At 31.7% G+C, this 72089-nt stretch overlaps 3 protein-coding genes across 5 annotated transcripts; 2 read left to right on the forward strand and 1 right to left on the reverse strand.

The window, feature by feature from the left end:
- The first annotated feature begins 358 nt into the window (after positions 1-358).
- On the forward strand, positions 359-7901 carry LOC112728017 (protein trichome birefringence-like 3). The gene is made up of 6 exons (XM_025777991.3): positions 359-715; positions 1338-1593; positions 2196-2367; positions 5197-5396; positions 6863-7021; positions 7526-7901. The coding sequence occupies exons 1-6, from the start codon at positions 505-507 to the stop codon at positions 7854-7856; spliced, it is 1329 nt and encodes a 442-aa protein (XP_025633776.1). The 5' UTR covers positions 359-504; the 3' UTR covers positions 7857-7901.
- Positions 7902-17525: 9624 nt separating this feature from the next.
- On the forward strand, positions 17526-21423 carry LOC112728018 (uncharacterized oxidoreductase At1g06690, chloroplastic). Of its 2 annotated transcripts, none has more exons than XM_025777992.3 (9): positions 17526-18350; positions 19274-19358; positions 19531-19647; positions 19867-19931; positions 20022-20110; positions 20197-20276; positions 20593-20704; positions 20785-20904; positions 20992-21423. In XM_025777992.3, exons 1-9 carry the CDS (start codon positions 17909-17911, stop codon positions 21175-21177), a joined length of 1296 nt encoding a protein of 431 aa, XP_025633777.2. In that variant the 5' UTR covers positions 17526-17908; the 3' UTR covers positions 21178-21423. The 2 variants fall into 2 exon arrangements, with proteins under 2 accessions (XP_025633777.2, XP_025633778.1); XM_025777993.3 differs by lacking the exon at positions 17526-18350 and adding an exon at positions 18705-19119.
- A 6958-nt stretch (positions 21424-28381) lies between these two features.
- On the reverse strand, positions 28382-38184 carry LOC112728020 (AMP deaminase). 2 transcript variants are annotated; one of them, XM_072209612.1, is made up of 20 exons: positions 37386-38184; positions 36310-36485; positions 35835-36042; positions 35495-35673; positions 35338-35389; positions 35105-35232; positions 34821-35000; positions 33882-33949; positions 33635-33777; positions 32897-32958; positions 32078-32191; positions 31644-31784; positions 31085-31237; positions 30743-30796; positions 30546-30656; positions 30288-30461; positions 30080-30160; positions 29512-29610; positions 29164-29274; positions 28382-28904 (listed from the first exon to the last, which is right to left on the reverse strand). In XM_072209612.1, the coding sequence occupies exons 1-19, from the start codon at positions 37747-37749 to the stop codon at positions 29206-29208; spliced, it is 2556 nt and encodes an 851-aa protein (XP_072065713.1). In that variant the 5' UTR covers positions 37750-38184; the 3' UTR covers positions 28382-28904; positions 29164-29205. The 2 variants fall into 2 exon arrangements, with proteins under 2 accessions (XP_072065713.1, XP_025633779.1); XM_025777994.3 differs by having other exon boundaries at positions 28382-28908.
- Positions 38185-72089: the final 33905 nt, after the last annotated feature.

Consider the following 72089-nt stretch of genomic DNA (forward strand, 5'->3'; position numbering starts at 1 on the left):
AGAATTATATTATTTAAAAACATTAAAGTTAGTGTTTGTTGACACTTAATTTAAAGATAAATTAAAGTGTTAGAGAACAACTATATACCAATCATATAAGGGTGATAAAATAGGAATTTGCAAAATATTTTAGATAAAGTTCACTAATTTAATTTCCAAGATCTATAACCTGAAATCTAGTTTAAACAAAAATGAGATTGGTATAAGCTAAAATGACTTGACACTTTGATCAATCTCACATTAATATTAAGTTGCTACCAATAAGAGATTACTCATTATTATATATGTATTATATATTTTATGCCCTCGTGCTTAAATCATAATCACTATATAGGGAGACTTTTGCTTGAGAAATAACTTGATAATGCTTTGAATGATATATTGAGCTTCACTCTTACTCCAAAACCCAATAACCAAGCTATGTATGTATGTATGTATGTATGTATGTTCTCACGCATCAAAATTCATACTCTTTCTTTCCCATATATTTTAATCAGTTAGTATATGTGCCATTCATTCGTTCCCCAAACCATGATCATCAAATTAAAGATGGTGCCTCAAGGAGGAAAGTTTCCTATGAGCACAATTTGTGTTCTCTTGTTCATTGCCATATTCTATGTGCAAAGACTTAGCTTCCTCTATTCCACCACCACCTTCAATATTTTCAATAATTCCAAGCCTTGCCCAACATTAAACAATACCAAACATGGATCTGGTAAGTTTAGATTATTGAGTTATGTGACAATTAAATATATAATCATCATTCTTTAATTTGCTATGTTGTCTAAAAATTCTTTTATTAAGAGAAACATATTGCAAGGCAGAAGAAAAACATATATATTATTAGAGAAACACAGACTTGTCTAGAGAAGAGACAAATATAATAAAATGCTTCTTATTTTAATTTTTTTCCCCTTCCTATATTTTCCATATATCCAAAAATGCAGCATAGATATTTTGTTATTCTCTATATATATCTTAGTATTATTGTATTGTGTTATGAAACAATTATTCTCTATCCAATATAAAGAAACACAAAGAAACCAAGTAACCAAGTATCTTTTTTTTATCCCCCTTCAAAGAACAAGAATAAAAATTGAATTATATATAGTAATATAGACCACATTAACTAAAAATACACTATTGATATATAATGACTTAATTTATTTTCTTATGAAAATAATTTATTTTCTTATGAAAATGATCCCAATGCAATTAGTAGAAGTATATATACATGTATAAAAGGATTTTTCTTTATTTGTTTGTTTGGTTCCTAACAAGTTGATGAGTTCATGAATTGAATTAAATCATGGATGATATTGGTGCTTGTCCAACAGATGGTGATAAACTTACACAAAAGGAAGTAATAAATGTGACATGGATTAATGACATATTTGATTTAGAAGAGGAAGAGGAGGAGGAGGAGTGCAACTTTGCAAATGGAAAATGGGTGTTTAACAATTCAATAAAGCCTTTGTACACAGACAAAAGTTGTCCTTACATAAGTAGACCTTTTTCATGTGTCAAGAATGGAAGGGTAGATTCTCACTACATCAATTGGGAATGGCAGCCACAACATTGCACTTTACCACAGTAAATCTCACTTTAACAGCCTTACATAATGTGATTACTTAAATAAATAAGACTAAACTATAATTTCTACTTATAAAACTTTAAAACCCTGACAAATTTGATCATAAATGCATAAAATTAGTTTTATACTCACGAAAGATTATTTTTATATAATAAAAGTATAAACGTTAATTTTATTTATGTGTAAAATTGTCAATATTCTGAATTTTTATAGGTAAAAATAAAAATTTTGTCTTTCATAAATACAAAATTAATTTCATTTATTCATTAATAAATTTATCAACATCTGAATTTTTATAGATAGAAATAGTAGTTTATTCAAAAAATAAATAAAAAGATCATTTTTTAACTAAAAAAAGTTTTTTTTTACATATTTGCATAATTTTTTTAAGATAACTAGAATTAAAAAATTTATATTTGACTAATAGAAAAACAATTAATTCACAACTTTTTCCATCATATAAAAAAATATTAGGTTGTAAATTTTTTTTTTTTTTTGGTTCAAAAACCATGTCTTTTAAGAAAATAAAATTCAAACGCGTCTTTTTATTAATCTTAAGGTCATTTTAATTATATTTTTGTGGATGATGTGTTTTTGTTAGATTTGATCCGAAGCTAGCTCTAAAGAAGCTTCAAGGAAAGAGGTTGCTATTTGTAGGGGATTCACTTCAACAAAACCAATGGGAATCTTTTATTTGTATGGTTGAATGGATCATACCTGAAGACCAAAAATCTATGAAACGTAGAAATGTTCATTCAGTCTTCCAAGCCAAGGTATGTATTGATACAATTCTTTTGGAACAATGATGCAGTGAAAAGTTGGATACAGTAGAGTACATAATTTGCACTTCAAGCACATGCTATTCTAAGTAAAAGAGCCTCGACTTAAACTCTAAAGTAATCTCTGAAATTTATGAAATGCACCGATTTAGTCCTTAATTTTTCAATTGCATTATTTATATTCTCGAGATTGAAAAAAATGCACCTATTTAGTCCCTTCCTGTTTTTCCGTTCAAATTGCTTTTCAACGGCAGTGATGTAGCAATAGATTGCCACGCTGGAGTGTCTAACGGTACATGATATGGTAATTGAAAGTGTTTAATTCAATGTGGTCCCTAAACCCCTTTTTAATTCTAACTGCAGAAGTAGCGCACCACTTCTTCTTCTTTCCTGTTCGTTTTTACTCACTGCATGGGTACAAAAACCATTTGATTCGACCTTATTTTTCTTCTGGTTCATCACCAATTTTCGGTTACTTACCAAAAACAAACTTCAATTTTCAAGTCCTCGTGAATTCTGAGCCATCTGGATATTCTTACTTCCCTGGAAAAGGTAACCTTTTTTCTTCTTTTTTGTTGTTTCAATCCCAAATTCTTCAATGGCATAAGTTATTAAGAAAAGAGAGAACAGCAGAACTCGCATGAGCGATTTCCCAAGAGATCTGCTAAAAAGGTTCATGTCCGTGAATCATTATTACTATCATGAGCTACAACAACAACAACATCGGCATGGTGATGGAGATGCAGAACAAGAGATTGAGCTGAGTCTTAGTCTTTCAATGAACAGTCGTTTTGGTGTGGACCCAACAACAAGAAGATCAAGAAAACAACATCAATACCCGAATTCTCATTCTCAAAGTCCCTCATCAGAGATGAAGATAATAATAACAACAATAATAATAATCAAGATATTGGGGTTACTCTAACAACATGCTAATGCCTTGCACAACGAATCTGATAAGAACATGTTCCCTTCCAACGGAGACAGAGGAGGAGTGCAGGAAGAGGAAGGATTTGCAGACGCTGAGGAGGTTGGAAGCAAAAAGAAAGCGCTCTGAGAAGCAGCAGAGGAACATAAAGGCCATGAGGAAAAAGAGTAACCGTTCTTCTTCTTCTTTCTCTGAAAATATTGCTGCTTTTGTTGATGGAAACAATAACAACCTGGTAGACGACTTTGAATGAATTTAGTAGTTTGGGGAGAACGACGTCGTTGAGTACTAGCGTGACAATTCATTGCCACATTACTGTTGCCGGAAAACAGTTTGAACGGAAAACAGGAAGGGACCAAATAGGTGTATATTTTTTAATTTCGAAAACATAAATAGTGTAATTAAAAAATCAGGGATTAAATCGGTGCATTTTGTGAGTCTCATAGACTACTTTGGGATTTAACTCAAAATAATCGTGCACATAAACAAAAACATATATATGTTGTATTGGGTATTATATATTATTTTTAAAATAATTAAGGAATCATCTAACTACAAGAAAATGTGTAAAATTGTGATCTATAGTAAACAAAAATATTTGTATACACAAACAATCAATATCTTATTATATATCAATTATCTTACACCATTTGTCATCTTTAGAAAAAAAAGAAAAAAAAAAAGAAAAAAGAAGGTAATTAAAATCCGAAAGCTTTACTTATGATTTCTAAATGAGCAAAGACATGTCTAAAATGTATGTATGTACAAATATTGGGAAAAGATATATAAAATATATGTTATAAATATTAGGGTTTAAAGAAGAGAAATCAGAGAAGAGAAAAGAGAAAATAAGAAAGGTTTGATCATGTTAAATGTATTATGCTTAGTAATCATGTTATGAATATACTAATTAAAAATTAGTTATTAATTAATTATTACATATGCAAATACATATTTAATATTTGAAAAAGTTTGATTAGTAGTTTATTGCAATGTTGATTATTCTATTATGATAGAGTTAGTTATTTTAATAATTAATTATTTAGTTAAAAAGATATATAAATTAGCTATAAATATACATTAGTGACTGACTTTAAATATACATTAAATATTTTTTTATATGTTTAATTATTTTGTCGGTCCCTATAACTTTATCGAATTTTTAATTAGGTCTCTATATTTTTTTTAATTAGATCCCTATAGCATATCAAATTTTGTAATTAAGTCCATATCGTGATAAAAATATTGGAATTAACATAATATTCTGTTAAACAAAATAAATATGCCTAACACTTGAATGAATATTCTATTTACAGAATATTCAGTTGATTCTAATATTTTTGTGACGGCAAAGACTTAATTACAAAATTTGATATAGTACAGGGATTCAATTGAAAAAAAAAAGTATAAAGACCTAATTGAAAATTCGATAAAACTGCATCGAGCAGCAAAATAATTAAACCTTTTTCATATGCATATAGAGCATCTAAAAGATATTAATAATGTTAGGTAAACAAATTATTTTTATAATAAGTTTAATCAAGTTTTTTTTTATATCTCTCTTTCTTTTTTTTTTTCTTTTTTTTTAACTAAAATTTTTACTTATCAATCTATAAACTATTAGACCAACTTAATTGAATTTATTTACTAAAATAATTTGATCATATAGAATTACCAAAAAGTTATTTATAGCCAAAAATTAATAAACCTTTTTTATAGTTAACTCAATTAAATTACATTTATAGCTAATGCAATCACTTCAAATCTTAAATTTTGATTATAATTCAGGCTTTCACTACAATACATTTTATAACAATGCCTATATATATATAGTCTGTGGGTGTAAAAAATCTAACCTAATGATTCTCTTTTGATTTTGTGCATAATTTATGTAGGAATACAATGCCAGCATAGAATTCTATTGGGCCCCAATGCTTGTGGAATCCAACACTGAGTTCTTTGTTGTAAGAGATCCCCTAAAGAAGATAGTGAAAGTTGATTCAATCATGGAACGTGCCAAAAACTGGACAGGAGTGGACATACTTGTCTTCAATTCCTATGTTTGGTGGATGAACCCTCCTGTCATTAAAACGCTGTAATCTTCTTGTCTCAACCTTTCACTTATTCGTAGTCTATTAGGTAGTATTTGGTGGAGAGACAGAAACAGAAAGACTGAGATTGAGAGACAAAAACTAAGAGACAGAGATTGAAATAAATTTTAATATTCTATGTTTGATGCAAAATAGAACACAAAAATTGAAACAAGAATGAAACTCTAATTTAATTTGCACAAAGGGTAAAATTGAAATTAATTAATTAAAATGAGGATATTTTAGGTATAAAATGTTATTAAAGTTTCAGTCTCATTCTCTAAAAATTTTAATCCCCTGTGTCCCCACTTTTTGGAGGTACTGAAATACTAAAATTTTAGAGACAGAGACATAAAATTTAGTACCAGTCTCTGAACCAACAAACATGATATTGAGTTTCAATCTCTCAGTTTGTGTCTCAGTACCTCAAAACAAATGCTACCTAAGTTGCATTTTGTTTTTTAGACTGAAACTAAAATTGGAGAATATCTTATTTAGTGATCAGAAATTAAAATTAAAATTTTAGTTTTAGGATATAAAATTTTAGTCTTTTTAATACCTCTAGAAAATAAAAATATGAGAGACTAAATTTTTTAAAGACGGAAATTGAAACTTTAATAATATTTGAGTTTAAAAATACTCTTATTTAACATCTTAAATTTTATATCTACCCCTCCGTCTTCACACTATAAGAGAAAAAGTCTGTCACTATACTTTTTTTTTGTCACGCTTTAAAAGCGTGGCCAAAAAGTGTCAATGGCCACGTTTTTATAAGAGTGGCAATTGATTAGAAATTTGGCCATATTTTTTCTTAAAGCGTGGCCAAAAGGGGTCATAACTTATCATAACCAAGTTCCTTGTTATAACCTTCAAATGACGTCGTTTAATGCCTTCTTTAGCGTCAAAACGCGTATAACTGTTGTTTTAATATGTCTAGCGTGGCAAGACTTGAACCACATCACTAGCAACATTGAGCTTTGATGACAAAAAATACATGAGAGATTATATTAGTGTATTTTTTTAATCTAAGAGACCAAATTATAACAATTAAAAAATTAAGAACTAAATTAATACAACTTGCAAGTCTCAAAGACCAAAATGAAACTTAACTTGAAGTTGTTATAAGCTAATTGTGTTGTCTAAATCGTTGTGTTCAAATAGTGAACTTAAATTCAAGAGAAACAATAATTTTTTGCAATAATTGACCAACACATCAATTTTCTTATATTCTATTAATTTTTGAACATACTACACATAAATCAATATAATTTTCATCTACATTACATAGAATATGTATACATAGATTGATAAGAAGCATAAATACATAGATAATTATATTTTGCACACCCTTTATAATGTTGGCAAAGAAACTGTTGACAACATAAGAAAGCTAGCAATAAAATACCTAAAACATTTGATCTTCGATTTAAAGAAAAAGAAAATGATATCTAACATCTTGATCAATTTGCAGATGGGGTTCATTTGGAAATGGGGATGATGGGTATGAAGAATTGGATGCAAAAATTGCTTACAACTTAGGTTTGAGGACATGGGCAAATTGGATTGACTCAACTATAAATCCAAACAAAACCAGGGTCTTCTTCACAACTATGTCCCCTATACACACAAGGTCTCTCAATAAAACTTTAAGCTTCTTCTTTCTTTATCTATATATAAGTAACTACTTTATTTTCAAGTCAATTGAATCTTGAACTACCGTTTCCAAAATCCTGGAGTGAATTATAAAATTATGTTCAGAAGAACAAAAATTCAAGGAATATATTAAAGACTTAATTTTTTAGAAAATCTTATTTAAAAGGTGAATAATTTTGTCAATTGTATGATCTTCTTGGGTTATTTTTATTAAATATTTGAACTTTTGTTTTTCTATGAATAAATTTGTTAGCAACATAATCTTTCAAATATTCTTTTACTCAAAATATTATGCATTCAAGTTTTGATTTAAAAAAAAAAAAAAAGTTCATTACACAACTATCCCTCCTTAAAAATGTTCGAATGAAAAAATCACACCTAAAAATGTAATATATAAATAGTTTAATTTAATAAATACATGGTCACTAATTTCTTTGTGGCTTGAATCTTAAAATTTTTTGTGCCATATTTAATTTGTCAGAAGCTCAGATTGGGGCAAGAAGGATGATATGAAGTGTTTGAATGAGACAAAGCCAGTAACGAAGAAGAATCATTGGGGAAGTGGTTCAGATAAGGGGATGATGAGTGTAGTGGCGAAGGTGGTGAAGAAGATGAAAGTTGCAGTTACTTTTATTAACATAACACAAATTTCAGAGTATAGGATTGATGCTCATTCCTCAGTTTACACTGAAACTTGGGGGAGATTGTTGACTAAGGAGGAAAAATCTAACCCACAAAATGCAGATTGTGTGCATTGGTGTTTGCCTGGACTTCCAGATACTTGGAATACAATATTTTTAACAATGTTGTGAAAAAAAATATTTATCTAAAAAATTTAACAAGTTAGATTGTGATAATTATTTTTTTTTTTTTACCCTTATTTTCACCTTATCCACGTTAATTATTTTTTTTTGTTGTCTGCCCTATTTTCCAATCCAAAAAGCCAAGAATTAATTCGTCGTGAATCCGAGTTCTGTTTAATATTGTACTGCTGGCTAATGAATTGATACAAAACTTTTTTTTTTGGATCTGGGTACAGAACCTTTAATATGTTAACCCAGAATGACAAATGGGCCGGTTCTGTGAAGGCCCAAATAACATTGTCAAAATAAAATTTAAATTAAAAAGATTTTTCAAGTTAAAAAAATATTCAATCAAAAAAAAATTTTGATGCAATAATAATAAAATATTTTATACACTTATTTAGTAAATATAAATTAAAATAATATTATATAATTAAATATACGTATACAACTATTTTAAAGTAATTCTGTATTAAAATTAAATTCTAAAAACAAAAAGTTTCTTATCCTAAAAAGTTAACATGTAGGTAGCCACTGCAATCTTACAATTTTGATTGGGTGGAAAACCAATAAACCCGGCCCAAATAATTCTCTACCATATGGGCCTCTTATATTATTAAATTACGATTTTGCCAGTAACCCTAAACACTGAAATCTCATCCATTCACCTATATAAGAAACCTCAACAACGCTTTTCGGCTTCTCTCTGATGTTGAGTTTCCCATGTGTAACTAACTGACTAATTGTGTTCTTCAATCTCATCGCTTCTGCTGTTCAAGACCCTTGGCTATTTTGGCATCTTGATATTAAATCCTTCTGTTTGTTCACGTTTGTTTGATTTGAACTATTTTAGATTTGGAATGAGTGGTCTTTTAAATCAATCACTCATAACTTTTCGTTTGGTTAATGATTGTGTTGTTGAATGCTGATCTTTCAGTGTTTTGTGATGTTTCCTGCAACTATTGCTTCTGCCGATGATGTTTTTCCGTAGGCTTGTAATGATCTCTGATATGATTGGAAGAAATTTACTTCCAAAAACTGAGATTACTGAGGCATTACTCTCCTTTTTTTTTTCTTTAAACGATTTATTACTAAGCTGATTTTTTTTATATGATGGTGGTTTTATTTGATGATTGTTTATGACTTTCCTAGCAGCAGCAAAGCATCAATTTTTGTATTTTAATTTGAGGGTATTTAACTAAAAAAGATAGATGCTGTTGAAATTTATCAGAATGTCTGCAAGTAAGTTTGATTTGCCAATGTGTGTACTTCTTTGCCGTGACATTGGATGAGTTCAAAGTATCACAAACGTTACATGAACAACCCAATTTGTGTATAATTCTTCTTTAAGTACTATAAATAAATAGAGTAATACCTTAAATTAAATAAGACCGAAATTTTTAGTCCAACACGTTTGTTCTAAAAAAATTTTAATCTATCTTTCTATTTCGTGAGATAAATTGATTTCAGCATGTGTCTTAAATAATTATAGGATTTGATTTGTCTATTTTTTTTAGATTTTAACGATATTTTTTAGTCTGAATTTGGATTTATTAAATTTTAAATTTTTATTTTAGATGGTAAAATGTGATCTTTCACGACTTATTTTATAAATGAGATCAAAAGAAAATATGAAAAAAAAACCATTTAAAAGTGAAAGATCATATTTTACCCTTTAAAATAAAATTCAAAATTTAAAATATCCAAATCACATTTTATCAAACATTAATCTTTCTCTTGCTGGCCAATAGAAGGTAATGGTATACATTAAAAAATCAAAATGTGTTAACCGGTTAAAAAATCATAACCACATTTTGGTTAATCAATTTAACAAAATAATTTTAAAATTATATCCATATTTTTTAAAATTGGTTAACCAAAACCAAATTCCAAAAAATCGATTTCTAACTGGTTAATCAAAATTCAAAACTAAAATCAAATTTTAAAAAATTTTAATTTTAATTTTTAGATTAAAAATTCAATTTAAAAAATAGTTTTTTTTAGAAAAGCGGTTTTTTTAGTAAAAATTGATTTTATTTTTCCACAAACTAGTTATTTTTTTAAAATTGGTTTTTATTTTATAACCGGTTAAAAATTGGTTTTTAAATTTTATAATCGGTTAATAACTAATTTTATCATATAAAACCAATTTGCTTAATTAACTAATTTGGTTAACCAAAAAATAAGTTTGGTTTTTAGATTAACCAAACCGTGTACAGTGGAGGAAGTTCCATTTAAGGAACACTGCATGCACAAAGACGCATTCAAACTCTTGATACTTGCTTAAGTGGACTAGTGAGTAGACCAATCCAACTTGATTATTATCTAACTAGTTTTATTAAAATTTAAATTGATATATACATAAAATAAAAAGTTAATGATTAATTTGGTGATTAAAATTTATTGAAAATTAAATTGTTTGACTAAAATTTTTAAACAATAATTTAAAAAAATATTAAGAGATTAATATTGTTTATAAATATTATTTAAAAATAACTCTAAAAAATATTAACGACAAATAAAGTCTTGAAAATTTTAAAAATACGATAAAAAGAACTAGATATTAAATATATATTTTTAAAAAGATTTTAGAGATCATATTTTAAGTAATTTTTTTACAAATATCATTAAAAAATATTTTTTTATCTTTAAATTTTTGTAATTTTATGTCAAGTGAATTTTTAAATTTTTTTATTATAAATAACTTAATTTTTCTAAAAAATAAAAATTAGAGATTAAATTTTAGAAGAATTTTTTGAAATAAAATAATAAAATATTATTTTTCAAAACAAATATTCTCATGTTTATTTTTCGAAATTCTTTTTCTTTTTTGGAAGCTGGAGTAAATTCGCCCACTACATCGGTGAATTTCATGACAAATAAAGAGTTCGTCTAATGGCACAACGAATTTCATGTCAATTATAAAAGCGAGGTAGCCCCCCTCATTTTTTTCACTTTTTCACCTACGGCGAACTATCTTCCTCTTATTTTTCCTCTTCTTCCCATTTTCACTTTCATTCTCTTTTCTCGTATTCTCTTCTCTCCTCAAGTAAAATTTCAAGTAAATTATCTAAACTACTTCTTTATTTTTAAATTATTTTATTTTGATATTATTTTATTAAGTTTAGAATAAAATTTTGGATATAATTAATTAGTATTAGATATTATTAAACTAATAATTATATAGACTTAATTAACTGAAAATATGAAGATAAAAGGGGGGCGAATCTCATTTTTTTTTTAATTCAAATAAATCAGAGTTATCTGGGATTCCTGGAAACAGTCCCCGGGCCCGGCTATCCATTGCTGGGAATTCAAATTTGATCGCCTTCCATACTTCACAAGCAGCAGCTAATTCAGAACTCCATTTGCTCGCCTCACGGATGATTTCATTACCCTCAAATTTAGAATTAATTATTTAAAAAGTATAGGAATAATTATTTTTAATTATTTACTTAGAAATATAGGAATTATTATTCAGAGTTAATGCTTTAAAAATCAGTATAAAAGTTATTTAAAATTAATTATTTAGAGATATTTTATTAACTATTTAGAATAATATATTAAATTACTTAGTGATTTTTTAATTTGTGGATTTAAAATTATTGATATTAATTTTATAAATATTTTATTTTAGACACTTTAATGAACTAAGAGTTAGTAGATTACGAGGAGGTGTTGTATAAATTAAATTAAGTAGAACACATTATTAACAAACTTGACCAACTAGTATAACGAATGTTTAAATTATGAGTTTAATAAGGATAACATATGTATATTATTTTAAGTATGTATTTGACATAAAATTTTAAATACTTTTTAGCCTAATAGGGTGTTGCAGACGCGTCAGAATTTACTGGCAGGACCCAATGAGCGTATCAAGATATACCTCCGACGGGCTGGTTTCAAGCATGTGGTCTATATGGTTAAGTGAAACCATAACTGGGTATTTGTGTTGGTAGAGAGATAGCAGCCAGAGTCTCAAACTTTTCACATGCCATGTGGGGAGATGATGATTACCTTACAAGATATGGCATATCAGATGGGTCTAATTGTTGATGGAGACCCTGTTAGCGATTGCATTGGTGGTTGGGAGTAGTATTATGACAGGTGTTCTATGGAAGACCTGTGTTAGCAGCTACTAGAACATGTACCATGTCCGAACTACTGATAGGGTCAGAATAAGTAGACCGTCAACTTATCGTGGTTTAGAGACACTGTTTGTGATGAGTTGGCTGAGGATGCGACAGAGGAGCGACTACTTCAGTACTCCCGAAGGTACATTATGCAAATCTTATGGGACATTCTGTTTCCAGATGCATCTGACTCCCGTGTGCACATGAGATGGTTACCTCTGTTGGAGGGCCTAAACTGCTGTGGCCAGCTGTCTTCGGGTTTATCTGTTCTTGCATGGTTGTACCACCAGATGTGTCGTGCAACCGACTATAGGCAGTGAAATTTGAGTGAATGGGGGAATTGCTTCTATCCTAGGCATATCATTGCATCCCAAGCTGTCGGCTCTCTGGTTTTGATTAGCGACGATTTTCATTGATGGAGAGATATGACATGCATTTAGGAAGTGTAGTTTTATTTTTATGTAAGTTAGTGTAAGTAACTATTTATTATTGTGTGAAGTTTAATCTTCCAATGTATGACAGGAGGTTGGGTCATGAGCTACGCAATGACACTGTGGAGACCAGACTTCGATTTTGGGGATGGATTCTGAACAACATCAGCATTTATCATGTATGTGATAAATGTTAATAGAAAAGTTAAATATGTTAGGTCGACTGGACTCCGTACGCTGACCTTTACATTTAGGAGTTGATTCCAGCGTGGGTATTACTTGGTGAGCCATCGTATCCTACGGCCCTCATTTAGCATACTGCCCATTGTTCTCACGGCATTTCTTTGAGCCAATTCATGATTGTCACATTCTCCCCCCCCCCCTCAATCTATCGAAGTAATGTGTAAATTCTCAGCGTAAGTTCGAATAGGTTGAGTACACCAAGACCTTCTTCAAATCCTTATTCTTAAAGTGCGTCATGAAGTTAGCGGCAATATGTCTTGTACAAAATGCTTGATATGCATGCGGTTTTCACCCACTGTCGGTGTTTAGTGCAGCATCAATGGACTAGTGCCTGTCTGAAATGACCAAAAGGCCTCGCTGAGGCGTCACTTGTTGTCTGAGGTTAGACAGAAAGAATGACCAGAGCTCCTTTATCTCTCCTTCGACCATAACAAATGCAATAGACAATATGTTTGAATTACCATCTTGGGCAATAATCATTTGTAGAGCACTTCTATATTTACCATACAAATGAGTGTCATCAATCGAGATAAATAGTTTGCAATGCTTGAAAGCTTTTACACAAGGAGGGAACATCCAAAACATTCGATGAAACATTCACTATCGTTATCATCACCCCGATACTATGTTACAAGTTGCACCCAAGTACCTAAATCAGGAACCTCATTAGAACATGTTAAAATACAATGAACCATACGTAACTAACTAACTAAATACAATATAATCAATCTTACTGGGTAGGTACATCTGCATTGCGAATAACTACCTAGGAAGCTCGTTATACAATGCTTTTCAATCTATCTATATATCTTTGCAATGACTCTCTGCTTTGCAAGCCAAACTTTTCTATAAGATGCCTTGTAACCAAAGTGATTCTCAATAGCTCTTTGGAGAACTCTTATACTGATCGTAGGATCCGCCTTCACCATGGTAAATATGTGTTTAGCTACCGCCTTTGAATCCAATCTTCCATGGTCTTGACCTAATGTTGTTTGCATGCAAGAATGCAGACCGTTGTATCTCCCAACTTCTCATTTTTTTCTACTTTTTGATGATATGCAATGCGTATGTTCCATTGACATCCCGACCCAAACTAAGTGCGTTGGGCCGAATACTTAAACTAGTCACAGTCTGATATCTTATACTCCACAGCCCTCCTGATGCTATACATCTTTACTGCTATCACGACTTCTTTTTTGTTTTTGAACTGCTGTCCAATCTCAAACTCATGTGTTGGATCATCCTCGAATCTTCCTGGACCAAAGGACCAATCTACATTCATTGCGTCAAGGTTCAATGTGGAACAGTGAGAAGGATGATCATACAGTCTGGAAATAGCAGACTGTGTTAGCGCAATTTATGACACTGTGAAGTTGTTTAGCTCTTCGTCTTCCTCCTCAGATATGTCCATCGGTTCAACACCTACATCTTTATCATTGAACACAGAGTGAGCTTGATAATGATCCATTATTGGGTCTCCAACTGTAGAACCATTATGGCTTTCATAATCCGCTTCCAATACACCATCATTATAATCCTCAGAATTTTACTCCCCTTGGGTGGTATGTTCAAATCAACCATTAACCTTTTAATATTTGTTCTGACTGTCACAGATAAGTCATCACCCACTTTTAAAGAAGTCTCTGCACACATATCAATCAGAAATACAAATAACTCTAACAGATAAACGTTTGGAAAATGATTGTACCAATCCCTATATCTTCGAGATCACATATTTGATACCTTGATCTAATAAAAAATTATTAAAAGTGATGCTTATATAAAAATAATATTAAAATATTCAACAAAAAATAAGGAAATAAGAAAAAATAAAATATATTTTGTAAATTAAAGTGCCATCCTCCTTCATCGGATTCTGTAATAGATTTTTTCACCCACTTCGTATATTGTTGACAAATCGTGTCTACTATAAAATTTTTCAACGTCTCCACCTCTTTTATTTTATATGGCAACTATACAAAAATTGGTTATGTAGAACTAAACAAAACAGATCCATCTTGATCAAACACAATTTATTCACCGTTATAATGATATGATAATAATGATATTTCAGTTATTATAGTGAGAATAGTGATGAGAAGTATAAAGGAGAAAAAGTAAATGTAGATATAAACAAAAAGAACTCCATCTATGTGATTTTATATCAGGATTTGGGCTAAGTTCACTGCTAGCAAATGCGAATTTCATGAAATTTGTCAATGTAGTAAATGAACTTTATAATTTTCATAAAGTTCGTTAGACAAATTTGCTCCAGCGTAAAAAAATGGATTTCGAAAAGTAGGGATGAAAACATTTGTTTTGGAAAATAATTATTTTTTATTTTATTTTAGAATTTTTTCTTTAATTTTCATTCTAAATTTTTTTATACCTTTTAAATCCTTAGTTAATATCTTAAAATTCGGTTTTCTAGCTCCACGTGTCACAATATCCTTTTTCATGAAAGTTTTGTTTGCTTTTCTTTATTGGTGTTAAAAAGTTATCAAATGTGATGAAACTATGAAAGATAGAAGTCCCCAAAGTCTTATCACGTGCTAGTCATAGGTGGAAGTTTCAACACCTAATTAAAGTACCTGGTAGTTCAAAAAAATAATAAATGTAAACTCAAAGCATCAAACAAATGTGTTTGAAATTTGGCCAATCTATCTATTTTAAAATATAAAAGTTAGGAATTTGGATCTTCTAAATTTTAAATTTGTACTTTAGAGGGTAAAGTGTGATCTTCTACCCTTGAATGGTTTCTCTCTCATATTTATTCTTGGCCCCACCTATAAAATAAATGGTAAAAAATCATACTTTACTCTTTAAAGTGAAATTCAAACTTTAGAGAATCCAAATCCAAAAGTTGGATAGTCCAAGTATTCCCTTCTAAAACGTTGCTGTAGCAGTCTCTCATAAAACAACACCTGTCCTTTTTGCTATGAAAATTATAATTCTATCCTACCTAAACATTGCTAATTATAATACCTTATAACACCCACTTTTTTCTGCCACCGGTCCATGGAGAAGAAGAAAAGCAGCAATAATTTTCTCCCTAAATTTTAAGGTATCCTTTTATCCATGTAATAAAGAGAGGGGTGTTTTAGCCAGCAGATTGAAAGAAGATGTTGGTGCAGGCGTGCAGCAATTCCCCAAATTTGATTTTAGAAGAAGAGGTTGCACATCTGATTGAGCGGTTATTTTTTCGCTCAAATTTGACCCTTAAAAAAATCAAATTCTCTAATTCATTTTTTTCTCCTAACTCCCATTTATTCTCAAAACTAGGGGTGTTCGCGGTGCGGTTTGGATCGGTTTTAAGGGAAAAAGTCATCCGATCCGAACGTTTAATTTATGTGCGGTGCGGTTTGGATTGGATGAACCTTTTTTTGGAAATCCGATCCGATCCGATCCGATCCGATTACAAGCGGTTTGGATCCCGCGGTTTTTTAAATAAAAAAATAATAACTTAATTATAGAGTTGATAACCTGTCCAACAATCCAACATAATAATAAAACGTAAATTCCATAAAACATTATAAAGTAACATGTCCAAATATCCAACAATCCAATTATCCAACAGCAAGTCTTGAACAATAATTCTTCAATATAAAAACAACTAACTTATTCAAAAGTGGACGGAATAGCACTAATAAATCCTGAGTCACTGCTTTGAACATCCTGTGATAACCAAAATCAGTTTATGTTATTTTAATATTTTTTCAAATAATCAACATATTGAATTGATACTAACATAAACATTCCAAAATAAGAATATTACCTCAGGATATGAAGCTGACATTAAAGTTAAAATCAATTGAACAAATATAAAATCTGTAAAAGTACAACAAAAAATTTAATATAACAAATTCTCAAAGATAACAATAATAGATTGTCAAAAATAACAAATTTAACATAATAGATTGTCAAAGTAAAAAGAACAGATTGACTTCAAATTCAATAAATTAACAGAAATAGACACGTATAATGTTGATCATCATATAAAAAAAGGGGTAAAAACTCACCTAGAAGAGGAGGCGGCAATGACGTCGAAGAGGAGCGGCGGATGGTGTCGGCAACTTGGCATGTGATGGTGAGAGTGAGTGAGTCTGTGACGGTGAGATACGGTGAGAGACTGAGAATCTGAGAGTGAGTGAGAGTGAAGTTAAGGGATGCTCTTAGGGTTTGTGTTTCTTTGTGGGAAAGGAAAAATGGGGAATGACTGAATGAGTGTGTGCAATGCAGCGCTGTGGGTGATTGGGTCTGGGCTTGGTGGGGAAAAATTAAGGGAAATGGACTAAGGAACTAAGGCCTAAGGGAGTATGGGCTGCCGCTTTATGGCCGTATGCCACTATGTCGTATGGGTAATTGGGTTTCATCATCATCATCATCATCATCATCATCATCATCATCATCATTATATGCGGTTCGGTTCGGTTCGGTTGTGCATAGTGGAATCACAAACCGAACAGAACCGCAATAAAACCGATCTAAAATCCAAAATTGAGCGGTTTAAAACGGTTTTCGGTTTGGATCGGTGCAGTTTTGTAGTTTTTTTGGACCGGTTTGGATGTGAACACCCCTACTCAAAACTTACCTCTTTTCTTTAATACTTCCCCTCTCCTCTCCTCATTGACGTAGTTTTGACGGGGAGAGATTCTGCAGCTGATAACGGCAGCGTATTTGGTGGCGGCAGACAGGGTGCTGTTCGATTTTCAATCAAGTATGGGAGCATGACGAAGCAGATGAAGCCTTTCTTTGCCTCCACTGGTCAGCAGTGGAAGGAGCAGAAGCTCGCCGAAAAACCCGCAAAGTTCGTCGTCAGCACTGGCATTCAGGAGATAAAAGACCCCCATAAGGAGCTCATCACCAATGTCTAATCCTTCTCTTCCTCTTCCTCTCACCAACTGTAGCCTTATTTTCCCCTGAACTGATAGCTTTCATTTTTGGCACATCTTTCTTTCATTATTATGCAAAAGCTTTCATTTTCTCATACTATACTTTAAAAAAATTAAAAAATAAATTAACTCTTAATAAATTACATATTAAATATTATTATTTATATAATAATATATATTATCAACTATTTTATAATAATTAAATTTATATTTTTATTGAATAATATTTATTTAAAATTATAATTTAAATTCCTTTGCACGGGAAATAAAACTAGTATTTATTTAAATATTGCAAAAAAAAATCGAATTAAATATTTAAATAGATAAATTATTTATTAAATATAATTTTTTGATTATTTATGAAAAATATAAAGTTTATTGATGGTTTTTGTGGCACTTCCAACTTATTGAAGCCGTCTAAGAGTGGTTGGTGTCTTTGTGACATTTGGTTACTAGTCTTATCTTCCTCTTCGTTTCTGTTTCAGTCTCTTGAAATGGCAGCTGTAGTCAGCCACCACCACCACCACACCCTATTCTTCACTACCACGTGCTCCAAATCTTCCATTAGAACCACCAGGAGAAGTTCGCGCGCAAACTCTGTTCGCTGCTGTTCCGTTACCACGACCGACAATCCAACCGTAAAGTTGAGCAACGGCAACGATTCCCTCCACATATGCAGAGTCCTCAACGGAATGTGGCAGACCAGCGGAGGCTGGGGCCGTATCGACCGAGACGATGCCGTCAACGCCATGCTCCGCTACGCCGACGCCGGTCTCTCCACCTTCGACATGGCCGATCACTGTAAGTTATACTCTCTCTCTCTCTCTCTCTCTCTCTCTCTCTCTCTCTGCTGACGTGTTGTTTTCCATCTGAATCTGATTATGAGTTACTAATTAATTAATTAATCAATGGTTAAAAAAGTGCACTTTAGTTAAGCTGAATTTTGAACTATGCAATGCATAGCGGACATTTTGCAGTATATGTGATTAATGTATTGTATAGCTTCAAATAAATCATAATATGAATATATTAATATTATTAAGAAGGAAAAGGTAATAGTAAAGGCAACGTAAAAAATTTGGAGCCACATAAAATAAGTGATGTGCATGCTGATATGGTAGCCACATAATATGAATATATTAATATTATCCTGTGGCTCTGTTTGTGCTTAGTTGTTAGGAGTTAATAACACAAGTTACTTAAAAGGAACTTACCTATTTCATATTCCTGCTGAGTGCTGAAGCCTGAAGATACTGCTATAGTCACTGAAGCAATCTGGAAATGTCTGAGTTATTGATGCGGCTTCCTTTGAGCAAATTTACTTTCAGTGGGAATGGAACAGTAAGGGCTAGGAGATATAAGCATGCGAGTTCATGCCAGTGTGTGCTAACAGAGGATAAGCGAAGGATTGTTGTGAAGAATGGGAAGGATGCGTTGGATATATGTCGCGTTGTTAATGGGATGTGGCAGACGAGTGGTGGGTGGGGAAGAATTGAGAGGGATGGTGCTGTTGATGCTATGCTTAGATATGCTGATTCTGGGTTAACCACTTTTGATATGGCTGATATATGTATGCAACTTGGTGCTTTGATTGGTTGATCATGTTAATTTGGGATGTGATCAATTGATCATTATAGATGTTATGGATGTGGATTCTCCAAACATGCGGTGGTTTTTGTGATGAGGACTGTTTTTCTCATGTTGGTGTTCTTCGAATTTTGCAGATGGGCCTGCTGAAGATCTATATGGCATTTTCATCAACCGAGTTCGTCGTGAGCGTCCACCAGAATTCTTGGAGAAGGTCAGAGGGTGAGTTTGCTATGTGACTTGATATTCTATTCTCAAGTCCTTTTCGGCTTGAAGAAAGCACTAGTTGAGTTCTGTATTATGTTTCATTATATCCATCCTACTATACAATGGTATATTGGTGATTTAATAAGCGAAGGTATTATTGTCTTGGTCATTTTATCACTTATTGCAGTCTCACTAAATGGGTACCGCCGCCAGTTAAGATGACAAGAAGCTTTGTTAGTGACAGCATTAATGTTTCTAGGAAGAGAATGGATGTGGATTCCTTGGACATGCTTCAGTTTCATTGGTATTTAATCTTCTCCCAAGTGTGATTATTTGACTTTCTGAATTCTGACTATCACTCTCTGCAAGATTCTTGTCATCGTTTTACAGTTCTTAAATTTTGAGGCAAACTCAGCCATCAACATTTTCTGACATGAAGAGTCATATATCTTATCTTCATATTCTGTTGTCGAAATGAGCAATTCATTCTCATTATCTAAATGTATTCCTCTATTGTCTTTAGGTGGGATTATTCAAATCCTGGCTACCTTGATGCACTAAAACACCTCACAGATTTGAAAGATGAAGGTTAGTTTTGTTTCTGAGCTGCGGTTAATGGTCCCTATGTAAGTTCATATCTCATGATTTGATCAAACTACTTTAGTTAGCTCTGTACAGGTAAGATCAAGACAGTGGCTTTGACAAATTTTGATACAGAGAGATTACAAATTATTCTAGAAAATGAAATTCCTGTTGTAAGCAATCAGGTAAATCCAAGTGCTTTGTTTGTTTATTTTTCTCAGTTACTCTAATAGTTTGATGGTGCGTGATTCTCAGTGTTACTTCACTTCAGGTGCAACATTCAATTGTTGATATGCGTCCACAACAGAGAATGGCAGAGCTTTGTCAGCTTTCAGGAGTCAAACTTATAACGTTTGTCTAACCCCCTCTCGTTCAACCACCCACATAATTACATAAACACATACAATCCATCATACATTCATCTCTTCTAACGACTCAACTGCAATATTAAGAACTACGTTTTTATGTGAAGTTCCCATGAAATCTGTATAACTATGTTTTTAATATGTTCACAAAGTATTTTAACATTTCATGGCTGAAATGAAAGAAATAGTATTAGCATGAAGTTAAATTTCAGCAGCAGAAAATAGTTTTTCTCAAATATAAGATGATAGTGAAAGCATAAGAAATCAAACCAATTTTTCATCAGTGGTCGGTTTTTATGCAGGTATGGGACGGTAATGGGTGGTCTTCTGTCTGAGAAGTTCCTTGACACCAACATATCTATTCCCTTTGCTGGTCCAGCATTAAACACTCCCTCCCTTCAAAAGTACAAAAGGGTATGATTTCGCGACCAAGTTTAACTATCTACATTTATAGTTGTATTCATGTGTTAATCTGCACTCGGAACATGTGGCAGATGATAGATGCTTGGGGAGGATGGGGTTTGTTCCAGGGACTGCTAAGGTCGCTTAAACAAGTAGCTAATAAACACGGCGTTTCTATCCCAACTGTTGCCGTCAAGTACATTCTAGATCAGGTAGAGTTGATTTAGTCTTCAGCTCAAATTCAAAATCTTTGGCAGACATTCATATTACAGTTATTTTGTTCCTTTCCAAATTTGCAGCCTGCAGTAGGAGGATCAATGGTTGGTGTTAGACTTGGGTTGTCGGATCATATTGATGACTGCAATGCTATCTTCTCGCTTGTACTGGATGAAGACGATGTAAACAGCATAAAAGAAGCCTCAGCAAAAGGAAAGGATCTGCTTAAAGTGATTGGAGATTGTGGAGATGAGTACAGGCGTGCATGACTCCTGCTGCATGCATATCAACCAGGCAAACGTTGTTATTTATACAAACATAGGACAAAACAGTATAAATATTATGGGAGAATTCACGCCCAATTTTAATTTTGTGTATTGAATGGTTTTGTAATCTAGTTTTGTACCTAGGTAAATTCAAAACGCTGCAAATTACACCAAGAGAACTAGTTTTGTACTCATAAAAGTAGTCTTTATTGGACAAAAAGACTTTATAGTTAACTTTAATTTTGGATAGATTTATCATTTTTCTAAATTTTCATATATAGAAATAGTAATTTATTCATTTTTTTATAGATATAAAATTAGTTTAATTTATTTATAAATTTATTTTTTACATTTTCAAGGATAAAAATAATAATTTATTACTTTCACATTTTAAATATAAAAATTATTCTTGTCTAACATAACAGTAAATAAAATAAAATGCAAAAAAGGTTACAATTTATTGTTATAACTGTTTTTCATATTATGCACTATTTATTGTTTGAAAGCACTTTTCTTCTTCTTCAAACGCTCTCTTTCTTACTTACCATACAAGAGTCTAAGAGACTTTGATGAATTGAATTAAATTGAAAAGAAGAACAAAAAAAGGCAGTAATATACACAATGAAGTAGAGAAAGTTTCTTGAGTATTAAGCAAACTAAAAATGAATATAAAACTGATAGAAGAGTTTGTCAGATTAGTGCTGAACCACAATTAGTTAGAGCTAACTAATCGAAAATTATAACACTCTCTAATTTAACTTGTAACAAACTAATTACTATAGTTAGTGCTAACATACAACATTTTAAACTCTCTCAATACTCCCTTCAAACTGAGGTAGGATTTATATCCAAGACTCAATTTAATATGAACTTCTGAAACAATGCTAGAGATAAAGGTTTAGTCAGAGTATCTCATAGGTAGGTCTTACCATTGGACTATAAATGTTTTCATAGTCTATGACTTCCACTTGATGAAAGCCTTGTCCAACTAACCTTCCATATACCTTAGAATTTCTCCTTTTGGATTCCTCTTTATTGCAGATACCCATTTGCTTTCGATTACAATAGTATTGACTGGTGGTGCTGTCAACTAGTACCCTCAAGTCTTGCACTTTTGTAGAGCACTAAACTCCTTATCCATAGCTTACTTCCAATGAGTACATTGCATAACTTCAGCCACATTTCTTGGAACATTATTTACAATATCAGTTTGTTGAACAACCAAAGCTTTTGATTTTACTCCTGATTTTGATCTTATTGTCATTGGATGAGCATTAATTGTTGACAATAGAGGCAATCTGATTTCAATTGAACTTATAGGGATAGTCTCGTGTTAAAGAGCAGCATTAGTTGATGAAGAGGTATGACAGTCAGGTGTTGCAATCTCTATATTTTGATTTTGAGGACTGTTGTCTTCAATCTCCAAATTTGATTGTTAATGAGTTGCTGGTTGATTTAAAGAGGGATTTGTATTGTTTGATTCATTGTCAGAGTCATCAGTAAGAGGCTTATATTACTGAATTGGTGATCATGTAAGTTGTGGTGTTGGTGTATCAACTGTAGGTCTAGAAACTTGTATCTAAAATGAGCCAGTGCTAGGAGTATCCTTTATAGATTCACTGCAACAAAGTCTGTTAGCAAACAATTTCTGATATGAAAAGGTATGTTCCTGAAAAATAACATGTCTGGCCATATAATTTTTTTCATTTTGTGCCATACACTTATACCCTTTATAATTTGAGTCATATCCTAGAAATAAGCATGGTTCAAATTTGTAGTTGAATTTTGTCTTGCTACAAGGCCTTAAATAAGGAAAACACACATACAAAGATTTTAAAAAACTTATAATCATGTTGATGTTTGAAAAGAACCTTAAATGGACTTTGGTTGTCTAAGATTGTTATAGGAAGTCTATTAATAATATAGACTGCACTTAAAAGAGAGAGGCCCATTTTTGTTATATGCTTATGCCTCCTCTCAACACTTCTTTGTTGATGATGAGTATAAGGGCATAATTTTTTATGTTGTATACTTTCAGTAGCAAGAAAGTTAGTAAATGCATGTGACATGAATTCCATTCCTAAATCAGATTCCGATGCCTTTATTTTCTGTCTAGTTTGGTGTTCAATAAATTGTTCATAATTTTGAAAAGCAACAAGTGACTGAGATTTATTAGTAAGAAAAAATATGCATGTATATTTAGAATGTGCATCAACAAATGAAATATAATATTTAAACCCACTTCTTGATGTCACAGGGGTTGAACCCCAAATATCTACAAAAACAAGCTCTAAAGGTGTTACATACACAGTATCATTTGAAGAGGAATGCAATCTATGCATTTTGGCTAGAGGGCACATTTCACATACATGAGTAGCAACAGAATGAGAAACAGAATTTGAAAAGTATTTATTTAGAACATCTATTACAGTTTTAAGAGAACTATGGTCTAACCTTTTATGCCATAGTTCAACTGTTTGATCTTGATTACATTTAGAAGTAGAATAAGCAATAGAATCTAAAGACTAATTAGGTACATGTATAGTGTTGTGAGTAACAGCATTCTAAGAATTAAAATTGTTGATCACAGATTTATTATCTAAGGCACATACTGAATTATTAGACAGATTGTTAGGGACTCTAAGGGCATCAAAAGAGTAAGTTCTATATCTATACACACCTTGTAGGAGAAGATTCCTGGAATCCTAATTAGACTAGAATTCAAAGAAAACATGGTTATCAGCAGCAAATTTAAATACACTCAATAGATTTTGAGTGATTTGTGGAACAAGCAGTAAATTCTTTAATCTAAAAGCTACATTTGAAGTAGGATCATAAAGAATTGAGGAGTCAGAATGTGTAATTGGAATACCTGACCCATTACCTACAAATAGTTTATCAGTTTCTTGAAGATGTAAGAAGATTTCCTAGATCTATGGTGACATGATGACTCGCACCTGAGTCTGGGAGCCAAGAAACTTCATTGACTGAGGAAGGATGAGAAATGTATATGCTCTTGGTTGGTGAAAATTTGAGGATGGTGGAGGGGGGTTGTGTTGCTGTAAGGGATCTGCATTGGTGTGGAATTGTTCATTGAATTTGGATTTAAGGCAGGTTCTAATCGATGGAAGCAATTCCACGCAACACATCATTGCCTTCCACACAATTGACATTTAGGATAATTATTTGAATAGCTAAATCTTCCTTCACCACGATTACTTCTGCCTCCACGACCTCTTCTAAATCCTCCACCTCTATTGTATTCGGAAGATGATCATAATGAGCTATAGGCATACCTTGTTTTTGAAGCTGCTTGTCATTGATTCAACCAGCCAACTAGTAAGAGTCAAGTCTTGAACTTTCCAGGTCTTGTACTTCTCAGATTCAAAAATAATTTTGGTTGCTTCATCTGTAAGAAATTGTGGTTGAATATTGGAGCTGTATAGGTGATCTTCCATTGACAAACTCTAAATCGTCAGCATTGTCGTGTGGCTCCATGTGCTATAGTTGTCTTGATTGAGCTTATCAAAGTTTGATGAGAAAGTTTTCAATGTGGTAGAATCGAAGAGTGTAATCTCCATGATGAAGGTGAACAAGAGAATTGGTTCTTGATACTATATAGAAACTCAAAACAGATTGCTTGAGAGAAGTGAGAAAGAAGAACAAAGAACAAAGAACGGAAAATTGCAATGTGAACAGAGGGGAAGAACTCTTCTTAACCAGAGAAAACTAACTAACTATTATTTTTGAGTGCACTCAATATTTTGAGACAAATCTCTACTAACCCCCAAAATAGGAGGTAAAGCTACTCTTTATACCAAACAGGTTTAACATAATATTCAAAACAGTAAACCCTAACTATCTTGCAGATTCGGTTTTAACTGCTTGGAAAGAGTGATCCTCAATACCCCCCTCAAGCTCAAGGTGTGCTTTGGCACAACTCTGAGCTTGTTCCTGAGCCGTTCAAAACTAGCAGCTGATAATGGCTACCACTCCTGCTTTTTCTTATTCTCTTTTTTTTTTTTCTCATCTTTCTTTGTTCCTGAGCCGTTCAAAACTAGCAGCTGATAATGGCTACCACTCCTGCTTTTTCTTATTCTCTTTTTTTTTTTTTTCTCATCTTTGTTTTTGTTATGGTCGTTACTATCACTACCTCTTCCTCCTACTTTTTCTTTTTCATTTTAATTTATTCTTTTTTTTTTCCTGCTCCTTCATTATCATCACGTCATTATTATTGTCATCGTCATCATCATCTACATCTTCTTTTTCTTTTTAGTTAAATATCACACCACTAGTTTAACAATACAAAAATTTATCATATTTCTATGGTACAGTTTAAAAATTTTGGTGTTAAAGTAAAAAAAATTTTTATGTTAATTAAAAAATTTCAGTATTATTTTTTTGATAAATTCTGTACAATTAAAAACTCCTCCTCCTCCTCTTTTACAATTAAAAAATTTTAATAATTTGTTTCACCCTCTTCACAAGAACCTGTGTTATAGTTACAAAATTTTGGTGTTAAAATTAAAAAATTTATGCTCACGTTAAAAAAATCTAAGTGTTATTTTCTCATAAATTCTGAATAACTCAAAACTCATCCACCTCCTTCTCCTCTTTTTGTACAGTTTAATACCATACAATCAATTCAGTAATAACAAAACACATCATTTAGTTTAGAATTGACACATAAATTTTTAGTAAATGACACAAGAAATATTTAAAAAATCATAAATTCAAAACTTTAGTTTAAAACATTCAGAAATATTATATAATGTAAGATGTATTACAAAAATATACTGATAGATAATATATTTTAAAATAAAAAAAAAATATATGGACTTTTTACTAATGAAATGGTACACGTTAATTCTTGATATCATAAAATTCATCGATAATAGAATTTATGTCAAATCTTTTAGCAATCTTTTTCTCAATGTAAATCAAAAGACAATTAGCAATAAATTCATCTTTCATTTTATTTTTGAGTCTATTTTTCATAATATTCATAATTGAAAAAGATCTCTCACTTGTAACAATTGAAACAGAGAAAATTAATACCAAACGAATCAAAAAGGACAGGAAGAAGAAGAAAAAGAATTTACTTTATAAAATTTGAAAGGTTTTATTCAATTAAAAAAAATGATAACAATATCTTTTCTCAATTTTTTTATTGTTATTACCTACTTTTTAGATATTAAAAATTAATAATATTTGGATTGTACTGGACTTTTATTTATACTAGGCTGAATAATAAATATATTTTTAAAAAAAACTAAATCATACTTAATAACTTACTACTATTAGTTTTTTTTTAAAGCTAGAGAGGTCAAGGTTTCCACTTGCCTCTTTTTTGTCAGTCCCAGTACTCAATCAACAAAATACATTTAAATATATTTTAGAATAAAAAAATATATTAATTTGTTATAAAAATGAGATAAAATTGGTTAAATCACTTATATATGAATTCAATACCTCCCAACTAATTCAATAATGAAAAAAGTACATTATTTAGTTAGAAAGGGCACTGTTAAAAAATTTCTATGTCATTATTAAAATATTTCGATATCAAAATAAGAAATTTCTATGTCATAGTTAAACAATTTCGGTATTATTTTTCAAATAAATTCTTCTTTCACATTCCCATAATTTTGAAGTCAAAATTAAAACTTCTTATCTCACCGTTAAAAAGTTTTGATGCTAATAAATTCTGCATAATTTATAACTCAAAATTCTTTCTCTTCTTTTTTGTCATCATCATCGTCTTCTTCTTCTTTTTTTTCATTTTCTCTTACTTGTTTCACCTTCTCCTAATTCTTCTTGTTTTACTCTTTTAATAAGAGTAAAAAAAAAAAATTAAAGAAAGAAGAAAAAAAATACATAATGATGCAAAATCATCAAAAAGATGAAGGAAAAAAAACGCAGACAACAGTAGAAGCAATAAAAGAACGATGATGAGGAAAAAGCAGTGGAGAAGAAGTAAAAATTCAAAGAAAAAGAACAAGGAACGCGGGTTACGACTTACGAATGTTCACGTTAGTGGAGAATTGGAGCATGTAGACACACTCTTACTAATGAAACTGGTTTTTGTTGGGATTGGACCAGCTTAATTAAACTTGATTACCAGAAAAAAAACTTGAATGTGTAACGGGACCGAATAAAATGTAATTTATGTTGTTATTTTTATCTCAGGTTGATGCAAAAACTTTCCAAACAAAATAGAACCACCGTGAACCAACTTGGATTGGCCGAGTGGTCAGCTCACTTGTCCGTTGAAGTTTTGAATTTTGCCTTGTGCATGCAACAACTGAACAACCTGTTGGCCAGCGGCAAACCCTTAAATGGAGCTTAGATCCGCGACGAATTAGTCCTTGTCCTGTTGGAATGGGAGATACCGTGAGCAACAAACAAAAAATATAGAACCACCGTGGGATTCTCGCTTTGCTTGGGCAAGTTAATGATCCCTCCAGCTCCATGTTGCTTGTTTTGTCTTGCAAATATCTAGGATACTTGGGTACTTATATTCAAAGGCTACTCATAATCACATATTGTAGCTCCGTCATGGCCATTCTGAATTTGGGTTCATGGTTTGCTAGTTGGTATCGGGTAACCTCAGTTGGTTTATGTTTGTTAGTGACTTTGTTCTATTAGCATTTAGCATTCTTTATACGGATTACATTTCATCTTAATTTTCTCTAATCTGAACTGATTTTGTTATAACGTGATATGAGCAACTAACAAAGAACTTAAAATTTTGAGTTGGTAAACTTTAGAGGAAAAGGAAACTAAAAGCAATAATGGACCAATATGAAGAAAAGAATTGTCCTCCTTTGTTGTAGAATTGATGAATTGTGGCCTTGGCAGAGAACAAACCAAGCCACCACTTAAAACTTCTAAACCCTTCTTATGCATTATTGCAATAACAACGTTCAAATCACACCATTTATTTTGCTTCTTTCTGTTACGCAATATAATTGAGATAAGGTCTCCTAATTGCCAATGATTTCCAAAACTTATTATCAGATTGTCTCACATCTTTTAAACTTTTGTTAGATTGCCAACGATTTCCAAAACTTATTATCAGATTGTCACATTTTATCCCTAAACTTATAATTTATTTTGGTGCTGTTGTGACGCGTTCAAGTAGAATGTGCATGTACGTCAACAGTAATAAATAAATAAATAATGTTATTGAAATGGTTGCACAATATGCTTCCAATTCCATCCCAACCTTCAATATTGGGATTTCAATGAAGTTCATTTTATTTATGGTATAAATAGTATAAACCTCAACTCTCACCCTCTATCTAGCTCGGGCATTGAAATATTGCATGGCATTATCAAATATGTATGCCAAAAGTGACAGGCTCCCTGTTTCTATCAACCAAGGGAGGGGATACTATATGGACAAAAAGAGAGTCAAAATTTTGAGAGAGAATCTCTCTTCCCTCTGAAGGTCGTAATGTTATATATTTACAGCAGCAACAGGCATCATCATTTGCCCAAAGCTTGCAGTTATTGCTAACACTACCCGTTTTACTTGTAGGCTTGTAGCCCATGTGAATACAAGAGAACACGTTCCCCAAGCCATGTTGACATGTAGCAGCGTAGTCCTTGATCCATACTCAAGCTCGGTGGTCTTGTAAATTACAAATTATTATCTGCTTCAGCTACTAATATCTTCAGCCTGAGTGGTATCTTTGATCGCTGGACGAATTTGCAGAATTCAATCTCTACCTATTTGAAGAAATTCAATAAATATTGGACACTCGGTTATTGCTACATTATAATGCTAAAACCATTGGAATTGACTCCTCTAAAGTAAAAGTTAGTACAAGTTAGTACAATGAGAAAATGAGGGGATTAACTATCCTTTGAATCATTTAATAAGCCCACATAAAAAACAAATTATTGATCTAAGGATACTTAACCCCTCAGTTTCTCATTATAACAATTGTGCATTTTAAAATAAACCAAATCCAAATTCACAACCTCCACTTGTTCAAGTATGCATCAATACATGCCTCTGGCATATTATTTGTCAATTTCTACGGGAATAATGGCTTTTCCCAAATAAACCTGTTGCATCTCCTCTCTCCATATCTGCAAGGACAGCAATCATACTGTGTGATTCTTGTCTAACAGATCACATGATGAAATTATTTTAGTACACATTTATCAACCAATGAAATACAATATGCCTGTAAATTTGGCAAGCAAAAATCTCAATTTGTTTATAAACCATTTCAACCATACATGGAAAAAAGAGACAAGTTAAATTATTAAATTCAACTCATAACAAGAGACACAAGTTAAATGTGTTAACCATTAAACTCATACCGTGTCGCGGAATTCCAACCGGATGTGAGGAACATTAGTTTTGTGAATGTCGTTTCCGTTTGGCCCCCTCTTGTAATATTCCTTACCAATCCAGTGTGACTGAACAAAAAAAGGATTAGTTGGAAACAAAGTATCAGTTAGAAGAAAAACTAACTATAGTTTTTAAATAAACATCTAGTATCATCATATATCATGCCACTACATATTATTTCAACAAAATAAAAGGAAGCATATTTATGCTTAATGTAATAACCAGTTTTGATACCGTTACTATTTATTTATTCACTTTTTACTGTATACGAAAATATAGATAAGTTTTGAGGGGTTTTCTTTTTCAGTGTATATAACTGAACTGTATCAGAGATTGAGAGTTCAGTAACTAAAAATTTAAAACCATATACGCCAAGATGATCGTGTTAAATATTGATTGAATTTTCAGTCAACCTCATCCATTAAAAGGACATTGCGGGATACATTGAGTACACGTTTGGACAAGACAAAACTAAGTTATGACTTGAGGTTGAGGGTACAGGATTCTTATCCAGGAGAGACAGGATAAAAGATGTACCTTTAAGGCATGTGAGAAGCCTGACTGATAAACTGAATTGCGGGCAATTTCACATAAATCACATGAGCTCAACTTCCAAACCTGTAAAGGAAGGAAGTGTCCTGACTGTGAGCACTGTCTTCCTATACCATATATATATATATATATATATATATATATATAGAGAGAGAGAGAGAGAGAGAGAGAGAGAGAGAGAGAGAGATCTCACGGAAGCAGCTATACTGTACTCTTCAACCAATGGTTCCTTTGTTAAATGAATTTGGAGTGGATCATCAGTAGAAAGTGAAACATTCAAACCTCGTAAGAAGAACATTGGAAAAGGGTTCCTGTGGTAATCTAAGAATAGGGAGTTATTGCTCAGGGGAGACATTGCCAATCCAATCTGATAAAAAAAAATCCAATGAAAATTAGTCACTACAAATATCTCAAGTTCACAACTAAGTAACCAGTTGAAAAAGGACAATACCTGGGCTAAATAATACAAATATTGAAGTACAGGAGATTTTCTCAAATTGATTCCATGTGCAATGTTATGGGCCGTAAGAAAGGTTGCAGCAAGATGATCAATATCCCCAGCCTAATGATAATATGATGATGCATCAGGTTTCCATATAAAAATGAACAAATAAAGAAAGAAATATACTCTGGGTATCCAGTATATACCTCTCCAGAATGTGGACGGAATTTGATTGTTGTCATTCCTTTTGATTCCCGAAGCTGAGAAATATTCATAAGGTTTAATGTTGGTGCATCAAAACAAAATTGAAAAGAAACAAGTGATGTATAGACTGTCCAAAGTAAATGTCAGATCTGAATGACTGCAAGCATTAATACAGTATGATTTGACAATTATGCAATTCAAGCTGAATTGCATGCATTATTGTAAGGTATTAACAAAAAAGAATGCTCGTTATAAAAATGGATTTATGCTCTAATAATAAGAGTGACTACCTAAGCACCAAAAATTGATACTAAAACCTACAGTTGTGGATAAAAACCATATACCTTGTTTAAGGTGTAAAGATTAGCATAACAGTAATACGCATAGTATGAAAATGCTGGGTTGAATACGTTAGTCCATTGAGCAGGTGTGGGCATGTGTTTTGTTGGCCGTCTTTCGGGTTTGCTTTCATCATCCACCAAATCCAACCCAACCACCTGTAAATGTAAATAAATAAATAACCAAATGATTAATATATAGTGCAAGAGCAAATATGACTGAGGTCAACTTGCACAATGCATAGTTCTAAACATCCACATTCCCTTTGATATTTAATTAGCGAACAGGTAACAAAATACAGACCTAAATCAGCAGGCAATAAGTTATAATCTTAAGGGAATGAACAGCCATTGTATGAAAGGCAGAACTAACACCGATTTTGGTCTTCTGAAAACATAAGTATCATAAACTTGGTCCAATGACGAGCACTTCAAATTGGTCACCAAAGCAACCAATTTAATGCTTAAAGTGACGTGATGGACTATTTAATGAACACTTGTTCCCTTGGAGGAGCAATAGATGTTTACTCCAAAAATGAATTCAAAGTGTAGATGAGAAACAAACCTGTTTTAAGAAAACATGAAGCTGAGGATGGGAATCAGGATCAACAGTAACCTCAAAGAGAGGAATAAAGATATTGTCAAGCATGTTCTGGAATGAGGTAACAATTCCCATTTCTTTGTACACATTGTACAACCTTGGAAGCTGCAAGACAGATTTTATAAGAAATATATCGATAGACAAATGACAACATTACAATCAGTGCAAATTAAGCCAGAAAATGTTTTACTCAAACTCATAATCTAAATTAGAAAACAGTAAAATAAAAAACATGGAAAAAAAATGATATGGAGCTGAAAGCTATGATATTGAAAATGAGCAAATCAGATGGTATGAATTAAGGCATGAAAACTAAGTGAAGCTAAAAATAAAACCTCACCATAAATTGTGATAATAAAACTGATATGTGATTTAAGCAAATAAAAGCTAGAAAATACCTGAATTAACCAAACAACATTCTCGCTGTACAAATCATTATTCACTATCCAACTAGCTAATTGGTCCCATTCACTTTGCTTCCTACCATATATTGATATTCTATATTCAGCCATCTGCAAATAAATTAGGTAAGGAAAGACGCAAGTTAACAAGCATCTAGGAGGGAATCCCAACAAAGTACTGATAAAGAAATGGAAATAAATATCAACAACAAAAACTCATACCACTACATGGGAAAATGGGAAATCATAAAACCAAAAAATGCAAAATTCTATTTTTTAAATAAATAAAAATAAGAAAGGATGCTTCATCCAGTTGCTGATAGTTCACAAAAATTAAGAATCTGAAATTTAAATTTGAAAAGAAAAATGTTATGAATAAAAAGGCTAAGACTTAATTTAAACAGATTGGCCAATACTAATAGAAAAAATAAATTTAAGTAGACCTTTCCTTAATATAAAATAATCAAAGTTGTATTTAAAAAATATTAGACACACATGGGGAAAAAGCAGGGGGGTGGGTGGTACAACTATGCTAGTTAGTAGCCTGCCTTTTCGTGGAACTTGAATCAGAATTGAAAAAAACAAACATACATGCTTATAGCAAAGCCAAGTTTACGAAAACTATATACAAAATAGCATAGTAAGAAACTTGTCCATGTTAATTTTAATGCCCGAGGAAAAGCACATAGGAAACTAACACCTAAAACGGTTTAAATTAAATTAATTCAAAATTAAATAAATAAATAAATAAAAATGAAGTGTTCTACTTGAATTTTAGAATTTTATGTTGTAACATGACAGGATATGGGAAAGCACCTGATATTTACTAGCAGCGAGATCAGAAAACACTTGCTTTGTCAACTCACCAAGGAAACGACCTATTTAATGCAAGACAATAGTTTGAGCGCTAGTAAGTAATGATGATAAAAACCGAATCAATCAACAAAGATCATAATAATGAACTCCAACATGAATGCCGAAACACTTTGTCAATATCCCCATGTTATTACTTTGCAAGACGTTCTTATTTGCTTCTTGAACTAATTCTTAATCCATAGATAGCAGTTGCTTTTGACAACAATCTAAAACTGCAAGTAGATATAGCTCTTATAAAACCAACCTAATGAGTTCAACAACCAAAAATAAAGCTAATTGATATAGATCAAGTAGGCTTGAGAATATATTCTAGAAAATCATTCAAATAGCACCCAACCAACTTTTTTTATCCAAGTTTGTATGGATATGGCTTGGTGAAATTAGACAGCTACTAACAAGTTTCAATGTTTCGCAGCACAGGAGGGTTTTTTTTTTTTTTTTCTTTTTCCACACAGCAACTGTCCTCAGATGGACTTTATTGAATTTTAGCATGTTAGATAAAATCCTTATTTGAAGTAGAATGTAACAAGTAAAGAGACTCCAAAAAGCCAACAGGTTTTCTGCCACTGTGACTATTTATAAATAAATAAATAAATAAGTGAATTACATAGGACTTCAAAATGTATAATACTGAACCCTAAACTCTAAAACAAATGTATAATTCTGAAAGGAAATTACCTTGAATGAGATTATCCTGCTTTAGAAATATCTCCCTGAGCCTACTTTGACCACAAGGATTGTATTTAAGATTGAACTTGTCAAAACGATGAAATGTACTCTTGTCTGCGTGAACGTCCAAAAGGTCAACATTGAGGTCATATCTGTAAAAATATGTTCAAAAAGCAGATTAACTTGCAGAAGCTTAATGCTACCAGATTCAGTTATAAATTATGATAATAATAGAAAGCACAGAATAAGATCTTACCCAGTTAAGTCCAGACTCTCAAAAACTTCTTTCAAGGTCAGATATGTCCCATCTCTAAATATTACAACCTGGAAAAGTTAAGATTATTCACAGTAATAATCTTCCTAAAATACAACTCACATGATATTAGTAATCAAAACGGTATAATAAAAGGCATTTGGTATTGACTTCTGCAATGATGATACTCAGTTGATCATTTTAAGTATCCTGAATGTCACAAGTATTTCAGCAGTATCATCTATCACATTCATATGTTCAATTAACAATCCAAATTTCTATGTTTATAGAAAAATTTACTTCATATCACATATCAAGAGATTTAAGTATCTTAATTGTATTACTTAAGACAATGGAGAAAGAAAGGATCATGTACACCATAAGATTCAAACAGGTTAGTCAAAACAGAGGTGTGTTTTACGCTTCATATGCAACAAAAAATGTACCTTTAAAACTTAAAAGTAAATTTTATCGCATTGCCATTAAACCAAATATGTTGTGTGAAATGGAGTGTTGGATGGTAAAAGGTGGACACGAACATAAGTTTAGTGTGACCGAAATGAAGATGCTTATATGGATGAGTAGCCATACTTGAATTGACAGCATAAGAAACGAGGACATGAAAGAGAGAGCCAAAGTGGTGCCTATTGTTGAAAGAGGGTGGAACTTATCTTTAGATGGTTTGGATAAGTGGGGAAAAGATCGGTAGAGCACCCACCCAGCATGAAAGTAGATCAGATGGGAAATATACCAGTGGTTAGGGGGAAAAAAAGACTTGAGAAGGCTTTGAATGAGGTTATCAAGAGATTTAAACAGAAATGAGTGTACTATCATGGTAACTTAGATTGTTTCGAAAGAAAAGTTGCTTGATTTATGATTTATCTATTCAGCCTTAAAGAAAATCATGTTACAACAGGATGATAAAGAGATCTGAACTATCACCTCATCAGGCTCTTTCCTCAGCTTTGATTTTATGAACCTTAAAAGATGTTTTTGATTCATGCATGCTGAGTGATGGACATGTGTATCAACTTTCCTAACATTATAGAAGTCTCGATGTGGAGCACTTTTCTGAGCAAGAAATTCCCTATCAGCATTTAGCATCAAATGAAGATTGAATTTCTGCATGCAAAATGTAAAGAAAAATGTCAAACAACCACATGATTCCAATCTTCAATTTAAATGCACTTTATTAGTTATATCCAGCATGTTCAAGATGCTCTTACTTGTTCTAGAAGATTAAGCCGATGATGGCATAAAGTTCTGATATTCCCTGCTGCTATGACTCGAAGTATTTGATGAAGATCAGTGAAAAATGTAGTTGCATCGGCAACAGGAAAAAGCTCATCTTTGCCTGCAATTTGTATGCAGGAACGCTTAAGAATACCAGCTAGAGTGGTAAAATCATTTTAAAAGAAAAATATTACATAAAAGCAAGTTACTCTCCTTAGCTACTTACCGTCTCTATCTGGATATACATGAATAACCCCATCTTGCATTTCAAAGTGATGCTGCAGGACAAGAGAAATAATGCACATTTAATCAGAGGATATAAACTAGGATATCAAGTTTCACATGTGGAAATCTAGAAAATAACAAAAATGGAAAGAACTCACATCAGACTTTCCTTCAGGGGTGTAAAAGAATGGGTCTGGGTTAGGCTTTGGGGTGCAGGGATCGGATATAACTTCTCTCTCCCATGGAGCAACATCTTCTTTAAAAACATATCTTTTTCTCATTTCAAGGCATTCTTGAAGAACCACATAGGCTTCAACTTCATCAGGTGATGGGGACTCTAAACAGCAATAAAAAATCATTACAATTTGCTATATGGTTTTCTTCAATTACAAATATTTTCAGTAAAAAAGGCATTTGAATTAAGCAGGTTATATACATTCCATAAGAAACCCCTAAAGGTAATTTATTACACTCAAGATAATAAGCAATATTTCATACCAAGCGGAGTGATTTTCAGTCGTGCAAAAACTTCTTGCTCTGGTTCCTTCCTCAGGATGTCAGCTGCTATTGGATCAGGCTGCACACCATGCAGATCACCAGAAACGCTATGTGATCTGATCATACTTGAAGGTGCAATTGCCATTTGCTCTCCATTGGCATTAACATGATCAGGTAAAGACTCGTATGGGTTTTTACCTTCTGGACCCTGCATACATTTTAACATCCAACTCTTTACTTTGGCAGACATTGAACATTACATCGTCTGAGAATTGAAGTTTAGTTAAAGAGTAACAGGGGAAAAAAAAAAAGGTAATTCCAATCAAGGGAGAAGCAAAAATATGTAGTAATTATCCTACATCACAACGTGTAATATAGGACAGAGAATTCTTATCCCATAAACAGAAAACTTTCTTTTACATAAGAGTATAAATAAATGCTAAACACAATGGCAAAAAGTGCATAACAGACTTACAACATTTCCATTTGTATGCAGATATGTTGTATCAAGTTTAACACTGTCTCCCAAATTATCATCATCATCATCTGATCCGTCTACACTTTCAAAAGCGCTAGCACTTACAACAGGAGATTTGGGAGAAGTTGGTCTTAAAAGACTTCTCTTAAAGGAACCAGACTGTGCTGATTTTCCTGTAAGGTTATCTTGGTCAGGAGAAAGAAAAAATAACAAAAAAGAAACGGAAAAAAAAAAAGTAAAGAACCGTTTTCTGTAACAGGTGGTCTAGAGCATCTGAAGTACAGTATACAGTATAAACTATAAAGCCAACATAGTGGCAACAAAAGATGAATGCTACTCACTCCACACCTCTACACCTTCAACACCATATATTGATGCTAAATGTTTAAACTACAAAACTTGCAGGGCAAAACACAACAAACAATTATAAGTAAATCTCAATTCCAGGAACTCGCAAAGGTATTATCAGTAGGAAATAAATTTGCGTTTCCTTAGAGAAACAGTGATCTTTGAAAAACTGTCTAGCTGAATTCCAAGGTGGGATATCACCGGAATATGCTCCAAGAAGACTGATACTTCAGCTTACTTCCCTTACTCTTTCTTTCCCTTCTGAAGTTATGTGATTTCTTAGTTTTATTTATTGGAACCTGCTGAATAAAATTGTTCCTAAATTTCAGTGAACAGTTATTAAGTCTAGAATTGAACTGTTATTGATTGTTATGGAGACCTGTCTACAAACAGAAAATATTCTCATTTCTTCGCCTTTCTTTTCTTTTATACCGAAACTATCATCCATTCACCTAAAACAAAAATACCAGCTTCCAGAATACTGTCTCGTATTCTTTTCCTAACATCGTGTGAACTTTCTGTCCATAATACATAATAAACGCAAGCCATTTTGAAACTTCAGAATTGGTCTACACACTGCAATATTATCAATTAAACACCAAATAATTTACCACAATATGGCTCAACTCACTGAGTCAATGCTCAATCAACAATCAGTGTCAATAAAACGCACCAAAATCATCACATAATAATAACATTCAGAAGTTCCATCGTAGTAGCCATACCTTCGCGGAGAGTCTGCAGTCGCGGCAGCCCCGCCGGAATCCCCTCAACATGAAACGCTCCGTTCCGCTTCTCCTCTCCATCCAGTCCGCCGCCGGAGACCGTCGCCACGTCCGGCAGCGACGCCGAGCTCCACCGATAACCTCTGCCTCCCTTCCTTCTCGCACCACCGCGCCTCTTCTTCAAATGCATCGGCGACTCATCGCCTCCTTCCACTCCGCCGCCAGGAGCCACTTCCTTCTCCACCGTCTTGGCAAACTCCAGCAGCTGCGACAGCGTCTTGCGGTGCATATAGTACGCCGACACGGCCACGACGGAAGCACCGACGAGTGCTGCCATGGCCAAATGCACCGCGTAAGTATCCATTGCTTTCGATCACAACTACTCTCTCTAGAAAGAGAGAGAGTATGCTTCAGTACTTTCTCTCTCTATAACCGTTTTCGGTTTTTCTGTTACGGTGGTTCACGGAAACGGAATGGTCCGCGGTCCTAACTTAAAATCTTAAATATAACTATGGCGAGAAGAGAGAGAGGGATAAGCGTAACTAAAAAGCATAAACCCTACTAATGAAAGTGTGCGTGTGTTTTGTTTGTTAGTTATGGTGATTGTTATGGGTTTGAGTTGGGTTGGGTTGGGTTATTGGAGTTGAGTGCCTCAGTGAGCTCTGTCCTCTGTGTTAAAATGGAGGCAAATGTGGCTCCGCCTCTGCTATTTATAGCGCAAACAACAAATGCAAGATGACGTGTACTCTTTTTCAATGTCTATCTACCTGACTCTAGGACCTAGGTTCCTTTTTTCAATAGAAAAAAACAATTAACAATCAATTATTGGGATTTTGTGGCCTTGTGAGTGTTCCAATTTTTTTTCCGAAATTTCACTCTCAGCTTTTTGGTGGTGGAAGGGGCGAAGGGTAAACTAAAAAGGAGGAATGAGAAAATGATCTGATTTGTTTGCACGGTTTAGTAAAATTTAATGACCTTTCTCTGCTTTTGGAAATATATATTTGGTCTTTCACCATCTTGATTCTTGAGCGATGAGGGCATGAGGCTAAGAGAATGGATAGATCGCATGTGAATAGTAGTTTTTGGTTTTTCACGGTATCCTTCCACCTAGATCAAGGATTAATTTGTCGTAGTACTGAGTTCTATTTAAGGGTTTGTCGTTGGCAAATAAATTGCTACATGTACAAGGCAGGATTCGAATTTTCAACACTTACTTAAGGGGACTAGTGAATTAATTACTAGACCAATCCAACTTGATTCATGTGAATAATAGTTATTAGTTTTGTTTTTTTTTTAGACTTAGACCCCGATGTACAACAAAAAATATATATATTTGGTCTTTTAGGTTTAGACAATGTCACAATGATATGTTTAATATTTTTATATATTATAAAATATTATTTTAAATATTGTTATAAATATGATACAAATTAAATGAAAGAAAAGTTTGGGCACAAAAAAAAAAAAGAAAATTTTTAATGAATTCACCAAATTTTAGGAGAGAAAAAAAAAAGAGAATTCACAAATGTCATTATCAACTTATTTTTTCAATCTTAAAATCTTATTCTATTATTACACAAGTAGTTTTGTTCTTTTGGAAAATTACATCCTTATTGTGTACGTGAAGGTTATAAGTTAACTAACCCACTTTCGGAAGGAAAAAAAGGTTCAAGTTAAATTGATCTATAAATGTCCAAGCTTTTTCAAAGAATAAAATTAAAAGATCCATATATTTGAAAGTAAACTGTAAAAGAATATGTTCCAAGATGCCATGTATATGATGAGGAGACCTATTAGCCAATAATATAAAGTTTTTTTTTTCAGATAATATATTTTAATTCGTTATTTATCAAAATTTTATTTAAAAATTTATTATTGACCAATAAATTATTATGTATACAAAATAAAATTAAATATTTAATATTTACTTAAATAAACTAATAAACTATTCACGGTAACCATCAAAATTGATTAGCCAATATAGAGTTTGAAATGCAAATTCTCAATCATATGGATAAACAATTTAAAAATTGGTGATAACTTAATAATAATTTTTTAAAAGAGTGCCATTTAGGGATTCTCCACTAAATAAAAAGCAATGCGTCATATAATTATGTTATTTGCATTAATAATGGATTAATAGGTACTGAGTAATATACTAATATATCCAAATCAATCATCAATTTTTTTCAGACATTTTAGTTGTTAACATATTTTAATTACTAAATTTGTAATTAATTTTTTTATTAGATAAATTAATTTTTATATCACTTTTTTGTTAAAAATTAATGAAATTTATATACATAAAAAGATTGATATGAGATTTTTTTCTAAAAAAATATGTTTTTATGTATTTTTTAAATAATAATTAGAACTAATTTAACTAAACTTGTTATCCTCTAATACGATATTCTGACATAAAGACTGATTTACCTAATGGATTAAAAATTTAAGAATTTATTTAGTAATTAAAATTAAAATTAAAACGTAACTAAAGCATCTAATTAAAAAATTAACCAAGCACAATTTGAAGTATTAGTCTTAAATGAAAGCTGATAGGACTCTCTCTATAGGAGAGTGGATCCTCTCCAGTGAAAAAAATTGGATAGTATCTAGTGTTTAATTTCATCTTTTATTGTTCTCTCTTTTCTTTATTTTTTGTTCCACTTATAAAATTAAAGGTGAGAGATCACACTTTATTCTCTCAACTGAAAGATTGAAAAGAACAAAAGTGGAAAAGGCCAAGAGTGGAGCTGAAAATCCAAAAGAAGTGAGTGCCATATAGCTGGGGGTGGATTGTGTTATGTGTCATTTTCATTATCCAAGCTAAGTTGCAAAACATGCCAAATGATTCGGCAGTGTAACACCACCACATCTTCGTGTATGGACTTTTTTTTTTCCCTCTTAAGTTGTCAATTTACGGTTACACTCAAATATTTCAACAATATATAGTTAGATACACATCGGGTCACATGTTTATATTCATATCAAGTCTTAGAAATGATAAATGATAAATGATAGATGATAGGCTGAACTCCATATTGATGAAAAGTTAACTTATAAAAGACATCATGTATCACTACAAGAAATAGCGTATTTTTTGACATAAAAATTGATGATCGATGTTTTTTTTAATATTTTTCATCAATTTGTTATCGATAAAGTTTTAAAAAATTAATTAGAGATAAAATATTAAAATTGACCGTCAAATCTATCATAAAATCACTCATTTCAAAAATTTAAGTTAATAAGAAGAGATAACATGAATAATTATATTTTTAACATTTCTCTTCAAGTAAGAATTTCTTTTGGGTTTATTTGATTTTTGTATAGGCCTTCTTTTCTTCTTTTATTTACTTTATGCTATTTTTTTTATTTTTGGGATTCACCAAAGATCGAACTCAAGACCTTTTGGCTGCGTTTGAAAGAAAGACTTAGACTAGAAGACATAGACTAAATTAAGTCTCTGTATTGTATTTAATGTAAAATATATTGAAGTAAGTTATATCTCAATATTATATTTAGTTTAAGATAAATATAGAGATTGAAGAGTAGATTTAGAATTTGAAAGAATAAATGAGATATTCTTGAAAAAAAATACTATTAAAGTTTCAGTTTTCATCCTAAAAAATTTTCGCTTCATGTGTCTCCACTTTTTAGAGGTATTGAAAGGACTAGAATTTTGTGTCTCGATATTGAAATTTTAGTTATAGGTTCTGACTACCAGACACAATTCTGAGTCCCAATCCCATAGTTTCAATCGTAGTTTCTGAAAACAAACACTATTTTTTGAACATAAAGCTCTTATATCATATCATGGAACCGCTCATCCCAAAAGCTTAAATTGATAGGAGGAGGCAACATGATCATATTTATACCAAAGTCATCTATTATTTTGGTGACATTAAAATATTCTCCTATTATCGTCACATTATTGTCAATAATAAAACCTTAATCGAAAATACTTTTTTTCTAAATTATCGAATATGACGTCTATTTTAGTATTTAAAATATCAATTCTATGTTGCCGTCGATAAATTTAGGAGATCTAAATCACTTTTGAAAATTAAATGAATGGTGTAAATTTAATGTATAAAATAAACTTTTAAAGTATTCTTTTTTCTAAATAAAAAAATCATTTTCATGCAATATATAATTGTATAAGCATGAATGTATGATCATATTTTTAAGACAAAACTTTGTTTTGTTAGACAATTACAATGTGGAACTTAACCCATGCCTCTTTTAGACTTGGACTAGATATATATATGTATGTAATTGATAGAATTTTTAACATTACATAGTTCTCTCAAAACTGACGCCCACGCTAAAGAAACATTTGATTTAAAAATTTGTTTTTTCTTTTTTAGTATTTTCTGTTTCAATTATACCAGAAAATCAATATGGTTGCAATCAATTTTAATCAACAAAATATTGGAGTGTCAAACAAATCTATTCAACTACACAAAAAAATTGTTTATTTATTATATTTTTTTATAGATTACTCTTTATTTTATTTTCTTTCTTCTTCTTCCTCCCAACACAAGCCAACCTACCACCACCACCATCCCACCGCTGACAACCATTGCCAACAACCCACTGCTAGTCTCGAATTGCTGTCAACTACTTTCCCTCGGTTCGTCATGCCACTAGATTTAAATAATGTCTCCACCAAAGTCTTTTTTTCAAAGAGCTGCAAATTGTTGTTATTGTAGATGAAGAACACAAAGATATTGCTAACTTAATTTGGTGGTGGTGGTGTTAGTAAAAGAGATAGTGAAATCCATGAAAAGAATAAAAGGAGAGTTGAGATTTGAGGGAGGAGGTGTTGATGTTTGGAAAATAGGGTTAGAAAAAGGGGTCATTTGAGATTTTTAGGTGATTTTTTGGCGTTTGGATAATTTTATCGTACAGAATTCATCTTTTATGATTATAACTTTAATTTCTTTTTTTATTGGTAGATTTGTCAGTTTTTAAAACTTTCGTAGATAGAAATGATAATTTACTCCCTATATATGTTTAGCAAAACTAATGAGTATAGAAAATTTGATATACAGTACAGAAATTTTAGTGCACAACACAATTTTTTAAAAGACTACATATATCCAAAACATTGATGCACAACACATAAATTTTTAAAGGAGGATCATATATTAAGAATATTGACACTCAACCAATAAAATACGCATAATACAAAATTTTGGTACATGCAACACAAAAACTTTTGAAGGACTACATATTTAAAATATTAATTCACCCAACCAACAAAATACATTCGCAACGATAGCTTATATTTTATGTGAAAATATTTCTACGCTATATGAATAAATTTATTATATGCTATGTATAAAAATTTATGTGATATATATCAATAAATTTCTGTATTCACCAACAAAAATTTTTGTATTGAAGAAAAATGGATAAAAAAAAACATGATGCATGTAAATTTTTTAAATTTGTGCCAATTTAATTAGACTTAAATATCAAAAATATTTGTTTGTGCAACATTACCCTATTTGGTTCCATTATTGTAGATGTGGCTGGCAAGTGGATTCCTTGAATTAGAGTTAATATTCAATTTGGTCTCTAAATTTATATGCGAGTCTTAATTTAGTCCTTACAATTTTAATTATCTCTATTTAGTCCCCAAATTTTATAAACGTGCCTCTCATTAGTTCCTGAGACGATTTTTAGTTCAAAAACGTTAATGAAGCATTGAAATGGGCAATCAAATGTCACACTAAAACATATAAAATGATGTAGTTTTGGTTTTAGTATTCAAATAACTCAAAAATGATGTCGCGTCACTTGTTTTATTAGGTAAAGTTTCAATAAACACCACTTATGATGTTGTTTTTTGGTTATTTGAGTGTTAAAACCAAAATGACATCATTTTACATAGTCTAGTGTGGCATCCGTCTGTTCATGACAGCATTCTATTAATATCTATACATTGAAAATTATTTCAAAAACTAACATGAGTCATGTTCGCAAAATTTAAAAATTAAATAAAAACAATTGAAACTTTAAGAACTAAATTAGGGCTTATATACAAATTTAAGGACCAAATTAAATATTATCTCCTTGAATTACCAATGACTAAAGTTTGAGGCATGTTTGCCATACACAATGTTTGAGTTGATGACCTTTTTAACTTTTGCATAGGTAGTAGGATTGTACTTAATAGAATTAAAATTCAAAAGCACGTGATTTATTCAGAAATTATTTTTAATAGAAAATAAAAAAATATTTTAGTTGAATATTGATATTTGAAGTGTATTATAATATTGTAAAAGTGTAAAAAAGGTATTCAATATACATTCTGTGTGTTGGCCAAAATATTGACACGTGTCCAACACACAACCTTTGTGTCGTCAGAATGATAACACGTGTCTAACATGCACACTACGTGCAGTGTTACCAGAATGATGACATCTATCCAATATACATCATACATAGGGGTGGCAATGGATAGGATAGGGTAGGGTTTGGATCCAACCCTAATCCTATTCTGTCTTAACCCGAGGGTACCCGACTCAATCCGCGGTTTACAAATAAGATATAATATTATTATATAACTTGATGATAATTTAAAATATAATTGATTTTTATGTAAAAAAAATATTAAATTATCAATTAATGATTTTCTTTTAATGACTAAAGATCTTTTACATTTAGTGAGAGGTCTTTGATTTAACATCCACCTAAAATATATTTTTATATAAGTATATAACATATACATATATAAAGTGCGGGTTGGTCGGGTAGGGTTGAGGCTCAATCCGCACCATACCCTACCCGCTGTGGATTGGGTACCCGTAGATAGGATACATATTGCCATCCTACATGTTGTAACACGCATCTTGCGTGTTGATTCTCTACCTGCAAAATTTATCCCAATGTAATTACATTAAATAATCTCATTTTTAACAAAAACACTAATATTTTTTCATATAAAAAAAATTTGCCTGATTTATTATTATGATTATTTTGTTTGTCGAATATTTAAAATTATATATTCATAATAATTTCAATATTGGGCAATTTTATTCAAATAAAATTAAAGGGCACAAAATGAAAAAAATTGAAAAAAATAAAAGAAGAAAGTGAGCAAAACGAAAACGTGTGTGAGAGAGTTGTATGTATATGCATGTTATATTGGCACAAATAAACTTCAAAACAATTAAAGCTTAATGGTCAACGAGTGTCTAAGGAAATATCTTGAAGAAGAGAAGCATAAAAATGTGGTCCGGATAGAGGGTTTGTTTGGATATAGAAAAGAAAATAGAAGGAAATAAAATAAGAGGAAAGAAAATGAGAGGAAAGAAAATAGAAGAAAAAGTAGAATTATTTGTGTGTTGTTTGGATGAAGAGAAAATAAATGAAAAGAAAATAGAGAGAAAAATTTCTTTTGTTTGGATGAGAAGAAAAGTGAAAAAAAAAATCATAATAGTATAAAATTACATTAATAATCTTATAATAAAATAAAGTATAAATATTATTATTTATTTAATACATATATAATATTTAAATATAAATCTTTATTATAATATTGTATTAAAACTATTAAAACTAAATTTATATTAATAATTAGTAATAATAATAGAATTAGGAGTAGTATTGTAAATACACTAAAAATAATATTTTTCTTGTTAATAATGGAAAGAAAAATTTTTTTATGAGACCCACACTAAAATTTTCTTTCCTTTTCATTTTTTTTAGTATCCAAACAAAAAAAAAAATTTCTACTCATTTTTCTTCCACCACTTTTCTTTTCTCTTATTTTACCTTAAACCAAACATAGTGTTAATGTGCAACAGTAGGAAATGAACGAAAACATTAGTACAATACATTAAATGACATTTTTATCCAGAGGCATAAATTTGGAAAATGAGATGATTAATTTGACGGACCGACATTATTATTTATAGGTATATTTGGAAAAGAAATGTGGAAGTCTAAAAACTAAATTGAAAAATGGTTTATTATTATTATTATTATTATTATTATTATTATTATTATTATTATTATTATTATTATTATTATTATTATTATTATTATTATTATTATCTTCAATTCAGTTGGGGATAAATATTTGTGACAGCATTTAATGTCAAATACGTCACGTTATGATGGATGCAAATTGTGTTTTTAACGTATACCATACAACTTTTGTGAATTTGTAAGGCCATTATCATAGTTTAATAATAACAAATTAATGAAAAATTATTAAGTACTTCCGGTATAAATTATTATTTCTTGTATTAATGTATTAATTGAACGACAAATTTTTAATCTTTAATGAGTATTTATAATAAATTTACTTTAATATATATATATAGTATACATTGATTGGTATATATTGAGTTAGTTCAATGGTAATTTTATTCGTCTATTTAAATAAGTGTTAAAATTTTAAATTTTGTCTTATTTATATAACAATTTATTAGCACAATAAACATTTAAATAGACTCAGAGATACTATGGACAATAAAAAATAAAATAAAATCTAAAGAATAACTCTAAAATCTAAATTAGTAATGATCGGAATATGCGTCCGAATATACGAATCTCACTCATATGCCTAGATGCTATCCTTTGAAATTTGCATATGCGAGTGCTATATGTTTTTCAACTTATTCTTAAAAAAGCAGCTATTAGAACAAAGAATATCCAAGAAGCATGATCTTATTATCTCTATAGATTTTGAAAAAACTCACATATGTTAAGATGAGGGAACTATATATTAAATAAACAAGCAATGATCCATGACTAAAAAATATTATTATTTTTTATTAGTATTTAGTTAATAATAATTTATATTTATTATTTTAAAAATTTTATACACAAAAAATATATAATTTATATTATTATATTTATTAAAATTTACACATTTAAATCAATATATTTATATTCATATTTTTTAAAATTTATATACATAAATTAATAAAATTTATTTATTTTAAATAATTTAATATTTATATTAATCAAATAATAATAAAAAATATTAAAAATGGCTGGTTTCTAATTTTTTTTAACTAAACAGTCATATGCCATTTTTAAAACGGAAAAGCTCTACATACAAGCCATTAGAGCTTGTATGCTTTACAAGCTCATTAAACAATAAAACGAAAATACGCGTTGCTCCACATACGTTGATTACACGCGCTATATAAGATCCCACGTATATCTAACTACCAAATTTAAAATATTTGTTTCCTTCTTCGTTTTCGTTATTTTGAGATTTGGTTGTTCTTCTTCTCGCGCGTCTTCCCTCGTTCTTCTCCATCGTTCTTTTCCTCTCCCTTTCTCACTGGTATGTTCTTTGTTTACGTTACTTTTTTCTCTCTCTGCAACTCGAGCTTCGTTTTCTATTTTGATTTGTTATTTTCTGAAATCAAAGTTTGAACTCGTTTTGAAGATAATGGATCATTCCACCTCAGATTCTCAGCTGAATCCAGGCGAAGTGGATTATGAATTTGAATCTAACGAAGTTCCTGAGATTTGATTTACATAATGAATTTTCTTTCAGTAATTTGTATAGCATTGTGTAGTTGAAAAATTGCTGAACATTGACTGTGAAACTAACACGTTAACATGAATCTGTCGATTCAATGTATTAGTTGTGATTAATTACCTGGAATTTATAGCAGACGCTCGGGTGTAGATCGGGTCTTTTTTTGGGTGTATTTTTGCTAGAAGTGTGGGTGTATCTACACTACTGGTTTTGTTATTTTAATTGAGTTGTTGTTGTTCAGGTGTATTATATCAGACATGATTGGGTGTGTTTTTAGTTTTTGACATGGTGTATTCTGCAGCCTGTGTATTTACAGTTTATGGCTTTAAAGGTCATTGTGTAGTTGAGTTGTTGCGGTTCGGCTGTATCATATTAGGCATGATTGGGTGTATTTGAATCATATCTATGGGTGTATTCACAGTTTCTGACAGGGTGTATTGTGCAGCCTCTCTCAGTTGTTGATGACGAGCTTGTTCCGAAGGTTGGAATGACCTTTACCACCCTTGAAGATGCTGGAAAATTTTACAGGAACTACGCCAAGGCTGCAGGTTTCTCTACAAGAGTTCGGTGCACAAATAGAAAGGAAAACGAGATTAAGAATCAACTGATTACATGTAGCAGAGAGGGAAAATGGAAATCTAAAATATCTCCGACCGAGAAGACCAATCCTACAGCCGGTTTAAACTGTCCTGCAAGAATTTATATACACACATTGAAGGATGTCGGTGCTTGGATTATTTCAAAGGTTGTGCTCGATCATTCACACCCCTGCTGTCCAAGCAAAGCAGAGATGCTCAAACAGCACAGGGAACTAAGCATGTCCATTCGTTGTACAATAGAGAATAACGAGGAGGCCGGTATCAGACCAAACAAAACATACCAATCATTTGTTGCGGCTGCCGGGGGTCATCGCGAGTTAAATTTTATCGAAAAGGACGTGAAAAATTACATTACGAGGGAAGTGCGGAATGTTTCCGAACAAGAAGATACAAAGGAATTCGGGAAATATTTGTTAAGAATGAAAGAGAAGAATCCGAATTTCTTTTTTGAGCTCCAACTCGAAGAGGATCAATCGATTAAGCTGGCTTTTTGGGCTGATGCAAGAAGCAGAGCCGCCTTTGAGTATTTCGGAGACGTCATTTCATTCGACACCACTTACAATACAAACAGGTAACAAACTGCCCCTGTTTATGATGCTAAATTAATTTATTTTTACGAATCCGCATCAGAGGTGTATATTGGCTGTTTCATTGGGTGTATGCGAAGCATTTGTTAAGGTGTAACTAATGATTTTGCATTCTGGACCATGGTAATTTGTTTTAGGTATAATTTGGTCTGTGGTTCTTTTGTCGGGGTGAATCACCACGGTCAGTCAACACTTATCAGATGCTCTTTGATGAAGAACGAAGAAATTGAATCATTCAAATGGTTATTTCAATGCTGGCTTCGTTGCATGGGAGGAAACGCTCCGAAAGGGTTTCTCACCGATCAGTGCGCATCAATGAAAAGGGCTTTAGAGGCCTGTATGCCAACAACAATTCACCGTTGGTGTATTTGGCACATCATGAAGAAGATTCCAAGCAAATTAAACGGGTACAAGGGACATGCCGATATCGAACAAGAAATGAGCCAAGTTGTTTGGAACTCTCATAGCAAAGACTCATTCGATAGGAATTGGAATAATTTTCTGCTGAATTTTGGTCTTGCGGACAACAAGTGACTTTCAGGTAATGTCTTTTTAAAATCTGCAGCAGAGGTGTATATTGCATGTTCTCTCGGGTGTATTTACAGTCTGTGTTTGGGTGTATTATGCAGATCTGTACGAAGACCGTCACATATGGGTTCCTATCTATCTGGATCACCACTTCTGGGCAGGGATGAGAAGCACACAAAGGAGCGAGAGCATGCATTCATTTTTTAACAAGTATATCACCCGGAACAGCTCGCTTATTCAGTTCGTCAAACAATACGATAATTGCCTCGGAAGCAGGGAGCAAGCAGAGAGAGAATCAGATGCTGCAGATTTTCATACGGTCATACCGTGTGCAACCAAATCCTCCATTGAAGCTCAGTTTCAAGATGCGTACACTCACGCAAAGTTTAGGGAAGTCCAAGCGCAATTCAGAGGAAAGGCGAATTGCATCACCAGATTAAAGAATTCCGCTCTAGGCTATTCAGTATACGAAGTCGGAGAACAAGTTTTCAGCTCAATATTCAACAAGTTCGTTGTTACTTACGACTCAGTTGCAGCCGAGGTAAAATGCCAATGCTTATTATTCGAGTCGAGAGGGATACTGTGCCGTCACGCACTAAGCATGTTAAGGTTCGAACAAGTAAGCCAAGTGTCCCCTAGATACATACTGGAACGATGGAGCAAGAAGGTAAAGAGGCGACACACACACATCAAGAGCAGCCACGACGAGCCACTAATGGAGCCAAGAAGCAAGAGGTTCAACCAATTGGTTTTTCGTTCGCAAAATATTTGCGAATTTGCCTCCGAATCGGAGGAGCTGACTGCAATTCTGCACCGTGCGTACGATAACGTCATGCCCGAGATGGAAGCCTTAAAAGCCAAAAGGAAGGGGACATCTTCTTTATCCCACGAAGAAGCCAACTTGGAATCCGTTAACGAGCTTCAAAGCCAGCCAAGGATTCGAACAAGAGGACGTCCAAAAAACAGGTTAGGTTCAAAGCTGGAGAAACAGATCGCAAATGCCACAAAGAAGAAGAAGACGAAAGTTTTAAGCGAGGTAAAAGTAATGTTCTTTAAATTTGTGGTGATTGAGTTTATTTTTCTCGTTAATAGGTTAGCTAATGTGTGAGTGTTATATTCAGATAAACCTGTTTGATGCTGCATCAGCGGCGCATTCAAATTCCAGCCAATATCAAGGACACGTTATGAATTATCAGTTCAGGGTACCAGCAGCAGGGGATAACTCTTTGGGTGTATAGTTTTATAGAATATGGGTGTAAAAGCACTGTTTCTTTTGGGTGTATTTTTGTTCATTGACAATTTACATATAGACACATATATAGATTCATATAGAACAAAAGCTGTAAAAATTCGCAGGTTATGGGTGTATATTTGATTTGATGTTTTTCTTCATATTTTAATACATGTAATTCATACATTTTGAATACAGTACAGACAGTTTGGGTGTATATTTTATGCAATCTTGGGTGTATTATTAGACCTGCGTTGGGTGTAACAGTTTATAATTTGCATTTATATATGCCTTGATTTTTTCCTTCATATTTTACCACCTGTAATACAGCTTTTGAATACATCACAGACAGTTTACCAGCACAGATAGTTTAACTATGGGAAAAAATATACATGGAATATAAGTTGTTGATAAATGGCAAATATTTACATCATTTGTTCAATTTACAAACTACCCAGCAGTTGGATTACGCAGTTTCTATATCAGCAGAATTAATCTGACAAAACGGACTCAATAATACAGAGGATGGCTTCGACAGCCTTATAGCACTACTCTCCCTAATTGCCCGATCTCTTTCTTTATTCATCTCACTGAATAGTATCCGAGAAGCATACTCCACTCTATAGTGGTCCACCTCCTCCTACAATTAAAAAGTATATTCTGTTTAAACAGCAATATTAATTCAGTAAAGTAATACAGAGTTATATAGTTCTAAAGACAGTTACCTGTGGCCAATTATCCCATTCATACTTCCCCTTTTTGATGTTTTCTGGCTCAATTAACTCCATCCACTTCATAACATAGATAGCGCAGTCATAGCTGAAAACGAAGAAAATAAATTACAGGTCTCATTTACGAAAGTTTAATGTTCAGACTCACAAATTTATACCTTGTTTTTTGGCCTGATATTTTAACATATGATGCTTTAATTTTCTTCTCGTTCTCTCCTTTCTGCAGAGGTTCCCCGCCGGCATATGTTATCAATCTTGAAAATACATATCCCTTAAATAGCAAAACAAATCAGTAATACACCCGAATAAATGCACAAGATACATCCAACTGAATGGACAATATACACCCAACACAACTAACGAAATAGACCTAAATATTAAAGTAAAGAAGACAGAGGCAACTTACAGTGAATTTATTAACCTTCTTTCTCTCATCGCTTGGAGCTTTTTTGTGTAGCGGGTCAAGTATATGACATTTCCGCTTTGTTGTATTTATCAGCCATAACCACCAATGCCCCAAGTGGCAAACAGGAGCAAAAATCTGAAGGATTGCCATATTTCAACAGTGCGTTATTTTATTTGTCATATAAGTAAATAAGCGTACTAACAAATTTAGCAAACGAAAACTTACATATGGATGCGAAGTTAATTTTTTTCTATCTATGAAGGGAATGAAACTCGGGTAGGCTTCCACCCTGAATTCCTTTTTCGTTTTCGGTGATAAGAATTCCCCGTTTGGGTGATCCGAAAGTGCCATGCTCTGCAAGAATTGGGAAACAAGAAATGAAATACTAAACTTACACCTAATTGAACGTAAAAAATACACCCAAATCAATAAAGAAAATACACCCAAAGTTCGGAGAAGTAACACTTACCACAATATCGGGGGGGAGACAGTATATTTGTTCTTGAAACCTCTTTTCATTTTTCTGGTTGAGAATGAGGCAGATGGCAGATACAATCTAGAAATATATGCCGAAATCAATTTTACATTAATAAGCATTGCAATTGACTTTGGTGTAAAAACATTAATGTTATTCTAATATTACATGAGATTCTATATCACTTTTTGCCTGGAGGGATACAAGGTGCATTCTCATCAAAATGTATTCTCCTTGGCCAATCAGAGTGCACATCTCCTCATACTCGTTAGTATTGCCATCTGCATCTTCCTTCAGTCTCGTCCCCCAGATGTAGCACTTTTGTTTCATATCATCCGTAATCTGATATAATCCCCCAGGAGTTTGAAACTTTGCAGAACTTTCTCCCCCAGTCTCCCTCTGAATTTGTGGACTTTTGTTTTTTCCCTTCGCCGCACTGCTTGCTATTTTTTGGACCAAATCGTCCAATTGTTCTATCAAATTTGCAGATTCTGGAGATTTTACCCTTTCTGTCTCCTGCGTTGACGCCCCCTCCTGGCTTGAATCAGTTAATCCAAGGCTGAATGATGGCACCCCTGGATCTGTTTTAGGAACATAGGATGCTGTCCGTGCCATCATCAACAGGGCAGCAGCGTCTTCTGCGTCTGGATGACTGCGTCATCATGTATAAGAATAAGAATAAGAATATACGGATGATAAGCAAAGATTGATTTTAGTCTGATGAACTTACATTTTATTTGGAGCTGGGGGAAGCGTGGGTGTGGTCTCTTGAAGTTGTTTGGGGGTTTCAGGAGTACTGCACAGTTACAAAAAATTAATCACGGCGTAAAAAAAACTAATCAGGAACAATATACACCCAAACTGTTAGCAAATATACACCCAAACTCTAAACAAATATACACTCAATACTATTTCTTACGTTTCTGTAGTCCCTTCAATCTGTAGCATAGGGGTTGGTTCAAAATCTGTCTCAGTGATTGTTTGGGATGCCGGCACAAAAACCTGAATCGGGACTCTAAACAAGAAGAAAAATGAAAGGTTAACAACGCCTTTGAAAATAATAAGGTTATAAGGTTGAAATATTATTGGAAAACTCACATTGCAAGCGCTTCCGACGGTGTCTGTTCCCTCACAACCATCATATTCGAATCAGACGGACTCAACCTAAAATACACCCAAAGAAATTCAAGAAATACACCCGAACAATTCAAAAAGAAGACAGGCTTTGTTTTTTTGAGAACTTACATACTTGCAGTTTTTGCTTTTTTTTCCTGCCTTTTTTTTCTTGAATAAAATAATAAAGGGCTTTTTTTTCTAAAAAAAATATATACAGAATTAGAAGTAGAAGGGTAATAGAAGAACAAAAGTAACGGTTATTTGAAAGAGAAATTACATTCTCTGTGACGGCTGGTTTACACTACTCTGTTCTGTGCGCCCTTGAGAGGAAGGACCATCACTTCCCAAGTTCACAGCCGGTATTCTAAAACAGATCTCATGTTATTCAGACAAAATAAGATACAGGTATAAAATACACCCAAATGAATGCACAAGATACAACCAACCGAATGGACAATATACACCCAATACAACAAACTTAATATCCCAACTTATTAAACAACATACACCCAACTTGATCCACAAAATACACCCAAATGGTTCCACAAAATACACCCAAATCATGATAACAAGATTTTATTAAATAATAAAGCTTCTTACGTTTCAGACGACACATAGCGACCTTCTGTCGATCGCAGGTCAGCTCGATTCTCCCTGCGAAACAAGAAACAATTATTAGCAAACAAAACACACCAAAATCTGAAATACACAGCCCAGCAAGACATACCCCTCTGCAGCAGATTTATCAACATTTTCCCTTAGCCATTCATCTAGTTCGCCACTTGATATTTCATATGTCTCACTACATTCATAAAAGAAGATGTTAACAAAAATAATTACGATGATAGACGGTAATATAGCTTACGAGGTACTGTACCCGTCAAAGTATTGATCTTCTTTAGGAGGTGAATCCTCCACAACAACTTTTTTCTTTTTTGGTTGTGTTCTGGGTGGAAAAAAAGAGTACCAATCAGAAATAAAAAATTAATTTTATCACAGAATATTATGCAAAGAAGTGCTTACTTTTTTGGTGTTGTTTTTGTTTTTTTCTTTTTCTTCTCCTTCTCTGCAGGTGATGATTCTTCGCTCCTATAAGTTAATAATAGACACTTCAGTTAATACACGAAATCTTTATAATGAAGCCAAAAGAAAGGAGTAATAATTTCAGGACATTACTCATCACTTGGTTCAGATTCAGATTCTGAATCAGAATCTGACTCCTCTTGACTCTTCTTTCTTTTTCTGGAGTCCATTCTGGAAGGCAAACAATCATTATTTAGAACATACTAAAAATACACCCAAATGAATTCACAAGATACACCCAACAAAATTTACAATATACACCCAACGCAGCAAACGAACACACCCAGCTTAATAAACTACACATACCCAACGTGATCAACAAAATACACCCAACTCGAAAAAGAAATTACACCCAAGTATGGTACTTACTTTTTTCCCTTTTTGCTGGGGTGTTTTCTTCCTGAATCCTCTGAGTCTTCTTGAGTCTCAGGCTCAGAGGTAGAAGTGTCACTGTCAGTAGCTGTTTCTGTCTCCAAAGACGATGTTGGACTCGCCTTCCTTTTTTTGTTTTTTTGATTTCTTGTTTTTTTCTTTTTTTTTCTTTTTTTTTTCATTTTTTCTCTTGCTCTTGTCTCCGCCATCTTCACAATCCCCTGAAACATTAGATATTTTAGCTAGCAGCATTCAGGTAAATAAAATACAAGCAACATATTATGTTTACTTACCAAAATTTCCTCTCTTTCTGCAGTCATTCTTTCCACCAACTGCTCCTTAGTCCAGTTGGCAATCCAAGGCTTTGGTGGTCTTTCAGCCCTCTTCTTGCCTTTGTTTTCTGAAAGATGAAAGTATATTATCATCAGGGCAAAGAGGCAGCCATCAATTGCCTTCTTCTTCTTCTCCTGGTAGTCTGTGATGCCCTTGATCATGAAGGTCAAAACATGCCCCCCAGTTTCTCTCCGATATGTCGTCCATCTTAAAAATTGGGGCCAGGTGCACGGGTGATATTTTGTTTATCGTCGTTGGCAAAAGGAACGCCATCTGTATGTAGAGGATGAATATCCTCTTGAACATCAGGCGTTCCTCTTCGTTGCCAACGCCGATTTCCATCATTTCATCGGTAAGACTTTTGAGGGTCTTACCCTGGAATCTTCTAAAAATTATTTTGTCATCATCAGAGAGTTTCTTATACTCAACTTTCTCAGGAAACAAATTTCCTACAAAAAGGAAAACAACAAAGTATCAAAGTCGGTTCAAATACACTCAAGCATCAACCTTAAATACACCCAAGCATCAACTTAATATACATCTATAATTTTGAGCTAGTTACCTGTTGCATTGATGCCAAGCGCATCACCTATTGTTTTTGGTGTTATTTGGAAAGAACCATATCCTGTCTTCAGTCTGTTCTCCCCAAGTTTGAAGTTGTTTGCCAGTTCCCTTAAGAGTTGGTGATCCACCCTTAGTGGTGGGATGTGCATCAACCCACCGAATCCGAGATCCCTCACAATTGCCTTCTTCTCCTCAGTCATGTTTCTGAACTTATCACTCAGGAGATGTGTGGCACACTTAAGGTCTTTTGTTTGGTTTCTTGCTGCCATTTTCTCTAAAACGAAAAATACACCCAAAGACATCAGTAAGATACACCCATATATATGATTCAGATACACCCATTAATAACAGTAAGATACACCCATAGATATTATTCAGATACACTCATTGATAACAGTGAGATACACCCATAGATATGATTCAGATAAATCCATATATATCAGTCAGGTATCACTCAAACATGCTTCAATATCAAATTAATTGAGATATCAGTAAGATACACGCATATATGAGTCAGATACACCCATTGATAACAGTAAGATACACCCATATGTAAGAATCAGATACACCCATTGATAACAGTGAGATACACCCATAGATATTATTCAGATACATCCATATATATCAGTCAGATATCAGTCAAACATGCTTCAATATCAAGCCACATTACAAGTTCAAGCAGTATACACCCCCCAATCTACGAAATAAACCCCCAAAAATCAACAACAATAGCAGGAGAACTTAGAACAAGAACGTAGAACGACGTAGAACTTAGAAGAACGACGTAGAACTTAGAACAGTGTAACAAAGAAGCAAGAATAATAGCCCAGTAAACCCTAGAAGAACGACGTAGAAGAAAAGTAAAATATACAGGAATCTTAATGAACTTACGTTGAGTATTGTTGCTTTGTTTTCTCTTCAGATTCTTCACGGAGAGTTTGATGGTGTTTTGATGGAGGTTTCGAACAACGATTTGTATATTTTGAACTTTGATTTTCGCTCGAAAATAGAAGGGTTTCCTTGTTTTCGAAGCGTTTTGAGAAGTGGAAGAAGTGGAAGAGTTTCCCATACGTAACGGTTGTAGTGTTGAGCGCGTGAAGTGACGCTCCATGTAATCTGTGTTGATGCGCGTGACTTGTGTTTGGGCTGGGCCAACTTGTAAGCTTGTAAGCTTGTATGTGTAGCCCAACCCTTTTTAAAAAGCCTATTAATAATCCACTATTAATATTATGATAATTAATTACATTTTAGGTGGGAAAAAAAAAAAAGAATAAGACGCGGAAGCAGGGATGATGATGGGGTAAAATATTCTATTATCTAGTGTGGCCACTTCTCATCCATACATACATTCTGATTCTGATTTCTTTCTTAATTAGGCTTTGAGGATTCTATATATTAATATATTATCATTATCATTATCATTATCATATATTATATAATTAAATTACAGTTAACAAATGAAACCTGTAAGGAATATCATTGTTTATTTATTTATGTTGTTTGGATGGATATTATGGATGCATGCGCCTTAGCTTTTTCCAGTTAGGTAGGTTTTTATTCATTCGGTTCACAACATGTTTAAAATTTATATATAACATATATACAATAGAAATTTTTTACTGTATTATATATCTCATTAGTTGTTGTTATTATTATCGGTAAAATTTTTTAATAATCTGTAGACTTATAATATTACTTCAAAAATTATGTATTCGGGGAAATTTAGTTAGATGACAATAGATAAAAAATACGTTTTATGTAAGTTCTGTTCACTGATAATTAATTGCCTTCTGAAATAATAAATATGATGTACACTAAGATTTTAGTTTACAATTTTTGTAAATATTTTAGAATTTTATACATATAAAATAATAAAATAGGTAATAAATTATTTTAATAATAATAAAAGCTAAATTTATAAAACTGTTTGTCTCTTTATATTGAAAGAAAAAATTTAGAGGAATAATATTTTTATTAAAATTTGGTCAGTGTTTAATCAATAAAAAAAATGAATGAATAATTATTATTCAATGAAATATTATATCATTAAAAATATTATTAATGACTATTTGATGACTATAAATCATAAAATTTTCTGATTCTTTTTGTAGAATTTTGTTTTCATTAAAATAAGTTGAATATTTAAGTATGATATTCTGTAATAATATCATTATGAGTTACTCGTCATTGCCCCTGATAATTAGGGTATATCATAACTTAAAAGATAAAACAATAACGTGGTCTTTAATGTGATTAGAATATTCAATAATGGAATCTAACTGCTATAAATATATGTTAGCCGGTTGACGAATCAGTCAAAGAAGATAAAAAGTACCAATATTTATACAGCTGTGTAGATTTTTGGGACTGAAATCGATCATATTTTAACGTTGGAAACTCAAGTACAGTCGATTTTATGTGAAGTTGATAGTTAAGAGTCGTTAGATAAAAATTTAGTCAAATTAATCAAACTATTTAACGGCTCTTAATTATCAACTTTACGTAAAGTCGACTGCACTTGAGTCCACCTATTTTAATATGAGTACCAACAGATACGCATTATTGTTGTTGATTATCACGTAAAATAATACTAGTTGTTCTAAGGTATGAACATTAATCATAATTGATTTTTATTATGTTAGACCAATTTAGTTGGACTTAGTTAATAAAAAGATTTGGATGTGTAATATTATTTTTTGTGATTATAATACTTAAAAATAAGAGAAAATGATAAATCGATCCTTGATTTTTTAGTTCGCAGACATTTAAGTCTTTAAGGATTTAAAAATACATTTAAGTTTCTGACTTTTTCAAAATCTAGATATATTAATCCCTGAGTCTAATTTGTTCAATTTTAAAAACTTTTTCACGTGTGCATCCATATCAACCAGATCAGACGGGTGTCACGTTTGATTTTTCCATTGAGTAGTCTGACAGACCCAAGTGAACATGAGGAATCAATATGTCTAGATTTTGAAAAGATCAAAAACTTAAATGTATTTTTAAATTCTCGAGGATTTAAATGTCTGTCGATCAAAAAGTCAATGACCTATTTATATTTTTCTCTAAAAATAATTTTTTTCATACATACATTTCAAATACAATAAAATATCTTAAAATTACTTTTCATTTTTTAATTAAAATATTCAAACATAAATTAATTATGATATAATCAATTATTTTAAAATATATTATACGAAAATAAATACATTATTAATTTTAAATTGTTCCAAACACACCTGAAATTTCACCATATTTATCGTGCACGTAGATCTGAGTCATTTATTTTTGTCTAGCATGGGAGAACAAGATCGAGATCATTAGTTGAGCTTCTTTGACGTTGTGACATTATTTTTCTGATCCAATCTAATATGCTATCCCCACACTTGTCCCGGATACATAACCTATGTCTAGTTTCAAGCAATTAAATAATTGATTAAGTGATGTTCCATTATTTGATAGAGACTTTATCAATTATAACACAAGACAAGAAGTTACCAACTACAACTACATTCATATATAAACAAGTACTAGTTTGCTACTTGCTACAATATATATATATATATATATATATATATATATATATATATATATATATATATATATTATTCATATTATATTACAAAGTAGCAGTGGTAAACTTGGAGATCCCATTGCCTGTTTAGTACTTTAGTTAGATAGACTTAAATTATTGGGATTTGAGTTGTTTATTAAGCGGAAATTAAAAAGAATCGTATAAAGGTCAAAATTTTATATTTGTTTTAAGTGTGTTGGAAGATAAAATTATTTTTAGTGATAATAATATAATAATTATTATATATTTTATTTAATTTATATTTTTGTGAAATAATTATACATTTTTTATAGTTATTAAAAAATATTTATCGATAATTGTATAATTATCATTAAAATATTCTACCAACAAAATATAAAATAATTAATATCTAATTGTTAATAAATTAACGACTATTTTTATTGTTGATTAAAACAAAATAATTAAATAAATGGCCGCTAAGCCATTTTTTTTAATAGTGTACAAAGACAAATAAATGGATGTATGAGTATATCCGAAATTAAATAATGGTTCTAGTTTCTATGCTTCTGTATATATTCTAATTCTATTTTCTTTTAAAAAGAAAATGGATAGAATTTGAATATATATCAACTGATGATAATAATGATATATATATGTTACGGCTTGGCCCAAATCTTCCACGGGTCGGCTCGACTCGAACGCCACCCGACCCGAATGGTCAAGGGTGAGGCGCCCCGCAACCGACCCGGACACGCGTTTCAGACAGCTCACTTACAGCTGTGGGAGAACGTCTCGGAAAAAGTGGGCCTGCTCTTGTAGGGCTCACCTCTGACACAGTATATAAGGGGAAGGTTTTACCCTTCCCCCAAGGTACCTCACACATCACTCTTCCTCCTTTTCGCCTGCACATTACTGACTAGAGCGTCGAAGTGTCTTTGCAGGTGACACCCCCCTCTACAAGAAGTGCTCGGGACCCCGCTTACACTAGACCGGTAGTTCACGACGAGACGAGACCCCTAACCACCAACCAGTATACCAACCCGATTCGTCCGGTACCCGACCTACTGAACATTGGCGCTGGGAGTAGATGAAAGTCCCATCATCAAAATTTCTTTCCATCACGGTGAGGGTTCCTTCCGGGCTGGCAGAGGCCCTCAGCCTCTTAGGAGTATGAACAGTTTCCACATCGTCATATTCTTGGCGGGTAGAGGGCGAATGACCAACAACGGCCGCCTCCTCGGGAATAGGGGAAGCCTGTGCCTCGGCCAAATTCTTTTCGGTCATCGCGGTGTCCTGGGGAGACGGCACGGCCTGATCCTCCTTCTCCCCGGAAGGGCCTTCCGGCTTCCCGGCCTCCCTCTCGTCAGCATTCTCCTCATCGCTATCCTCCAAGAAGGTCTTGACTAAATTTTCGAGCCCGGTCACCGAAGCAGACATCTCCACTACAACAGAGAAACAAATACGTTAGTCGTGAAGTCGGGGAGAACAAATCAAACAACAAACAATGCAAAAGCACAAGACAGAACAGCTCACAAATATAATTCCTGGCGGACTCCCGTTCACCCATAAGGAGGTGGGGGTTCACGGGGTTCTTCCCAAAAAGAGCAAACAGCACATCGGCAATCCTCTTATTTACAGGGGACATTCCCTTGTAGGTCACCTTAATGAAAGAATTAGACCCCACCCCGAAGCTCCAATAAGTCGGGATGAGGCGTTCCCCTTCTAACGATAACCAAAAGGGATGGCGATCTTTAACGGGACGAACTTTGAAGAATTTGTCCTTGAACCCATGATAAGAGTCCTCGAACAGGCCAAATATCCTCCGGCCTTGGGCAGACCGGAAGGACAGGAACCCTTTCCTCGCCTTCCCTTGTTTGGAGGGGTTGGTAAGGTTGAAAAAGAAGAGGAAGACATCCACTAACACCGGCAGCTCGAGATATTCACAAACCATCTCGAAACAGCAGATAGAAGCCCAGCTGTTCGGATGGAGTTGCGACGGTGACACGGATATCCGATTAAGAAGCGACATCTGAAAATCGGAAAATGGTAGGCGAACGCCAACCTGGGTGAACATGACTTTGTAAAACCAAATCCAGTCGGCGACCCGGGGAGAACGGAAATTAATCTCATACAATCGCTCGTTGGGGCAGGAACGAAGGTCTCGTAATTGGCCTCCTCATTTGTCCCCCCGCACAGATACCCGGCTTACCGGAACTCCATCAACTCCGCCAGATCCATCTGGTTCGGTGAGTCCTTCACATCTGAGGTCACCCAGGCATAGGGGTCATAGTTCGCAGCGGAAACAGAAGCCCGAGAGACGACACGAGGCATACCTACAGTGGGGGTACCACTCCATTAGTCTATGAGGTCGGGAGTCCGGAAAAAACCCAGAAACTATGTCCATCTTATTCAACAGTTAAGTTCAAGCATGGCCAAAGCTACACCTATCACGCAAGCCACCTAAAAACCTACCCTGGAATGGTACCCCTCCCCTAACACATCTACTTAGCACTAAAAGGTCATCTAGGAACAAAAACCAAACAAGACAGCAAGAACACAAACCAAATACAAACAACAAGCGTACGACAACGAAGCAGAAAAGAGAGAGGTCCAAGGATTACTTGAATTTGTTGCAAAAACTGAGAAGGATGAAGGGAAGATGCACGAAGATACTGCAACAACGCTCTGAAATTTCTGAAAGAAGAAGAGGGAGATAACAGGGAGATGGAAGAAACAGGAGTGTAAAGGGGAAAAAAGTTGAGGCAAACTGTTTAAAACTGCCACTCAGGAAGCGCGAAAGACTTGGGGGCAAAATAGTATTTGCGCATGGGGTTTTGCAACCCATTATGAGCATTTAATGCTCAGCGCGAAGAACGAAGCGACGAACAGTTGCCTCAACAACCAAGAGACACGCGCGCAGGGGGCATGTCCCTTCCACGGGCGACCGACCTGACGATGATGCATGGAACATGAAATAACACGCCACTAATAGCTCCCACGACTATCACTGGCGCGTGGGGCACTGTTACGGCCTGGCCCAAACCCTCCACGGGTCGGCCCGACCCGAACGCCACCCGACCCGAACGGTCAAGGGTGAGGCGCCCTGCAACCGACCCGGACACGCGTCCCAGACAGCTCACTTACAGCTGTGGGAGAACGGCTCGGAAAAAGTGGGCCTGCCCTTGTAGGGCCCACCTCTGACACAGTATATAAAGAGGAAGGTTTTACCCTTCTCCCAAGGTACGTCACACATCACTCTTCCCCCTTTTCGCCTGCACATTACTGACTAGAGCGTCGGAGTGTCTTTGCAGGTGATACCCCCCTCTACAAGAAGTGCTCGGGACCTCGCCTACACTAGACCGGTAGTTCACGACGAGACGAGACCCCTCACCACCAACCAGTATACCAACCCGATCCGTCCGGTACCCGACCTACCGAACATTATAAAAATCTAGCAGTTTGTTTGATTAAGTTTTTATATTCTGTTTATATTTTAGAATTTTAGAAAATAATAATAAAAATATTAAAATTTTATTTTTTATTTTTTATTAAATTTTAAAAATAAAAATAGAAAACATCAACAATAAAAAATACATACCAAACGCGCTCTTAAACCATTACTTTTCATTTTCAGCAGAGATTATACATAAATTGCAAAGATCCTGCTAAAAATGGAGTTATTAGGATATCGAACTTGATTGAGTCTAATAGTATATGCCAAATAAATTCTAGAAGAAATTAAATTAAAGCATAATGAAAAAATAATATCCCATAGATATTATATTTCTTATGTAGGACAAGTGCATGCTTTTTTATGCCAATATATATGCTTTTTTTATTAGGATACGCCTTTTTTCCCTCCTCTTCTGATATACTTATCTATATTATTCTATTTAATAAAAAATTAACTAATTCGACTTGTGAAACTGTGACCATGAATCCATGATTATATTTTTTAACATGGGCTTTTTCTTTTAATCCGTGTGTATATATGGCTAAAATTTAAAAGTTGAAACCAAGAAAATGGCGACTTTATTTACTACTCGACCAATTTGATCCGGTGATGAATAGACGGGGACATTTTACTAAATAGAGAAAAAAGAGCAAGAAAAGGTCTCTGTCTTCATTATCATTTATAGTTTAATTTAATATATTTAATTAAATTGTATTAAATTTTATTATAATTGTATTAATTTTATTTTAAAAAAATTTAAAATTTAATATCTATGAATATTTATAGATATCTGTTTCCTCCACGCCTCCGAGATAGCATTAATGGATTTAGAAAATTTTGATAGTGGAGATGAAATATATATAATATAATAATAATTTTTATAATAAAATATTATGTTTACATAAAAAATTAGTTATCAAATTATCTACTATAAATTTGTATATATATATATATATATATATATATATATATATATATAATATATATATATATATTATTTAACTTATTTTTAATGTATATTTTATATTTTAAAATATATATTTTAAGATTTATTCTGTACAAATGATTATTTTATGTATACATAACATAATTATTATTATAATTATATTTTGTTATTATAAAATATGATTAGATTTTAAAATATCTAATTACAAATTAAAATACTAAATAAATAGTAATTTAAATAATAATATATAATTTAAAATTTAATTTTTTATATTTCAGATTTTGAAACTTTGACTATATATATATATATATATATATATCGTTAAACAATCATTTAAAACTCAACTTTCATACAATTAGCTCTTGATGATATTCATAGTTGAAAAAGTTGATTCAATTAGTGTAGTTGTTATGAAAAAAACTAAAGTTAATTTTAAAGAAGAAACACAAATGGATAGTTAATATTTTTTTGAGTCAATTTTTAAAAAAGAACATCAATCTTATTTAAATTTAAAAATTGATCATTATAATGGATATCTAATAATATAAAGTTCTCAAATTAACTATTAAATATCAAAAGTTGAATAAAAAATTATTGTCGAGTCAAATTTAATAATTTAATAAAGGTAAATAAATATTATTATTATTATTATATACTACTCAATAAAATTCTAAATTATAGTGGGATGCTTGCTCTCACCCCATGAGAATAAATCCGTCTTTGACGGAAAAAAATAAACAAAAATCTGTGATAAAAATAGAACGAAAACAAAAAATATTTTACTAAACAAAAACGAAGAGTAGGAGAGAAGTCTCCATTCCATAGAAATTCATTGTCATCCTTAGTGATCAGGAGTAATTAAATTAAATAACGTGGTGTTAGTGTAAATATACGTATGTTGAAATATAAAATAATGAGTTATGTTACGTGTATACTAAAATCAGCTACTAAAATTAGTTATTAGTATAAAATATATGTTGAAATATAAATATATATTAAAAATAAATTAAACCACATATATTTATATACAAATATATTGATGACTGATTTTAATGATTGATTTTGATGTACAAATAGTATTTTTGTAAAATAATAGATTATATTTGGATACGGGAAAGAAGGAAAAAAAAGCATCAAAATTTGGTGAGATCTTGAAAGAATAAAATCATAAGTAGTGAGGACCCCAAATCCCTTTTAAGGAGAATCCATCCTCCATATTGGAAGGTCATTAGCGGAATAAAAGTAACTTTTGATTCAATGGTGAGTTGGTGACCAAGTTGGAAGAAGGAAAAAGGGAATGATATTAAGAATAAACCAATATAGCTTGTAGATGAAGAAAAACATAAACAGCCTAGCATATTAACTCGCAAAAAATTTATGCTTATTATATGTTGGAAAAAAACATATGCATGAAATATAATGCTTTCCAAATAATCTATATCTTTATATAATAGTATCTATACCTAGCATAAAGAGGATTGGAGATATTTTGGTTTCTCTTATTATATCCTTTTTGTCTCTTGAGTGGAATTTTTTTTATTTTAAATAATACTTTTTATAATTTTTTTATTATAATTAAGTTATTTTTTTTAAATATATTGTATTATATAAAAAATAAAAGTTGTTCAACAAGTAATTAATGCCTGTTTGCATCGAATGCTAGTAAAACTAATACAATAAGACATACAAAAGAAAACTACTGGAAGCCAATACTTTTTAGGGAAAAAAAATGGGCTGGTATTGATTTAAATATAAGGAGAAAATATATTAATTACCTAATATTTTTCTTTAAAAAATGGAAAAATTAAAGAAAGTTTAATCTAAGCGATTCCTTTGAGATTAATTAGGTACAATATTTTTGCCACTTTGTTGACTTTTAATTATATGTGTCTAAAAGGAGAGAGGGATCCGTTAATTAATTAATTAATTTAGTTCGTTGGTAGTATTTACTATTTAGTAATGTTATACAAAAAGTTATTGCTATAAATGAAATAAATAATGTTTCGTACATGTTTATTTTATTTGTATGTCAAGTAACACTAACTATTTATTTTTGAATTAAACATAAAACTCACATTCGATGCGATCAGTGACGGAACTTGAAAAAAAATTTTGAAAGAGCCAAAAATTTTAATAAAAATTATATAATAGAATTTATACTAAAATAAAATTTATAAATATAATTTTTTTAATTTATTATTAATATATAATGCATTACATATGATTAAGATTAAAAGAAGTAATTCTAATTTTAATTAGTAAAAAATTTCGTTTAAAAAAAGTTAAATTAATTTTAAATAAAAATTAATTTTAAAAAAATCAGTTTTTATATAAAAAAAATTAATGCACATAAAAATTTATTTTTATTTAAAAACCAAATTTTTTATTTAAAAATTGATTTTTTTTAAATATTGATTTTTTTATTTAAATTATATAAAATCAATTATAATTTATAAATTATTTTTTAATATTTTAAAAAATTAATTTTATCTTTGATAATATTTATTTCTCAAAAATCTCAAGATTAATTATTTTGATTACAAATCAAATAGAGTAAACTACCATTTCTACTCATAAAAGTTAAAAATGTTGACATATCTATCCTCATAAAAGTTGAAAATGTTGACATATCTACTTATAGAAGATAAAAATTACCATTTGTACCTATAAAAAATTGACTTCGCAAGCAAAATTATCCAAACCCTAAATAATTACATAAAATCCCCAAACTACCCTTGCCGAGTCTCATCCTCTTCATTTTCATCTAAACCGAGAACCAGCATTGATGCAGCACCCTCCCCTTTCCGCACTTTCTCTCTCTTCCTTCTACTCTATCTTCTTTAATCGTCCCTCTCTCTCTCTCCGCCCTCTTCACGCTTTTCTCCTTCCTCTTCTTTTCCTATTGATGTCTCTCTCATCTCTGTCGTTCTTCTCTCTTTTTTGTGTATTAACGGTGGTTCTTCCTTTTGCTGTTGCGAGCTCCATCTTCTCCTCCCCTCCTTTTTTTCTTCTTCTTCTTCGGGAGGTTTTTGGTTTCAGGAAGTAGCAATTTTGAGTCCTCTATTTTCTGCAACCACAACTTCTTCAACGTTGAGTTCCTTCCTTTTTCAAATGTCGTATCTTTGTCTTTTTCTCTCGGCGTCGCTACTCTCTTCTCCTCCTAGCGATGCGTTTTCGTCATCTCCTCCCACCGTCGCCAAAATCGAATTAATGTTCTATGTTATTTGCAACGAAAATAATGATCTTAAATATGAGAAATTGACAATTTTTGGTAAAGAGCCTAAGAAATTAGGGTTTTATTTTGAATCTATGCACGTTCTATTCTTCAATTTGCTCTGAGTTTATTCTTTTTTGTGATTTTGAAGAGGATAGTGGCTGGACTATGTTGATGTTCAAGAGGTGAGAGAGGAAAAGTGAGTGAGTGAGAGAGAGAGAGAGAAAGAGAGAGTAGGAAGGGAGATGACGTTACGACAGTGGTGGTTTAGGTGTTGTAGAAAGTGAGTGAGGGTGGGTGCGTGCGTGAGAGAAGAGAAGGGGGTAGTTTGAGGATTTTATGTAATTATTTAGGGTTTGGATAATTTTGCTTGTGAAGTCAATTTTTTATGGGTACAAATGGTAATTTTTATCTTCTATGAATAGATATGTCAGCGTTTTCAATTTTTATGAGTAGAAATGGTAGTTTACTCAATCAAATAATATAATACAATAAAACAAAATCTTAAATTTTTAATAAAATAAAAATATTAAAATTTATTAATGTAAACAGTGTTGATACTATAATGACATTAAATTTGTCAAGTTGATTTAAAAATAAAATAATAATTTTTTATTAATAACTGATATTACTACTAGTTATATTATAATTTTTATTATTCCAAAAATAAAATAATACATAAAAATATGAGAAATTAAATATAATTTAGTGTTAATTCTAAAATGATATTTAATTTGTAAAATTGATTTAAAGATGACTTGTTGTTGATTTAAAGATATGACATTTGTTATTGTTAAATAGGATAGGATAAAATTGGTCCTTCCGTTAGTTAGATGAGGACGTATCACGTTAAGTGCCACGTGTCACTTAACATGTAAAAAATTTATTTATAATCAAAATAGTACATGAAAATCTAAACGTAAGTCATTTTCATCCCTAAAATTTTAAAAATTAATCAAATTAATCCTTACATAATTTTATTTTTATTTTTTTCATAATATTAAATTTAAAATATTTTTTATAGTACTAATTTTAATATTATTTTTAAACCTTAATAAACAAAATTCTCTTTACATAAAATAATAAAAATAATTAAATTATTATAAAATTATTTTTTTATTTGTATTTTAAAGTTTTACATTTTTAAATTGTAAGTTTTTTTTATAATAATTTTTTTTATTTAAATGAGTTTTCAAATTATTGTTGATATATTTAAAATTTTAATATTTTAAATTCTATTAAATAATATAGTAGTTATTTTAAATTTTTTAAAATTATAATTTATATTATTGTTTAATTTATATGATAGAACTCAATAATTTAAAAATTTATTTGTAGATCATAAATAATATTTTTGTCCATCTAACTTGTCAAAAAATTTAATAATATTCTTGTCAAAAATATTATTTTTCGATATAACAATAATATATACAACTATGTTATATGTTGCTAAGTATAGAATATATAAATTCTACTCAAATAAATTTATATGAATACATCCCTTAGTATTCTTGTGATTTTTTGTCAATCAAGGTAAGCAAATCAATAATGAAATTAAATTAGCACTAATAACTTATTTATGATTATAAGATAATGATTTACATAAAGAAACATAAATATTTCAAAATGACACGCAAACCTTTTCATATCTTCAATGGCGAGAGCATTTAAGCTCGTAGACAAACTTGTTAGAGCAATAAACTGGCTCACTTTGGGTTTGGAATTAGAAAATTAGCTTAAAAAAATTCGCCATAGTTCCTGAAGGAATCAGAGACTGGTGAGTGAGAGCAAGGAGAATGAGTGAGAGAGAAGAGAGAGTTCAGAGAAGAGTGATATGAAAAGTGAAGAATTTTATTGCATTAACTAAGATTTACAAGACTTACAGCAATACAAGACTTATACAGCATACACTAGAAGTTTTTGAAGATGCCAGATCAGCAAACTTAACTAACCTCCTAATAAACTTAACAGTTAGATAAACTTGAGTAACTGACTGGTCTTCTTTGTTCACTTTCAATATCTTCTTTCACTCTATCAATTTTTTTTGAAACATAGGAAGCTCAACACATTAAAGTGGAGCAAAACACACAAACATAGCTTTATGAAAAAGTTTCTAACATTTAATCAAACAGAAAAGTAATGCTCATAATATAAAATAATGTGATAATCAAAATGAAACTACCCAGTACAAGTAAGTATAATGGAATGATGAAGAAGTACTATTTGTATATATAAGAACATTTGCTCTATAAATTATATAGAGTACATAAAAAGTACATAAAAAATACATTAGGTTAACTACAAAATATTTTTTTTAGTATTTAGTTTTTATTTATTTTAAAATTTTCAAATAAATAAAAACAAAAAATTAAAAAAAATATTTTGTAATTAATCTTATGTACTCAGCATGTATTTTTATTATAATTAATTACTATCAATATTAAACTAAAACTAAAAAAAATATTTTATAATTAATTTTATATATTTTTTATATATTTATATTATAATTAATTACTGTCAATATTAAACTAACAAAAAAAATAATCTAAGTAACAAATTGCATGAAAAGTGCATCCAATTACAATGGAACAGTAAAAATAACAATTTGGGAATTCAATAAATCTATAAAGAAATAAGTAACAGAAACAAGTTGAGAAAGCATGGTGAATTGGCAAGTGAGAAAAAAGAAAGTAAAGAAGGTAACCCACCGCAATCTCTTATTTGTAATTCTCTCGACTTCTATAAATCATCTGTCTCCTGTTTCATTTTTGTAACTAACAATTAAGGAGCTTAATTTATGTGCGTTGCTCCTCGTTTTTTTTATTTCTTGATATTTTGCACACTCTAATGTAAGAGTTGTTGACTGTCTTTATTAAATTTATAAATAATCTAAATATTACAAGTATCAAGTAAATAAAAGATTTATTTTGTTTATATGAGTTACATTTTTTTTTTATATTTTGCACACTCTAAGGTAAGGATTGTTGATGGTATTTATTAAATTTATAAATAATCTAAATATTACAAGTATCAAGTAAATAAAAGATTTATTTTGTTTACATGAGTTACACTTTTTTTTTTATAATTTTATCTTTAATAGAAAGAAGAAAAAGAATTAAATAGATATTAGATAAAATTGGAATAATCAATTATAAATAGAGATATTTTTTATATTTAATATATTAAATTTGTTTAGTATGAGAATTGATTTTAAAATCTCAAAGGAGTACACAAAAATACACACACATCAAGCATGACTTCTTTAATATTGTCGACGATAATGACAATTATTATCATCGAGTATCCGAAAATACACACGTACACAGGAATAAGTCATATTTGTAACACCATAACTTTTAGCATCTCATGATCGTACTAAAAGTTCAAGGATCACTTACTTCTAAATCCTTTTTATTTTATACTATTTTTATTTAATATCGAGCATTTGCGAGTACGAACGAAAACTTTAATTATAAAAACAAAAGATTTATTCTTAATCACTTAATCACAAAAATACATCTATTCACATAACATTATATACATAGATTTATCTCAGAATTCTCAAATTCAAGCCCTATCCCTCTGAAATTTCCAAAACAATAATTGACAAGGGAATAGTAAAATTTAATATTAAACCAAAATCTAAAAAATACGAAATACATGTATATAAAACTCTGTGAATCGATCGGGACAAAAATTTAAAGAAATGGTAAAGATGGATATTAAACTCAAATATATAAATTAAAAATATATCTATTTAATAAAATAAACTAATTTTTTATTTTTTAAAAAATAAAACTACTAATATTTTTATAAAAATTTTAGAAAAATCATAGTCCTCTATTGCCTCAACAAAGCTTTGTCACTGGATGCCATGGCAAAGAAATATATGTTAGCTCCAATTATAAATAATAAATTATCAATATATGGTACAAATTAAATAACATTTTCAATTTATAAAAAGAATAATTATACTGATTTATTTATTAATACAAAAGAAGGCAATAATGGTCAACTAGGTAAAGAAGACACGATGCTATACTGTGGCGGAATTGGTGGACGAACATGACAACTTATTTTTATTACAAGTCTAGAACTATCGTCAAACATAAGATAATGGCACTGGCTGTGAAATTACACGTATACACTTATTTTTATTATTTGAAAATATTATGAATTAAGTGTTTTGAACCCATTAGAACTCTTGCAGATAATGTGTTCTGCTGGAAAATTAGAAGGAAAAGTTAAAAAACCAACTCATACAATAACAATTTAATATGTGAATAAAGATGTACAATTATAAGGTTTGTTCGTTTGAATTTTTTTCAACAAGCAAAGTAGGCATATTAAAAGTTAATAGATATCTTAAGAAAAACTATTTAAAACATGATTTATCTTTTAAAACATTTTTTTAGAAATTAAAATAATTAATAAAAAGATTGTTAATATAAATGATTAATTTTACAACTCTGCTAAGTAATTAACTAAGAATGTAACCAACCGCAGCTAACTAGTATATAGATTACAAAAAAAAACCCAACAAAGAGGGAAAAAAAAGTTTAAATTCATCGTCCTTTGAGTCTTTTTTTTTTTTTCGAATTTTTGAATTCAAATTATCATAAGAAATATTCAAAATCAAATGAAAGGAAATATCTAAAATTTTTACGAAAAACATTTAAAACAAATGAACACAAACATCTAAAATTATTGTAAAAAAATTCAAAACTTAATAAAAAGAAACATTCGAAACGTAACAAAAAGAAACATTCAAAACATAAAAAAAAGAGATATTCAAAATTATTGAAAAAAACTAAAATTAAAAAAAGAAATATCCAAAACATATAAAAAAAAAACACATTTGAAACTTAGGAGAAAGAAACATAAAAAACTAGTAGAAAGAATCATTCAAAACCTACAAGAAGAAGAAGACAGACGCTCAAAATCGATTGGAATTAGAAGACAGATGCTCAAAATCTATTGGAATTAGAAATAGTAGAGGACGATGTCGTACTGCGTCATTCACTGCGGGAGGACGGCGTGGTTGGTGGCAGACGACTTGCGATTCTCATTCGCAAGTGTGTGGCGCAAGCCGCAACCCACCTCTTCGGTGTCACCGTGGTGGGTTTTCTGTCGTTGTTAGCGATGGATGACTGATGAACGGATTTTTGACGGTTTAGAATTTCTCAATGAATTCTCGTTGCAAGTATAGTTTTTAAACCAACAAATAATCATTTCATGCAAAAAATTGTTTGTCACAAGTAACAAACCCCAATAAAAATAAACCGAAGTATTCAAACCTCGAGTCGTCTCTCAAGGAATTGCAGGGAAGTGTACTTATAATTGGTTATGGGATTTTTATCTTTTTGGGTTTTGAAATAAGGAACAAGTAATGTAAATAACAAGGAAATAAAATAATAATTGAGAAAAGTCTTAGCAAGGATTGATAATTGGAATTCCTATCCCTATTATCATAATCACTTGTGATGGCAATTGCCTTTTGCTATCACTTAGTTAACCTCTAACAATTGAAGATAAGTCAAGTGAGTAAATCAACATGAACCCTCAAGTCCTAATCAACTCCTAAGGAAAGACTAGAGTTAGTGGAATTCAAGTCAACTAGCAACTTTCAATTGTCAATCAACAAGAGACTTTGACAATTCAAGAGTCTCTAATTACTCAATCTTAGCTAAGAACATAAAAAGCTAGTTTAAAATCCAACCAAGCATTTCATCAAACACTTGATGGGCGCAAAGTAAAAGCATAAAAAAAAATAATAGAGAATGTAAAATCTAAAACCAACAATTGCAAGCATCAATGATAACAAATAAAGGAAGAAACAATAAACATGAAATACCTCAAATTGCATTAAAAGTGAAATCAAATTTAACATGAGAATTCATAAACTAAAATAGCAACATAAAGAGATCAACAAGAGAAATAGATAAACTAAAGTACTAGAACAAATAAAAGTAAAAGAGAAACTAAATTGCAATAAGATAAAATTCAGAATTTG

Source organism: Arachis hypogaea, chromosome 12, assembly GCF_003086295.3.
Source record: "Arachis hypogaea cultivar Tifrunner chromosome 12, arahy.Tifrunner.gnm2.J5K5, whole genome shotgun sequence".
Taxonomy (NCBI): domain Eukaryota; kingdom Viridiplantae; phylum Streptophyta; class Magnoliopsida; order Fabales; family Fabaceae; genus Arachis; species Arachis hypogaea.

Excerpts from the sequence above, each read along its gene's own strand:
- LOC112728017 (XM_025777991.3), top strand. The coding sequence starts at position 505 with ATGTGCCATTCATTCGTTCCCCAAACCATGATCATCAAATTAAAGATG. Across the intron at positions 2,368-5,196 it reads ATTCAGTCTTCCAAGCCAAG|GAATACAATGCCAGCATAGA; the intron begins GTATGTATTGAT and ends TAATTTATGTAG. Across the intron at positions 5,397-6,862 it reads CCTCCTGTCATTAAAACGCT|ATGGGGTTCATTTGGAAATG; the intron begins GTAATCTTCTTG and ends ATCAATTTGCAG.
- LOC112728018 (XM_025777992.3), top strand. The coding sequence starts at position 17,909 with ATGAAAAATATAAAGTTTATTGATGGTTTTTGTGGCACTTCCAACTTA. Across the intron at positions 20,111-20,196 it reads TTCCTGTTGTAAGCAATCAG|GTGCAACATTCAATTGTTGA; the intron begins GTAAATCCAAGT and ends ACTTCACTTCAG. Across the intron at positions 20,705-20,784 it reads CCCTTCAAAAGTACAAAAGG|ATGATAGATGCTTGGGGAGG; the intron begins GTATGATTTCGC and ends AACATGTGGCAG.
- LOC112728020 (XM_072209612.1), bottom strand. The coding sequence starts at position 37,749 with ATGGATACTTACGCGGTGCATTTGGCCATGGCAGCACTCGTCGGTGCT. Across the intron at positions 33,778-33,881 it reads GAGAGTCTGGACTTAACTGG|ATATGACCTCAATGTTGACC; the intron begins GTAAGATCTTAT and ends ATATTTTTACAG. Across the intron at positions 30,657-30,742 it reads TCCGTCCACATTCTGGAGAG|GCTGGGGATATTGATCATCT; the intron begins GTATATACTGGA and ends TATTATCATTAG.